Raw genomic sequence first — 70,199 nt, 5'->3', positions numbered from 1 at the left:
GCCTTCCAAGGCACGCTCCGTCCGGGAGGCTCATCACCCCTCCTTCGGCCACATAAGTGCAGGCAGAGACGCTGGAAGGCAGGAGAAAAGCACCTGCCAGGAGTTGAACTCCTACTATGTGCCCCTTCTCCCTGAAACCCTGAAAGGTAGGCACTCCTATCCCCATTTGGTGGGTCCAGGGGATGGGATGACTCATCCAAGACTCTTTGGTGAACTCCTACTATGTGCCGGGCTCCTGTGCCAAATCGGCCCTTCACCTACGTGGCCTTGGAGCAAATGCCAGGGGGTTATAGCTGATTCAGCAGGGGGAGGAAGATGAGCACAGAGAGGCCCCCAGTCCACCCAAGGTCACACAGCCAGCAAGCCCGGGAACTTCCACCCTCACCTGGGGAGACTCTCTGGGGGAGGGTGGAGCTGCCCGGACAGGGAAGCCCGCCCCGGAGCGTGTTCGGGCGTCCCTCCACTGACCCTGGACGCCGGGCCTCGTCTGTTGCTCCCTCTGGCCCCCCAACTGTCACGGATTATCCCAGGGCGCCTGGGGACAAGGGAGGGAGCATCTGGATCCTGTTACGCGGCCTAGCTGGGGGTCTGGGGGCGGGGGGTGCCGAGGCAGCCCAGCACAGGGCCTAAATGAGTTTCAGAGCCTCAGCAGGGCCCTGGCGTGGGGGGGTGAGGGGCCGAGGGGCTGCAGGTCCCCGCTCAGCAGGAAGGTGGGATCAGAGCAGGCCTGAGAACCCTTCCTGAGCCGCCGGGGGGCCAGGCAGGAGGCGGGATTAAGGAATTAGTTCAGGAGGCAGCGCTGGCCAGGGGTTGGCGAAGGTGGCCCCAGGCGGTAGCCCAGCCAGGCTCCGTCCCCTCGTCTCAGGGGGATACTGGGCACCGAGGGCTCGGCGGGAATATGGTTTGGTTTAGGGGCCAGCCCCACGGAACAGGTCAAATCAAATTCAGCTTGAAATTCCAGGCCGGTCACGGCAGCCCAGGTGAGGGCCGAGTGCCAAATTCAACAGCGAGGCCGGTGGGGTTGTGCAGGGCATGGGTGGGGGTTCTCCGCACGGGGGCGTCACTGCCGGCAGACCCTGCTGTGTGCAGGGGCATTGGAGGAGGGCCAGGCCGAGAGCAGAGATCCCACGGTGACCCCCGTAAGTGCTCGGAGAACATTCTTTTCTCCTGGAGGCTCCACAAAGCTGACACAGTGAATGTCCACTAAACAGATGAGGAAACGGAGGCTCAGAGAGGGAAGACAAAGGGCCCGCTTCCTGGAGGAGACAAAACTCACACTAGAAGACAAGTGAGGCTGAGAAAGGTCGAGAAGGCACTCCAGGCAGGGGAGAAGCAAGGGCAAACCCAGCAGGCAGGCCCACCCTCGTGTGGACGTGGGGGCCTGCAGGGGAGCGGAGGGTTTTCGGGGAGGGCCACGGACCAACCAGACCGCACAGGGAGGTTGAGGACTGTTTGTGAAGGGCTTCGAATGCCAGGGCAAGTGGTTCGGTCTTTGTCTGGGAGGCAGTAGGGAGCTATTGAAGGTCCCTGGGGATGGCATTGACACGATCAGAGATGTGCCATCAGAGGAAACGTCGGGGCGGCTCTCATCAAATGGGCTAGAGAGACAAAAGGGCACACACAGCGAGGCAGGCAGCAAGGACGATATTGTCAGGGCCCAGAGGGAATGGACTACAGGACCGACAACGGCGTGAGGAGAAGGGAATGCCATCAGCCTTATTAGACTTCCAGCTTGATGTTTCCTGAGAACTTTCCAGGGTCCGGCACGGTTTTGAGCACAGGAAACAGCATTATTACGCCCTTTTTACAAACGAGGAAACCGAGTCGCAGAGCTAATAAGCGGCCGAGCGGGAGCTGGGATCAGGGCCTTTTTGTTCCCTCAAGGGTGCACTTTCCCTGGATCACGCCTCTTCCCCCAAAGCACGCAGTGCAGACTGCAAAGCCAGGGGTGGTGAGTTCTAGGCCAAGGGTGCTGGCGCCTCAGGGGGCGGGGCTGGACACGGAGGCGCTGACACTCAGCTCCCACCCGCCCTCCAGGCACGCAGCTCCAAGGCACACCCCCGAGAGGGGTTGGCTCTGGATAAGCCTTGCACCTAGTCTATGTAAGACAGGCCTTGGACCACAAACCACTGGATTTGGATGATGGCCAGGGGACAAGGAACATTCATTCCTCCTCTGTCCTTCAATCTCGGAAGGCTTCTTGGCTGCAGTGGAAGTCCAGAAACAGGAGGCAGTGGTGGGCGGGTGGAGGGAAGGCAGGGGTTAAGATCATGGGCTTTGGGGTCAGACAGACCCAGGTTTGAGTCCAGGCTCTCCTCCTACCTGCTGTGTGACCTTGGACAAATTACTTATCTTCTCTGGGCCCCAGTTTCTTCGTCTATATTATCAGGACTAATGAGGCCTTCCTCTCAGGGTTTTTGCAAGCATTACATGAGGCAATAAATGCAAAGTACTTAGCCCCGGGACTTGGCACATGGTAGGTATTCAATAATCATCAGGTTAGCGCCTGGGGACTGACCCCATTGAGCATGTAACTCTGTGGGTGACCCCAGCCAGCCTGAGTCCCGCACAGCTCGACATTCCTGGTGGCATGGAGTGGGGTCGGCACATCCAAGGCAGGCATGGGCCATGGCCTTGGCCAGATGGGGCTGTAGGTATTCCAGGCCCCTGCATCGGGTCCCAGGTCTATGCTTCCTGGGGACTGGACAGAGAATACAATGATGGGGGTGGGGGTGACCTTGAGGGTGGTGCAGGTGAGGACAGTGTGGGGGGTAAGAGGTGATGAAACGTGATGATGAGGCCATGGCAGAGTCCTAACCTGAGTCCCACCCCAGCCCCATCATGCTTTTTAAAACTTTTTTTTTTAAACATTTTTATTTATTTTTGAGAGAGAGAGAGAGAGAGAGACAGAGCATGAACGGGGGAGGGTCAGAGAGAGAGGGAGACACAGAATCCGAAGCGGGCTCCAGGCTCTGAGCTGCCAGCACAGAGCCCGACGCGGGGCTCAAACTCACGGACTGTGAGATCGTGACCTGAGCCGAAGTCGGATGCTTAACCAACTGAGCCACCGAGGCGCCCCTAACGTTTAAATGTTTTAATGTGCTTATATGTTGCCCAGAGAAGGGCAAGGCACACAATAGGGACATCCTGGGCTTGGTCCCAGCATCAGAGTGGCCTTCAAATACCAGGACCTTGGCTCTGGAAGGCAGGTGCCACCTGGCTGAGGCAGACCCCTCGGAGAGTCGAGACCTGGGCCATCAACAAAGGGGCTGTCATCCCAGTGTCTGAACTCATCCGTACTCCTCCCGCCAGGAAACTTCTTCGTCATTCCATACCTGCTTGCCGACCACCCGCCTCATCCCTGGCCCTGGAGATCCAGCCGAGAACAAAGTCCCTGCTCTGACAGAGCTCACCTCCCAGGCGGACGGTCGACAACTGTAACATGACGTGAGATATAATCGAGGCCGGGAGGACCCAGCAGGAACCTAAAGAAAAATAAAGAGGGTCAAAAGGGCGAGGAGGAAGGAGGGAAGTTTTTGCAAAAAGAAGGTGGTAGACATCTAGGAAAGCAATTTGTAAAAACTCACCCCTCTGTGGGGCGCCTGGGTGGCTCAGTCGGTGAAGCGTCCGACTTCGGCTGAGGTCACGATCTCGCGGTTCGTGGGTTCGAGCCCCACGTCATGCTCTGTGCTGATGGCTCGGAGTCTGGAGCCTGCTTTGGATTCTGGGTCTCCCTCTCTCTCTTCCCCTCCCCTGCTCACGGTCTGTCTCTCTCTGTCTCTCGATAATAAATAAACATTAAAAAAAAATTAAAACAAACAAACTCACCCCTCCGTTCTTCCACTAAGCATTTGCTCAGTAAAACAATAGAGGCACACAGATTCACAGTGAAGGTAGAAACAGAATTCTCCAGAGGAAACATTTTGTAAAGCCAAGAACCACTTGAAAAATGCCCTTCCTGGCCGCCTCCCGAGGCGCCGGCCAGCCGGGGAGGAGCTGGGTTCTGCCTCGGCCTGCCTTACCGAGCCCGAGATGAAGCCCCCATACGTCTGGGCCCCAGTCTCTTCTGCTGTAAAATGGGGTCACCGCCTCACAATCCCACCTGATGGAGGGGCCGGCCAGACTCAGCGAGGTAGTCTCGGAGAGCCTTCACACAGCCCTCCCCCCGCCAGGCCGTCACCGTTTGCCAAGCTGCATTGCTGAGCGCCTGAGTCGGGATCTGGGGAGCCCTTCACGTCCTGGGTCTCAGTGGTGCCCGACCCCCGGCCGGCAGCCACGGCCGGCCCAAATCCCCAGGCAGGAAAGGGCAGGCGGCTCCTTTAAGGCAGGCCCCAGCTGGGTCGCCTGGATATTGGAGCAGGACGAGATTAGGTGGCAGGAGGCTCGGGCCCGGCCAGATGCGCCTGAGCGGGGCCTTGTTATGTATTCATGAGCTGTGAGGAAAGAAATAAGAGGGTTCATTATCGCCCAAACTGTTACTAATGACATGTACCTGGAGCCTGAGCACCTCTGGAAATCTAATGCGACACACTCCGAGAGAAAATGTATTCCCGGGCTCTGCCACGAGGCCTATGGAAAATGTCCCCTCCCCGCCCGTCCTCATTGCCATTCACTCAGGGCGACATTTACAATTCTTCTGCCATTATGTCCGACCAGGGCCTCTGAGCCTCTGTCACGACCCGCACATTAGCTGAAAATTGGAAATTCCACAGCGTGGCCGTGGCCATGGCCATGGCCATGGTGGGCTGGGACGCAGCAGGGCGCGGGAACCAGAGGCGCACTGGACTGGATGAGAGGGGTACCGAGGGGCAGGGTATGGGGACAGGAGAAGGGACAGGGCTGCTGGCCTTCAGGGTCTCCCTGGCCCTCATCTGCCCCCAGCCCGGTCACAGCCTCCACACCAAGCCCAACCCGGGTGCCAACCCCCTTGGGTGGCCAGGGCGATGACCAGTCCCGTTCACGGCTCTGCCTTTGCTCTCCCTCCCACCCCCTTCCTCCTGTGGGTCTGCTGCTTCGTGCATACCAATCCCCAATCCTTTGTTCCCTTCCAAGGCTCGATAAAAACAGTGAAAACCAACCCAGCCAGAGACATCAGTCCAGATCTTAGTTTGCAAGGAGCACCGGGTCAAGCCGTCTGCACGACCACACCGTGAGGTGGGCTCTATTTGGATCCCCATTTGACAGATCAGAAAACCCAGGCTTGCAGAGGTGATGGGATTTGCCCAGGATCGCGCAGCTGGGAAGGAACAGACCCGGGATTTGAACCAGGACTGGGGGGGATTCCGGGACTTGGGCCTCGCCCTGGCACCAGATGGAAACCCCAAGTTCAAGGCTCAGCTCCTCCAGGAAGCCTTCTCGGCCACTGCGACCAGACCTCCAGGATGGGCACCTCTAGGCTGCCCTCGGTCCAGCTGTCCACATGACAAACCGCGACAGACCGCGAGCCTCTGTCTGCTGCACCTCCGTGGGGAAGGTGCAGGTGCCTGTCCCGGCTGCCACGGCCCCGGGAACAAGCACCGCATCCCCCGCATACGTGTGCAGCATTGGCACGCACTAGGTGCACAGTTAAGTCTTGCGGGCTGACCATGTGTCCCCTGCGCCTGAGGAGGCCGTGGGAAGACATAGTGGGAGATCCGGGGAAGGCTAGCTTAGGCAAGCCCCCAAGGAAGTTTTGAATAAGGGTGATGGATAAAATATAGTATTTCTCAGGGGTGCCTGGGTGGCTTAGTCAGTTAAGCGTCCGACTTCAGCTCGGGTCATGATCTCGCGGTTCATGAGTCTGAGTCCCGCGTCGGGCTCTGGGCTGACAGCTCAGAGCCTGAAGCCTGCTTCCGATTCTGTGTCTCCCTCTCTCTCTCTGCCCCTCCCCAACTCACACTGTGTCTCTCTCCTTCAAAAATACACATTTGAAAAAAATGTTTTTTAAATATAGTATTTCAAATAAACAATAAATTTTTTTTTAGCATAAATACGTCCCAATTATTGTTGCTTATCTGAAATTCCAATTGACTAGAGGGCCTGTATCTTCATTTGCTAAATCTGGCAGTCGTAGCCTCGAGATACCCCAACCTACCTCACAAGGGGCCTGGCTCACCTGGAGGATGTGGAGTCAGTGCCCCCAAACCCCTAATTCCCAAGTTCTTAAAAAAAAAAAAAAAAAAAAACAGCTAGAGACTCTATTTCCCAGACCCTCTTGGGGCTAGGTGTGGTCATGCAAGTAAGTTCTGGTCAGAGAAGTCCAAGGAAAAGTGATAATTGGACACTTTGGAGGCATGCCTTAGAAGGAAAGATAGATACTTCCCTTACCCTTTCCTACTTCCTGCTTTGCTGGGTTGCAGATGAGATGGCAGGAGCTGCATCAGCCAGATTGGACCCAGAGGTAGAAGCCACATATTGAAGTTGGCAGAGTTGCCCTCGGAGGGGCTGAACTGGTTACTCTGGGAATGTTACTCAAGGTAAATTAATTGATTAATTAATTAATTAAATTTAGTAAATAAATAAAACAAAAAAATTTTTTTAACTTGTTTAAGTCACCGTGTGGTGAGGTTTACATGTCCTAGTAGCTTAGCCTGGACCCCAGGTAGTACACTCTGTCACCAAAATGCCAACCCTGTGAAGCAGGTACATAGTCTCATTCACTGTTATAACACAAGTGTGTGTCCCCAAGTACGTCTTCAATAAATATTTGTAGAACAGCTAAATGAGTGAATGATCTGGATACAATCATTAGCACCTAATGAAAGTTTACCAAGGTGTTTTCTATATATTAACTCCCTTGATCCTACCCTGCGAGCAGCGTTCTTACCCTAGGAGGTGGGAACCATTCACACCCCGATTATCCACATGAAAAAAACCAAGGCTGCTTGTCCTCTTTCAGAGAGTGGGTGAAGGGGTGGAATCAATATGCAGTCTGGCTTTGGGGTCATCCTGACTCCCAGTACAGAGCCAACGAGTGAAACGGCAACACTACAAGTTTAGTCATACGTTTATTTTATTTCTTTAAAGCAGGATCCACGCCCAGAGTGGGGCTCGACCCCATGACGCTGAGATCAAGAGTCGCGTGCTCCACCAACTAACTGAGCCAGCCAGGCGCCCCTTATCCATGCTCGCATTCATCAGATCTGTTGCCAGCTACGTGCCAGGCACTGTTCTCGAAGCTAGGAATTCAGCAATGAGCAAGACACACAAAAATCTGTGCCCACAGTGCTTATATTGCAGCTGGGCAGACAGACAATAACGATAAATGAGTAAAATATATGGTGTTACACTGTCAGGTTCCATTTATATAAAGCCCAAGAACGGGTAAAACTATGGTGATAGAGGCTGCCTCCGGAGGAAGGATTGGCTGGAAGAGGCACGAGGGGGCTTTCTGGGGTGATAGAAACGTACGTCTTAATCGGGGAGGTGGTAACATGTGTGTATCCGACTGTCAAAACTCATCAAACTATACATGTAAAGTCTGTTCATGTTACTGTATATAAGTTAAGCCTTAGCAAAGAATAAATAAAATGTCTATGTATGAGAGAAATATAGTGTCGGATAGCTCTCAATGCTGAGGATAAAATGAAGAAGGAAACCCAGGGTGGGCGATTGGGATCTTACATAGTGTGTCCGTGGATGGAAGGAAGGGGGGGAAAGAAGGAAGGAAGGAAGGAAGGAAGGAAGGAAGGAAGGAAGGAAGGAAGGAAGGAGAGGATGAGAAGGAGGAAGGAAGGAAAGAAGGAAGGAAGGAAGGAAGGAAGGAAGGAAGGAAGGAAGGAAGAAGAGGATGAGAAGGAGGAAGGAAGGAAAGAAGGAAGGAAGGAAGGAAGGAAGGAAGGAAGGAAGGAAGGAAGGAAGGAAGGGAGTTTGGGAGGGGAGGGGAGAGGAAGGGAAAGGAGGGGAGGAGAGGAAAGTATAAAAGGAAGGAGGGAGAAATGGGTAAATAAATAAGTGAAGAAATGAGTGAACAAGTAGTAAAAACCATATCTTGTCCAGAAAGGGGCATTTAACGCAGTACGAATTCATTCACCCAGAGCTTCAGGGTCTCGGGCAATCAGGCTTCTCCAACAATGGAGTGGCAGTGGCAGTTTCTATTTGAGAACAGACTCCTGCATGGGGCTCTGATAAGGAGTAGTTTAAAGACAGACCCTGCGTCCCAAGGTTTGGAGACAGAAATCATGCCGCAGACAGACCAAGGTGACAGCCCTGCTAACTGGGGAAAGGGAGATGCCCCCCCACCCTGCTCGTCCTGTTCCCCCCAGCCCCATGTCTCCATGAGCACATTCCCCCCCACACACACACACACACCATCCTCCCCAGCTAGAATCAAATGGCCCTGGGACAACTGGAAATCCGCACGGAAAAAATGAATCTTGGACCCTTCCTCACACCGTAGACAGTCAATTCCAGATGGACTGCAGCCCTAAATGTAGAAGGTAAAATAATAAAACTTTTACAAGAAAACAGGAGAGCCTCTTTGTGACCTGGAGGTAGGCTAAAATCTCTCCATCGGGTCACAAACTAGTGCTAAACACAAGAGGAAGCAATTATAAACTAGGCTGTATTACAATTGGGAACGTCTATTCGTCAAAAAGGCAGCCCTTGGAGAGGGAAGGTATTTGCATGTGTTTGACAAAGGACTCCTCTCCAGAACACGGGAAAATCTTTTTTTCTACAAATAAATAAGAAATAGAGAAACTCCTAGAAAAATGATCAAGAGACTTGAACAGACACTTCACAAAAGAAAACATCCAAGTGCCCGATAGTCACGCAAATGGGCTGGATTTCATTCATCCCTCATGCCCTCCTGCCAGGGGTGTGAGCCAGCGTGACCCCTTTGGAAAACTGGCTGCGTCTATAAAGCTGAACACGGGCCTCTCTGATGATCGAGCAATTCCACTCCCACGTGTGCGTCCAACAGGAGTGTGATGTTCACCAAAAGCCATTGACTGGCACGCCCACAACAGTGCTTTTCACAGTAGCCCCAAACTGGTAACCATCCAGATGTCCACCAACAGTAGAATGAGTCAGGGGCACCTGGGGGGCTCGGTCGGTTGAGTGTCCGACTTCGGCTCAGGTCATGATCTCGCGGTCCGTGGGTTCGAGCCCTGCATCGGGCTCTGAGCTGATGCCTCGGAGCCTGGAGCCTGCTTCGGATCTTGTGTCTCCCTCTCTCTCTGCCCCTCCCCTGCTCGTGTGCTGTCTCTGTCTCAAAAATAAATAAATCTTAAAAAACAAATTAAAAAAAAAACCAGTAGAACGAGTCAGGAAGTTGGGATACATCCTCGCAGTGATGGGATGCCCAGCGGCAATGAGAATGAAGAATGCAAAGACACCTCACACCGAGGATGTGTGCCTTTCGGGCCGGGGACCGTGAAGGGGCTCCCTGGGAGCAGGATGGCGATGTTCTTGCTCTGTTTCTTTTTTATTAATTTAATTTTCAGAAAGAGCACTGTCAGCCCAGAGCCCCGCGTGGGGCTCAAACTCACAAAAGATCGCGACCTGAGCCGAAATCGAGCGTCACCAACCGATGCTTCCCCAACCCACTGAGCCACCCGGGTGCCCCCATGTTGTTTCTTTTTTTTTTTTTTTTTTTTTTTTTTTTCAACGTTTTTTATTTATTTTTGGGACAGAGAGAGACAGAGCATGAACGGGGGAGGGGCAGAGAGAGAGGGAGACACAGAATCGGAAACAGGCTCCAGGCTCCGAGCCATCGGCCCAGAGCCTGACGCGGGGCTCGAACTCACGGACCGCGAGATCGTGACCTGGCTGAAGTCGGACGCTTAACCGACTGCGCCACCCAGGCGCCCCCCCCCCATGTTGTTTCTTGATCAGGGTACCGGCTGCACAGGTGTGTTTACCTGTGGGCAAGCTTGTCAGCTGTGTGCTTACCACTTGTGTTCTTTTCTGTATTTATGTCACAGTGGTGTGGTTTTGGGGGTTTTTTTGTTGTTGTTTAACTTTGAAGTCAAAATTTGGCCACGTAGAGCCGGGGCCCGCCTCACGAGCTCCTGGCACCTTGAAGCGATATCTATGTACTCAAACATGCGGAAGCTAAGCTTCTAGTGAGAACCGGCTTTCTTTGTAGTTGAGGGTACATTTTTCCAAGGGTGGCTCTTCCCTTTTTCCTGGGGTGTGTGTGTGTGAAGTACTTTATGAAGCCAGGTAGTGACTTCTATAATATCGGCCCCAAATGCCAGGAGGCCTGTGGACGCCTCTGGCCAAGGGGTGGGGTAAGTGGGGTTCTCCGTACCCCGCTCTTTGGAAATCACCGATCCGATGACGTTTTCCAGCCAGTGTTGCTTATCCTCCATCCTGGAAGCCCACCTCAGTAGCGAGGACGTACAGGTGCTCCGGAGGTGAACACGTACATCGAAAAATAAGCGAATGAGGGACAAGCTGGGTGGCTCAGTCAGTTATGTATCCGACTCGTGATCCCGGCTCAGGTCGTGATCTCACGGTTCGTGGGATCGAGCCCAGCATCGGGCTTTGTGCTGACAGTGTGGAGCAACTCACCCCTTCTGGAGGGAGCCTGACCCTGGAGAGCTCCAGTTGTTAGAAGGCTGTCCTTGGACGGAGCCCACCCCCCACCCCCCCATCTGCCTCGCCTCCTCCCGTATCCTCAACCCCCTTCCAGAATAAACTTCCCCCAGGGACCTGGGTCCCGGCCGCTCCCTCCCCCACAGATGCGCCACCTGTCAGAGCCGGGGATGGGGAGGCTTGCTCGGGCCCGTGGGAGGCAGAAGGAAGGCTGAAGTGGTTGGGACGCCACACGGTGCATCGGGCACTCGCTCGTGCAATCCTCTGGGCTCCCATTGTTGTGTCGACTCTGAGGGAGGCATTAAGAACAGGGATGAGTGAGAAATTGCTTTTGCCCCCAGTTCAGTAGGGATCAGGCTGGCAGGCAAGGGTACCTGACCTGGGCTGTACTGAGAGGGCCAGGGGTGGCTCAAGGGGAGGGGTGGGGCCGGGAAATGACAGTCTAGAGGGGAGAGAGATCCCTCAGCAAACCACCCCCATCCACCCTGAGGCTTGTCGGGGTGGCGGTATGATAACAGTGCTGGTAATATTAATATATTATATTATTTATATTCATTACCTTCCATTTTACAGATGAGGAAGCCTCGCGATGAAATCACTTTGCCCGGAAGATACACTGTTGAGGAGAGGGAGCCACGGGATTCGAACCCATAACAGTCTGAATTAAGAGCCACGACACCTCTGTAAGAGTGGTGGAATATGCGGGCATGCAAGGGCACCTGTGCTGATCTTGGGGGAATCTGGGAGGCTTCCTGGAGGAGGTGACCTTTGCTCTTGTTCCCGCGGGCTGCTGAGAGACTGACTATACACAGGGACAATTGCCAGGCCTTATGTGACGGTCGAACGTTGACCCTCAGCCTGCAGCTTCCCTGCGCAGGAAATCAACCCCTCATCTACAGACCGGCCGGGAAGTCAGCCTGCTACAAGTCAGACTTGCTTGGCAGCCAGATGGCCATCTCCAGTGACAGCCCAGAAAGCTAAACCATGACTTGGTCACAGTCAGCGTCAGATGGCTCGGACTTGATTAATAACCAGCAGCTCCCCGATTGTCCCCACCTCCAGTTTAGGGCCAACCACAGAGCATCAAAGACGCATCCCTAACCAGTCAACGTGGGACCCCCCCTGCTTCCGGTCAGCCCACCTGCAGCTGCCCCGTGCCGGTGGCTTCCAATCAGGACACACTTGAAGCCTTCCCTGTCTCCCCCCTCTAAACCTCTCCCACCTCTCTGCCTGCCCGTGAGCCTCTGCAACACGAGTGACGGTGCCTGACCCCCTTGCTACAGTAAGCGCAGAATGAAAACCTTGGCTTTCCTCATTTGGCTGCTCTCGTTTATTTTTGTAGGAAGGAGTTTGCCAGGTGGCCCCGCAGGGGAGGAAGAAGGCGAGGAGGTGTGAGTCAGCCAGCCACGGGGGGGTGGGGAGGTGGCAAGACGGGCGGGCGGTGGGAGTGAGCCAGGAAAACTCCTACTCGACTCACAACACCCGGCTCGAGAGGTCTCCTCCACACACATGGAATAAGGGCTACTTCTGGGGTCTGCAGAGACCGAGGGCGCCTGCTCAGCCAGCGCTCTGCCGGGAGCCCCTGGAGCCGTAAGCGTCACCAGGCGAGGGGAGCTGGCGGGGGGAGCCTCTGTCCAGGGGGGGAGCCCCTGTTCCTGCCCCCTCGAGGCTGCCCAGCCCCCTCTGCCCGGCCCTGCACCCCGGCCCTGGCGTCCCTTTCCCCTCACGTGTCAGCCGCCTCTTCCCCACTTGAGCTGCCCCCTCCCTGGCCGTGCTAACAGGTACAGACCGGCAGAACGTTCTGATTTAATCAAGGCTGCAGACAGGGTCCCCCCGCTGCCGCTGCTTGTACTGCCCGAGGCCCAGGACGCTCAGATTAATTCGCAGGACGTCACACACACTGTTCTGCAGTGCTCGTCATTTTCCCCAGCCAGGTGTGAGGTTTCCCAGGGCCCTGGACACAAGGCCTCCGAGTCCGGGCCCGGGGTCCCCCCACCCCGCCCCCGCCCCCACCGCCTTCACACAAATCACCCCCAGCTCAGAAGAGGGGCCCCAACAATGTCCGGATCTGGGACGGGCCGTGTGGTGGGGGGAGAGAGATGCTGGACTGGGGACGCTGCAGCGAATAAGACGCTGTCCGGCTCTCAGGCAAAGTTCTCTGGGCCTCAGTTTCCTCACCCGCAGAATGGGGCGCCCACGTCTCCCTGGGCCGCTTCACAGGGCAATTGAGAGGATGCTGGGAAGTTGTTAATGTGGCCATAACGTCGCCTCCGTGGAAAGAAGACCCAAAACAGAGTCAGGGGGTCTGGGTTCAAGTCCTAGGCAGCCACCAGCCAGCTGAGGGGCTTCGGGCAAGTCACTGCCCCTCCCGGAACCTGTCTGCTCAACTGAAAAATGGAGAAGAATCAAGCTAAGAGCTATTTGTCAAGCACTTTCTACGTGCCAGGCACTGTTCCAAGCTCTTTACAGGTATGATTTGAATTTAATTTAAGCCCCACCGCCTCCCATTGTCCAGACGAAAGAAGCTAAAACACAGGTCGGATATCATGTTCAAGGTCACACAGTGCGGGTACCTGCAGGGCCAGGTACAAAGCCAGGCAGTCTGGCTCTGAGCCCGCTCTCTTAACCCCTCCTGCCCGACAGCCTCTCTCCACGGGTCAGGCGGATGAGCAACTCGGCCTGAGCAAGCACCTGTCGCACTCGTGGAAAACCAAAGCGGCTGCGGTGCTCCCTTGGGGTCCTCAGCAACCAGGTCTCATTTCTTCCATAAATTTCTTGGTATGTGTTTTTACGTTTGTTGGTTTAAAATCAGACCAAGAACCGTCCCAGGGTTAAGTGCCCCACCTCTTCCATCAGACACTGTGTGCTATGTCTCCTCCATCAGACAGAGAGTTCCCCCAAACAGGGGCTGTCTGTCCCCACCATTCTGGAAGTTCCCGGGGCGAGGACAGGAGGGGAGCATCGGGTCTCACCGCAGGTTCGCACCTGCCTGTCCTTATCTCCCCTCTGAGGGCCAGCCATTCCTGGAGACATCTGGTCTACCTCCCAAGGGCTCCCACCCTGTCCGCCTGGGAGAAATGAAATACCCTTTCCTAAATTACTGCGAAAGTTGGCTGAATGTGAGAAACCTAGAGCTGGGGCCTTGGCTGCTAATGTGCTAAGAGTTAATTTAATTAGCCGGGGCGTGTGAGGCTCAGACGTCAAGCCTGCCTGCAGCCAGAGCCCAGAAGGCTTCCGGCTGGACTTCCCACACCTCAGCCAGAGCCACCCAGCTCCCAGCTTCCCCTTCCACCGCCCCGCTTTGTGACCCTCAGAGCTTTCACAAAAGCTAAGGCTTGAACCAACCCCATCAGGATAGCGATGGCCTTACCCAAGGCCACTCAGCATGTCGTGGCAGAGTCTGGCTTTGAACCCAAGACTCTGGCTCCAAGTTCTGCCTTTGCAGTTGCTGTTCCCTCTGCCCAGAATGCTCTTCCCTCACATCTTTGCTTGGCTCCCTTTCTCAATCCTTAAGGTCTCAGCTGAAATGTCACCTTCCCTCAAGCACAATACCACCCCCCCCACCCAGAAGTTTCCATCCCCTTGCCTGCTGTATTTTCCAAGTGCACTTGTCCCAGCCAACATCATCTCCTCTGCCAGTTACCATCGGACTCTGCTTCTAGACTGTCGGCCCCCTGAAGGCAGGACACAGTTGTCTGCAACACGTCCTTGCATCATTGCCACCTGGCAGGTTGGTACCCCCATATGTCTTTGTGGAATGAATGGATGAAGGTCCACAAAGACCCTACAGCCTGGGACTCGGATTTCTTCCGTGGCGGTGGCGGGAGGGATAACAGGGGGACCAGCACTGCGGGCGGCACCCTTCCCTCAACCCAGCTGCGGCTGCAGCCACCTCTGGTTAGGCCCCGATTGACAGAGAGGCCTTTCAGCCATCAGCTTCCAGTAGTCACTGAGATTTCAGCTATGAAGTCTGGCTAATGGCCAAGAAGGTGGCCTCCAGAGAGGCCAGTCGGGGAGGAAGTTTGGGAGGTCTCAGCGGCATGACTTGTCTGAGCTCCGGTAGAAAGGCTGGGGGTGATGTGGGGAGGGGTACACGGCGAGGGGCGGGGCTAGGTGGGGTCACCACCCCGGGGTGTTGCCTCGGTCTTCTGTCACAGGGCCAGGAGCTCACTCAGGAAGTCTCTTTAATTCCCGCCATTGTACATAGGAGGGCAAAGAGAAGTTAAGTGACTTACCCAAGGTCACCCAGCATGGCAGAGCCGGGATTTAACCACCAAAAGCCTGGCCCCAGGGGAGGATCTCCTTTTGAGAATGGCACATGCTCCTCTGTGCTCTGAAACAGTTGCTGCAAAAGAGGTTACAGGAGAACCGGGGCGGGTCGTGTGAAGAAACCTCCCAAAGGACAGCTCGGGGATGTGTAGCAAAGCCTTGAAAATAGTCCACACTCTTTGACCCAGCCATTCCACTTCTAGAAGTCCGCTCTAGGAGAGTGACATGGCACGGGGACCATGATTTATGCAGCGATGTTCATCAAGGCATTGTTTATAGGGAAAATAGGAGAACAGTGAGATCGAATCTGATGAAGCGGCTATGCAGTCAACACGAATGACGTTTTCGGAGTTTGCGGTAACACAGGCAGGGCGAACTAACGTCGGGTAAACCATCAGGATTCAGGACGGCAAGCAAGCACGCGAGAAGACGTTCAAGATCGCCGGTCGCTGGGGAAGTGGGAATGGAGACCGCAGGGAGCTCTCTGGGCGTGCCTGTTAGAACAGCTAAAGCGAAAATTAGCGACAATACCAAATGCTGGTGAAGATGAGGGGAAACCAGATCTCTCGTCCACGGCTGGTGGGACAGTTTGGCAGTCTCTTAAGAAACTAAATATACTCTTACCATACAACCCAGCAATTACCACCCTGGGCATTCATCCCGGAGATATGAAAATTGACGGCCACACAAAAACCTGTGAACACATGTTCAGAGCAGCTTCGTTTGCGAGAGTCAAAGGTTTAAAACAACCGAAGGGTCCTTCCGCACGTGAACGGTCAGTGGTCCATCCATACTCCTCGGGGGTAAAAAGGAAAGAAGTTTCGATACGGGCAACGATACGGATGAAATCTCTAGAGAATTATCCTGACGTGGAAAAAAAAAAGAAAGCCAAACTCAAAAGGTCACATACGGTAAGATTCCACTTCTATAACATTTTTGAAACGACCCAAAATTATAGACATGGAGAAGAGATGAGTGGTTGCCAGGGGGTTAGGGCTGGTGGGTGAGAAGGAGGTGCCCGTAGCACAAGGGAGACCCTTGTGTTCTGTGCCTTGATTGCCGTGGTGGTTACACAAACCCACACACGTGATAAAGCGGCCGAGAACCACAGCGCACAGCGCGTCGATGTGAGTTTCCTGGGTTGGCGATTCCGCCACACCATGCAGGACATAACCACTGCAGGAAACGGCTGCAGAAGGGAACACAGAACCTCTCTGTCCTGTCTTGGCAAGGTCCGGCGGATCCGTATTTCAAAACGAATGTATTTTTATTTTTTTAATTTTTTAAGTCATCTCTACATCCACCACGGGGCTCCAACTCACTACCCTGAGATCAGGAGTCACACGCACTACCCACTAAGCCAGCCAAGTGCCCCCAAGAAGTTTTTTGGTTTTATGTATTTATCTTTTAATTTTTAAATGTTTATTTTTGACAGCAGGGGGAGGGGGTTGAGGAGGAGAGAGAGAGAGAGAGAGAGAGAGACACAAACACACACATACAGAATGGGAAGCAGGCTCCAGGCTCTGAGCTGTCAGCACAGAGCCCGACGCAGGACTCGAACTCACGAGCTATGAGATCATGACCCAAGTTGGACGCTTAACCCAATGAGCCGCCTCAGCGCCCCCGACCCAAGAAGTTTTTTAAAAGCAGGATTCAAAAGTACATACAGCATGATCTTTGTGATGGGATATGGTTGGGGGGGAAGGAGCCCCCTTTCTGTAGTGACGCCCTAGGAAACAGAGCTCCGATCATGTGCCCTATGGAAGGTGCTTTCCAGTCATCTCGTTCCCCGATCTTCCCATGAGGTTGAAAGGGGTTATTATGGCCATTTTACGGAAGAGGAAACTGAGTCGCAGGGAATTTGAGTGCCTGTCCCAGGAGCAGAACAAAGATATGAACCCAGACTATCTGGCTCTCAATGGCTCCCAACTGCCTTCCGTCTAGCGGTGTGCATCACTGGGTGGTGGTGTTTATTTTCTTCTTTCTAAGTCTCTCTCTTTCCTCTAATAAGCATGCCTTACTGCGATAATCAGAAGAAAAAACAAGCAAACACTGGAAAGTGTTCCTTGGTGGGTTGCCTGTTTGTTCTGGAACCCGCGGCACGATCTACGGTTTCTGTCTCAAAGACACTCTATCCTGACTGCTGGCATCATCGGACCCACGTCCAGGGCGCTCTGGCCTGCGTCCCACCCACGTCCACCCTGTAGGCAGTGAGGTCTGCGGTGAGAGCCCCGGCTCTGCTCCACACCAGCGGGGAGCCCTGGGGCAAGACTGTATAACCTGGGACCTCAGTGTCCTCACCTACAAAATGGGAATCGGTCACCCTCGGCACTGCTCGGGGTTGTTCCAAAGACTGACGGAGTACGATGCTGTATCCCACCTAAGCGCTGGCTTACTGCACACCTACTGTGTGGGAACACTCCATCGCTCGCCAAATGGGACACCGACGTAACGGGCCGGCTCACATCCCGCCTAGAGCACAGCAGGGCAGAAAACATCACTGTTGTGATCTCGCCGTTGTGTTATTGTCTCTGGCTGGCTGGCTGCAGCCTCGCCGTCCCTCCAGACGGGCGCGGTGCCTTGGGAAGTGGGGTGGAGGCCCCGGGTGGAACGGAGCCGCCCTGGGAATGGCAGCCCCAGAGGACCGAGGGGAACGCACCACAGCCCACAAGCTCCGAAGAGCCCGGAAGACCCCGCTTCACCCGCTGGCCGGCCACACTAAGAATCGATTTTGAAGGGTGTTTCCCAGAAGTGGTCTGGCCTCTCCGGTGTTATTCATCCTTCCCTGGCCGTCCGCCGCCTCCCGGCCCAACCCTCTCCACCCTCACCGCCTCTCGCGTTTGGGGCCGAGACGGGAGGGCAGCTGGGGCAGGGAGCTGGTTCCCGTAAATACCCCCCACCATGGGTCTGGGAGCCAGCACCCCGCCCGCCCACCCGCCCCATCTCCCAGCCTTCACCAGCTGAGCCCCTTGGCAAGGCTGGGTCAGGAATGTCACGCCGGGGCCAGGGCAGTGTTTCCCAGGCTGGGGCTTAGATGAGAGGGGTCCAGGCCAAGTGGCCAGAGCTGGGGCTGGGGCGGACTTCCTGCCCCCAAGGGGGAGATGCGACCACTGCCAGCTTCCCATGCCCATCCCAGCTTGCAGATGTTCCTGGGAGTGTTCAGGAAGTGCAGGGATTAAGGCAGGAATGGGGAGCTGTGCCCGGGGCAGACGGGGGAAGGGTCCTGGGGAGGTCACAGGAAACGGGGGAAAGGCATGGGGCCGAGGACACAGGCTACCTCTGTCATTGGCCTGCTGTGCTACAGGACATGTCCCTCTCAGGGCCTCACTCCGCAGTGTTCACTGAGCAACCCGCCCCCCCAACCCGTGTTTGGGTCTCTGGGCCGCCCCTGGGTGGTGGGGAGGGAAGCAGCAAAGGAGAGAGGCCTTCTCCCGCCCCCTGGGAGCTGAGGGTCTTTGGGGAGGGCAGACATCAAAGGATTTCGGTAAGAAAGGGGGGACCGAGCAGTGAACGGACCCCCCCACCCCGCACCCGGGTGGCAGGTCTAGGTGCTGTGGTTGTGAATGATGGGAGGCAAGGCCTCCCTGGGGAACCACGGTGGGCTTCCCTAGACGAGCAGGGCCCAAAGGAGGGAGCAGGGCAGGTGGGACAGGGCATGACTCCTTTGAGGACACAGAGGACACCATGAGCCCGGGGCAGGGGGGTGCAGCTGGCATGAGGTGAGGATCAAAAGCTCCCTGGGAGGCTGGCCTGATACATCCCTGCAGGCAGCCTGAGGATTTTGATCTCTATCTTTAAAACAGCCAGCAGCCATTGACAGGTAAAGACAGGATAAGGTCTGCGTCTTGAAAAGTTCCCACCCAGAAGCCACACGGATAAAGCAGACAAAAAAGGTGCTGCTGTGCCCGAGGCTGGAGATACCTCGGAGGGAACCCCGGGGCCCTCAGGAACCCAGTTTGGGAACCACTGGGCCGATGACCACACCCGCCACAACCCCCCCCCCCCCCCCCGACCCCACCCCTTCGGTGCCCTCCCAGCACTGACATCCTAGGCTCTGTGAGGGTTTTAGGACATCCCCAAGCCGCACAGTGGCCCACGCTAACGGCTTTGGCCGAGCCCTCAACCCCACCCCACCTCCCAGGAGGGCAGCTCCCCGCTCCTCCGGCCCAAGACCTCCACCCCCAGTCTCGGGAAGGGGGAGGCGGAGGAGCGAGGGCGGGTGGCTCCAGGGGAAGGTTGCTCCTTTACCACGGGGCGCTTCTCATTTTGCGAGTCCCTGCTTGACCCCCCCACCCCGCCCCCCGCACAACCGCCGCCTCTCAGGAAGGTTTCCCCAGAGCCCCTAGGAGGCTCCATCCCTCCCTCACGTTCCCGGAGTCCCGAGTCAGACTCCCACTGCACCCCTCCAATCATCTTGGCGGTCTGTGCACTCCCTGAGAAAAGGGACTTTGTGTGTTCATTCATTCATTCATTCATTCGTTCGTTCTTCAACAGGTGCTGGGAACACGATGACCAACAAAGTAGCCGGCCCCTGCCCCCGCCACACGACTTCCCCTCTCCCTGTGACCTTGCAGGCGCCAGGAGCCCCCTCCAGAACCCGACTCAGTTGTGGGCAAATGCTCTTGCAACCCGGGCTGGAGTTTTTCAAAAGGAAAACGAGGGAAGGTGAAGAAGGCCAGATGCCGGAGCACAGAGACTTGGTTGCAGGGCACCCTCTTCACGGAAAGTCTGGACGGAGTAGCTGAAGAGTCGTCGGCCACTGCGCATTGGCTCAGCCCAGTTGGGCCCAGAAAGCAGCAGCATCTCCCAAACCACCACCCCCAGCCACAGTGTGGACACCAACATCGTCACGTTGGCATCGCCAGCCGGCCACTCCTGCCGCATCAACCTGCCACCACCAGCCTCTCCGCTAACAGAAAACCCAACAGCACATTAGCGTCAACGGCTCACACCCCCTGCCCACACGCCACGACCAGCATGGCTCTCCACCCTACGCAGGATTTCAACGAACGCTCGGCCCGACTCCACACGGCACCTGGAGAGTTACCTCCGCTTTACCCAAGAGAAGACGGGGCCTCAGGGAGGTTAGACAGAGCGTGTTACAACAAGAGTGCCCGCTCCTGACTCCCAGTCCGGTGCTCTTCCCACCGTACCCTCGCCCACCTCCTTTACCCGGAAATGGTCCCTGAGCGTGTTCCTGGCCCTCTGTGAGGTGGGCCTGAAATCTCGTCTCCCTGGGACTCACTGGCAACGAGGCCTTAGGTGAGCCTCTACGTATCTCAGGGTCTCTCCTTCCTCACCTGTCGAAATGGGACAGTAAACCATTACATTCCGGAGCGCTGGGCAGAGTCCCAAGGTAGAGTAAGTCACCAGGCAGGGCACCAGGCACTCAGAAGGCACGTTGTGGGTAGCAGCTGTCATTGTTATTAGAGTTGGCAAGAAAAGAAGAATGTTCTCATTCCCCAAAGGATGCACAAGCTGTTAGTAGCAACAATCATCATAATGGCCCCTAGGGCTTACGGAGGACTCGATGTGTCGCCGGGCAGTGTCTTAAGGGTGGCGCGTGAGGAAATCGAGGCTCGGGGGATGGTCGTTACTTAACGCGCAGGAAGTGGCAGAGGTGGGATTTGAACCCAGGCAGCTCGTCTGGGCCTGTGTTCCTAGTCACTACCTATCCCCCCTCCGGGAACATCATGATCAGCCGTGAGCACCTACTACGTGCTGGTGCTTCCCATAGAGCATCTCCAGTCTTCACAACCTTGCAAAGCAGATGATACTGACCCGGAGATGAACTTGAACTTGGGCTCCCCACTTTGGTTGGCTCCAAAGTGGGGCTCTCACGGAGCCTCAGGGCCCTCCGCCTCCCTGTGGCACCCTGGTTAACCAGGCGAACCCTCGGCACCTTGGGGCAACGCCCTCAGTCCGCCACGAAGGGCGGGTCTACACCAGGGGCCGTTCAGGCACAAACTCCAAGCCTGCCCTCCTGGCTTCTGGGGCTGTTGGGGCTCCAAGAGGCCCCTCCCAACCCTGACACAGCCCCAGGGGAGCCCCAGGGGCCTGGCCTCTTGGGTTCTTGGCATCCTCGTGTGCAGCTGCCCAGGCAGAAAGGTTTCATCTTTCCAGACTGGACGGGGGAATCCTGCCCCCCTCCCAACTTCTCGTTCCCAGCAAAAGACCTTGGCAAGACCCCTGATCCTCTCTCCTTCCCTGGGACGGATGGCTTCCAGCTGCCTGCCGCCCCGGCCTGGGAAAATTCCTAGGAGCTCTGCAGGTCCCAGGTCATCTGAAACCTGAGTGGTTCCTGCAGAACCCCGGGCCTTCTGGCTCCGCCCCACCCAGGGCTCCCACCGGCGGGCGGCACCGTTTTCCTTCAATGCCCCCCTCGCTTCCCCAGCAGGCCCCCCTGAAAGCAATCACAAAAAGAGTCATTGCAACCTGGGCGGGGCTTAAGCAGAGGAACTCTCCAGTCGCTGATCACCTAGCACATGCCGGCTAATGTGGGTCACCTTACAAACGGCCAGTGCGTGCTCCCCACACCCACGCTGCAAAGAGGGCCGCGTGCTCAGAGACGTAGGCTGCTCGTCCCCACTGCCGGCAAAGCGCGCAGCTGCGGAGTGCCTTGGGCTGCTCTAAGGTCCTCACACCTTGCCCGTCCGACGCCCTCGTTCCAAAGGTGGGGAAACTGAGGCTTGAGCGGAGGTGGCTTGCCAAGGGGAGGCTGCCAGGAGTATGGGGGCTGGGCACGAGCCCAGGTGTGCCTGACCCTGGAGACGGCTCTTGGTCCGCTCCACACCCCCGCCTTCGAGTCGGGATGCATTTCTGACTTCATCCACACTGCATCCGGCTCTGCCTCACGGGCCGGCCTCAACCCCTCCTCCCTCCCCCACCCCCCACGACAGCACAGAGGTTCCCTGTGGAATGCAGGCCCACTTCAGGACCCGCGGTGACTCCCATCGCCTTTAGGACCAGTCCGAGTGTGTGGCCCGTGTCTGTGATCTCGTCGCCGTGCCCTGCCTCCCCGGCCTCACGCCCCACACACGGTTCCCCAGACACATCCAGCCACACTGTGCCATGGGACACTGTTCCTTCAGCCCGGCTCGCTCTACCCCTCCCTGCCGGGGCTCCGCACCGCATGGTGACGGCCTCCCCTACCAGGCCCCGGCCGGCTCCGTCCCCGTCTGGGGACCCTGGGGGACCCGCCACCTCTCCTGGAAAGAAAGCACAAGAACACGCGGCCAGAAGACCCAGGCCTTGGACAGACCCTCACTCTCATCACAGCCTCGCCACCCCGGGCCATGTCACTGGTGCCCAGACAGCCCCTCAGGGCCTCCCCCCCACCCCGCCCCCATCACAGCCTCCACCGGGGACTAGAACAACCAGCTTAGGAAGAGTGAGAGCAACAGGTGTCCCCGCCCACCCCCTCCACAGCGGGGGCCTTTCCCACACGCGGCCGCCAGCTGGGAAAGATGGATGGGCCCTCCCCGGCCAGGGCCTCGGAACAGAGGGCTCATGTCACAGGAGGCTTCACATCCTCGGCTGGAAAGGGCCATAAAACGTTCTGGAGCCAGACACGGGATTCAGACCATTTTTCCAAGTCATGGGAGATTGGTTGTTTGTTGGAGGTTTTTTTTTTTTTTTTTTTTTTTTTAGAAAGGAAAGAAGAAAAAGAGAGGGAGAAGGAGGAAAGACCTTCCGTAGCACCGTCCCCGACTCCGGCTGCCTGTCGTGGGCACAGCCCAGGAGACACCAGCCAGCTTCCCGAGGTGACTTCTGGCTCAGGTTTCGTTGACCTGCACTGCCTCCACCGGCCCGTCTAGCGGAGCGAGCGGGGGCCAGGCCCTGGCGCTCCAGGCCTCACTCGCCCTGCCCGGCGGACAAGACGGGCCACAGACCTTGACGACAGGGCCCTTCCAGCTCTGCTTCCTGCCAGCCTGGGTTTATCAGAAGCAGGGGCGGGGTTCTGGTGGGTTTGTCAACAGCCTAGTCGAAGGCAGAGAAAGGAGGCACAGTGGCCACCTGCCCTGACACCCCCACCCCCGGGTGCAACTTAGTGGGGCACTCAACTCTGTATTTCTACTTCTTTATTTATTTTGAGAGAGCGTGAGCGAGCGCAACGGGGGGAGGAGCAGAGAGAGAGAGAGGGAGGGGGAGAGACTCCCAAGCAGGCTCTTTGCTGTCAGAGCAGAGCCAGGCGCGGGGCTCAAACTCACAAACTGTCAGATCGTGACCCGTGCCGAAGTCCGACGCTTAACCGATTGAGCCACCCGGGCGCCCCGCCCAATTCAATATGAGATAAATGCAGGGCCTCTCCCTGGGACTCACTGTTCCCTGCTGAGATATGGGTATGAATATTCTTTTGATGGTGGAGAAAGACAGGACTGAGGTGAGTGCTGACTCTGTACAGGCAGACATAAGACGTGCCAAATGTTTACCTGTGGCACCCCACCCCCACCCCCGCAGGGTCACAGAGGGGGCGTGAAAGGATTAAGAGCTTGCCCCAGGGTCACCCAGCAAGTGATCTGAACCTGAACCTCATCCCATGGCCTCAAGCAAATACTAAAAGCTCTAAATGAAAGCGGGAGCCTCTGGCACAGCAGGAGGGGAGTCACCTGGGTCCTGCTTCCGGAACAGACCCTCCTCGCTCCTGCCAAGCCCTGGGCCAGAGGCAGAGATCCGCCCCTGCCCTCCTCCTCTGCCCCCCTTCGTCCCCTCGCCCCTGATCCCACTCTGTGCCCCAGGCCACCTCCCTCCTTCTCCCTTCCCGGACTTTTGCTCACTGCTCAGAATTAAAGTACTTTGGGACCACTCCCCCATCCCCATCAGACTTTAGCTCCTTGGGGACAGAAGCTCATTATGGCTTTACCAGGCAGAGGGCCCACCATCAATTCATGCACACAGCAAGCATTTACTGAAGACCTACTATGCGCCAGCCATTGTGTAGGCCCTGGAGATACAACAGGGCCTCCCCGCCCACAGCCCCTGCCCCCCTGGGCTGCCCTTCTCATGGGAGGGACGGGCACCGAGGAAGTCGCTGGGGACGGCACTGAGTACCAGGAAGGCGAGCAGATGGTTATGCAGAGTGAAGCAGTGGACAGCACGCGACCGGGTGGTTGGAGGGGAGAGGCGGCTCTGAAATGTTGAAAAGGAGACCCGAGGCACTAGGAGGAGTGAGCCTGGGCAGTGAGAGAAACGTAGTTTCCCGACTTCCCCTACTTACAGAGAGGGAAACTGAGTCCTAGAATCGGGATAAGGCACCAGATGTCTCGACACCTGCCCAAGGCTTGGGCGCTTATCTTCCCCCCGGGAGCCCAGGAAGGGGTCAGGGGAGGTGTCTCCAAGCCTGAGGCACAGCCAGGGGAAGAGGCAGGGAGGGGTGACAGGGCTCTGGAACCGTAAGGGGGCGGGGGGCTGCACTCCACCTGCCGGGCACAGACCCCCCCCTCCCCATGCTGGCCTGAGGCTCCCCAAGGCTGCCTGCCCACCCCCCACCCCCCCCGACTGGGCTTCAGAAAATTGATTTTCTAACAGCCATCCATCAACCCGGCACGTCCAGCTGCTGGTGGGACACAGGGTCCCCAGAGCCTCATCCACCTGAGGAGACTGCTCCTGGAGCTCGCCCCTCCGCAGAATGACCTCTGTGATTCCAGAAGCTGGTAACCGGAGACCCGAAAAGCACCTCTCTCCCCACCCTCCACCCACCCCACCCCCAGCAGCCCTGAAAGGGGCCTTCAGGGTCGCTTAGCCTCCCTCCCTCCCCCAAGATGCCTCTCTGGCCTCACAACCACTGGTCTGCTTGAATGCCCCTCAGAGACGGGGGGCTCAGCCCTTACTGGGGCAGCCGTGGTGATAACTCTGGGTGGGGGGGGTCTCATTATTTTACTCAAACCTCTAGACAGGCAAGTTCAACAGATGACAAAAGTGGGTTAGCTCTCCAAGGCTACACGGCCAAGTTTCCACCCGAGGACCGGCCCACCCCAAAGCGGGGATATCAGTCTTGGTGCACCAGCCCCCCTGCATGCTACCAACAAGTTCCTTCGCCCACCAAAGCTTCTCTCCCCAGCCGTGGGTGGCCTCATGACTTGGGGCACCTTCCCACTGAACACCTGTCTCTTCTCCTTGGCTCCGACAGCAATCCAGGCCCCGGGATGGCCCGTCTACAAGGAGAGAAGGAAGGGAGAAGGGAAGAGGGGTCTAGTCCTGGGCTGGACAGCAGAAAACCAGAGCTCCAGCCCGATTCCCACTGATGCCCGGGGCCATGGACCTCAGTTTCCCTGTCTGCAACATGGAAACCCCAGTGCCTAGGAGAGGTTATAGATACACTCTTTCCAGTGGGGAAGGGCCAGTTCTAGAGCCAGAGGGACCCAAAGCCAAGAATCAAATTCCGCCCTCGTGGAAGGTAATAGGACAACCCCTAGGAAGATAAGCAGGGTGCTGTTAGGATTCCAGGGTTGGAGCTGAGGAGTGGAGCCCAGAGAGGGGATGCAACCTGCCTGAGGTCACGCAGCCACAGTGGGTAGACCTTGAGTCCGGAGCCCAGGTTTCCCGAGTGTTGGGCCAGAACCATGCTCTCATCCACAGGCCTCCCTGCAGGTCCCCGGCAGCTGTCAAGACATCAGAACACCTACCCTCCTCCCGGTGAGTCCCTCCATCACCCCTGAGGGGCTCAGTTTGGCAGGGCTTGTGGGGCAGACGAGCCAGGCCCACAGCTGGTAGGAGCAGGGTCACAAAGAGTTAAGGCTTTTCCGAGTCTGCCTTGATCCTCCTAAGCAGGCAGGAGCCCAGGCAGAATGGGGGGCTTGGGTTTCACGCCACCCCCCACCCCGGCCCGGCTATAAAATACGATCGCGTCTCACCGCTGATTGATGGTCCGGGGAGAACCTTGGGGAGGTGGGCTGGGGCGAGATCAGATTTTCAAGGGCTCAGCCACTGATATTCTATCCGAGGCCTTCTGGAACCCACCACAGGCCCATCTCCACGGACCCTGGAGGAGGCTGGGTAGTGGAGAGGCCAGAGGGATCGCCACAAAGCAGAGGGTTGGTTGCCGGGCCCAGTACCTGCCCTGAGAACGGCCCTCAGCGTCCCCTCCGGGACTCCCGGGAGCCTTGGCCTGGGTGGCCGCTTGTCCACTCATTCATCATCCGTTCGTGTCCCGGGCACCTCCTATGTGCCAGGTAAAGATGCTGCAGAAAGGAACGGTGCCAGGCACAGTGCCCGGTTCCATGGAGTTTTCAATCTCCCCAAAAGAACGAGTCTAGAATTTCCTTCCCACCGTGGGGTACAGGACTGAGGACGAGGTCAAGGGTGAAGCACGGCCTGGGGCTTGCGCTCTGCCTCCAGGCTGGCCTGAGCTCGAACTTAGGACTGCCACCCTGCCCCTTAGGACTGACCTCTCCGCGCCTTATCTGTGCAGTGGGCACGAGAACAGTGCCCACCGTCCGCCGTGCCGGGGTGGGGCAAAAGAGGTCACGAATATAGAGCTCTCAACACGGGGCCTGGCATTGGGCAATTAATGCTTCCCCGTTAGGACTCAGATCCTGGAAGATGGCCTGGCCCCGTGTGTGAAGGAAGGAAGGAAGGAAGGAGTAATGAAGCCAGTATGCAGGGCTTTATTAGGTGCTTTCGCTGTGATAGGCCATTTGGCTCCCCCCATGATGGTGTGGTATGGGGAAACTGAGGCTCGGGAAGCAGCCCTCCCTTCCTCCTGCCAGCCTCTATCACCGCTTGCACCACTGACGTCCCAGCCTGATAAAGAGGGTTATCGAGGGTCGGCAGCCCGAGGGCCTTTGCTGGAGGCAGAGCTCAAGGAGGAAGTCTTGGCAGACCGGTGCGTTCCTCCCTCTTCTTGTCCCCGGTCAGCCCTGGATGCGCAGAACCCAGCATGGGGCCACCTTGGGAACTGGCCCAGCTCCTCAGAAATCCCTGGTCAGGTCAGCCTCCGGGGAACCGAGCTGGGAGACAGCCCTTAGGACACAAACCAGACCCCACCGAAGACCCCTCGGGGCCCACGACGCCCGCAGGCTCTCACGGGAAGCTCCTTCCAGACCCCACTGACGGGAGCCCGGGCCACGCCCCTTTGATGTCCATCACTCTCGTGTTGTGCCCCCAGTGTTGGTCCATCTGACTGCTCAGGAGTTAAGTGTGCAGGTTTGAGCGCCTGGCTACCCAGATTCAAATCCCACCACCGGCTAACAGCCATGTGTCCTTGGGCCAGTCATCTCCCCTCCCCAGGCCTTAGTTTCCCCCTCTGTTATCTGGGGATAGTAGTGGTGAGACAGAGCAGACTGTTGCTTTCCTGTTTACCCCTGGCACATAGAAGGTGCTCAGTTAGCATACGGGCCCAGTCTGGTCTCACAAATGGGCTCTGAAGGGAGAAGAACGCCCAGCTGACAGCTGGCCCTCAGCCCTGCCCCAGCCTCGCCGCCTCTCAGCACCCCCAATCCCCTGGCCCCGGGGACCCTAATCCACCCCCGATCGGCATGCAGCAAGTGCCCCATCCCAGCGCCCGCCTGCCGCGAGGGGCTGGGGATCACGCAGGCCAAGAGAAACCTAAGCCCCTAGACCCAGAGGAATGTCAACAGCAGATTAGACCTCATGCTGTTCCCAGGATCCAGAGTTCTCCCCCAGCTTCTGCTCCAGGCCAGAGCCTCGGGCCCCACCCACCCCCAAAGCCTGGAAAGCCAGGACTGGGGGGAGAGGCTCAGAGAGGGCGAGGGGCTTGCCCAGAGTCACACAGCAGCCTTGTCCTGAGCCAAGGCCAGATCCCCAGCTGTCCACTCCCAGGCTTCGCTGCTTCCAGTGACTTGTGCTGACTGTGACCTTGACCTGGTCAGCCAAGCTTTTCTCCCTCATTAACTTGTCAGCTAACACACTCACTGCCTCAAACCCCTCCTCACGCCCCCCACCCCAACCTCAGAAGGTCCTCCCCAATTTCTTCAGCCAGGCACTCGGCAGAGGGTTTGCAAACTGGCAGGCTTGGGGCCCACGGGCATTTTATTTGGAGAGGAGGGGGATTCTCGTACCACAGCTGGGGAAGATGTCACATTAAAATCCCTATTTCTAGCCTCTCGTGAAAACAGTGGCAAGGCTGTGTCATTCCCCATAGCCCCTTACAGGATCAGCCTGGCGTCCTTGGGCAATTCAGTCTGCGGACCCTGAAGGCCGGACTTCCCCTGGGGTACAAAAGGGGGTCACAGAAACATGGAAATGAATCTTTACTGAGTGGGTGATGCTGGGCCGGCCACTGTTCTGGGTGCACGACACACAGTACGACTTCAGTTCTCTTGGGGCGCCTGGGGGGCTCAGTCGGTTAAGCAGCTGACTTCGGCTCAGGTCACGATCTCATGATTTGTGAGATCGAGCCCCGCGTCGGGCTTTGCACTGACAGCACAGAGCCTGCTTGGGATTTTATCTCTCCCTCTCTCTGTTCTTTCTCTTCTTTCTCTCTCTCTCAAAAATAAATATATATATAAATTTTATTTTAATGTTTATTTATTTTTGAGACAGAGAGAGACAGAGCATGAACGGGGGAGGGGCAGAGAGAGGGAGACACAGAATCGGAAACAGGCTCCAGGCTCCGAGCTGTCAGCACAGAGCCCGACGCGGGGCTCGAACTCACGGACCGCGAGATCGTGACCTGAGTTGAAGTCGGACGCTTAACCGACTGAGCCACCCAGGAGCCCCAAAAATAAATATATATAAACTAAAAAAAAAAAAAAAGACTTCAGTCTTCTAAATGATGGGAATTCCTGTTATCCTACTGATGAAGCATCGGGACTCAGAGACACATGTGGCTTACGAAGTTCACAGCCCAGAATACAGCGTTGGAGCTCAGACCCGGGTCCGACAAGCCCCAAACCCAGAGCTCCTGCCACTGTGCATTCAAAGCAGAGGGCCCGGGCCTGCACCCAAGTCTCAACATTCAATTCCCTCCAACTCACGCCATTTGCTTGTTGGGCTCTCCCTTCCCCCCCCTGCTCCCCCCAAAACCCCTCAGAGAGGCTCCCTCCCCGCCGCAGGGGTTAGTCCTCTGGATCTACGGGCTGGGAACTTTCCAGGGTTCAACTTCAACCCCGCATTTCCCTTTGTTGCCCCTCAGTGTCGTCATGATGCTAAAACAAATTACGAGGGGCTGGCTCAACCCCGGGCTACCTTTCTCCCTCGGTTCCCTCCCTCCTTCCTCACGCTGCCCTGTGTCCCCCAGGGAAAACCAAGCCACTTCCTGATCCCGTGACCACCCCCCTTCCCTGCCTCCCTACCCTACCTCCCTGCCTCGCTCGCTGCCTGAGATCAGCGTACCCCTGCCAGGAATTCACCCCCCCACCCCTCTCTCCCCACCCCCCCAAACCTTTCGCTACTTCTAGACTCAGCTCAGTCGTGTCCTCCGCCCCTCCACCCCCCTGCCCCCCCCCCCCCTTACAGGGCAAACACGACCTCCTGCTGTCTCGTGCGCATGGATTCCAGAGTCAGATCTGAATTTGAACCCAGCTCCGCCCCTCACCAACTGGGCGTGTTTGGGCAAGTCACTGTCCTCGGCGCGCCTTACCTTCCCCGTCTGTAGAATGGAGGTGACGGTCCCCCACCGGGCTGGGACTGTGTGAGGATTTATCCCGTCTTCCACCAAACAGCTATGGAGTCCGCGAGGAGTCAAGGTAACAATGTTTGCAAAGCACCTACCCCATAGTATCTGCTCAATCAATGCTTCCGAGCTGGTATTAGAACGCTCTGTCTCTCTGATCTTAGCACCCTGAAGGCAAGAACTTACTTTTGTTCATCTCTGTTTACTTCTGGGCTTGGAGGGTCACCCAGCACATAGTAAGGGGTCCATGATTCGAACATCAAATGAAGCAGCTGGGGTCCCAGTGCACTAGGCTTTGGGCCCAGAGGGTCCTGTGCCCTCTGACAGCAGCAGGGAAACAGGGAGAGGGGCCGCAGTCTGGGGGTCAGTGTCACACGGCAGGTAGGTTGGCAGAGAGGAAACACGCTACATCTGAGCTCGCAACAACCTTGGCCGTGCAGTCCGCCCGTTGGCACTGATATGTTGAGCACCTACTGCGCGCTGGTTTGTTCTAGAAGCGGGGTGACAGCAGGGAAGAGAGCAGATGAAGCCCCTGCGCCCGGAACGTCTGCATCTTAGCGGGGAGAGACCGATCACAAACTCAGAAACCAAAGAGAGAAGCAAGACGATGTCACATGCCGGAGAGCGCTAGGGAGAAGAAGGTCAAGCCCGGTGATGGAACAGCAGAGACCAGCTTTAGCCAGAGCGATGAGCACATGTCAGCTGAGCTGGCAAGGAGACAGCTGTGCACCGACGTGGGGCAAAGCACTCCAGGCAGGAGCAGGGACATCATGTGCAAAGGCCCTGAGGTGGAAACATGCTTAGTGGGCTTGAACAAGAGGGAGGAGGACCCTCGTGTCTGAAGCACCGAGACAGTGATGACGGGGAGGAGAGAACCACGGGACATGAGATCGAGGCAGCGGGGGGGCAGGGCCGTGGCGGGACCTTTGGGCTGTCTGGGAAACCTGGAGCTTCTTCCAGGAGGGTGGGAGCCACTGAAGGGTTGCAAAGGGGCGAGTGATGTGCTTCCCACCTTGGGAAGCTGCTGGCTGCTTTGTGGAGAACGGGCAGGGGCGAGGGGGCAGGAACAGAGGCAGAGATCAGCGAGGGGGGCTTCGGGGGCCGTCCAGCCTCCAGAGCATGGCAGTCACTTCCAGCACGGCCCCGGTGGCGACGGGGCCAAGGTTTGGGGAACGAGTGAGCTGTGGGGTGCGGGAAGGAAGGCCCGGAGGCGGACCGCGTGGCTGGCAGGGGCCCCTGCGTCCCTGGAAGAGTTCGCGGTCCGGAGCCTGTATTCAGTATGTGCCCGTAGAGGCTTCCTGCTGTTCCCACTCTGGGCGTGACTAAGTCATTCCAGTTCCCTGAGCCTCGGTGTCCACGTCTGTGGAATGGGAGCCAGAACATCGGCTCACGCAGAGTGCGGTGAGGACCAGATGAGGCGAGGGGTACAGAGAGCCCGGGAAGCCGTAAAACGCCACAAACCATAAAGTCGAAAGCTCCACCGTCTCCTCAGCGCCGTCACGACTGCGGTTTCGGGTGGAGGCTCCCGGTCATGGGCGGGCACACGGCGACGGACCCGCCGCCCGGTGGGAGCCACGGGACGGAGGCACGGGGGGCAGCCCGGGCGGTCTGCTCCCAGCTCGGTCGCTGACCCCTGCGTGAGCGTGAGCTGGCGGCTGCCCCCTCTCCGGGCCTCGGTTTCCCCGTCTGTAAGACAAGGGGATTGGGCCCGCTGACCCCGCCGTGGGCCTTCCAGCTGTGACCCCGTGAAAGGCCTGTTCTTCCTCCTTCGAGAGGCTCCGAAGTGAAGTCTCCCAAGCCTCTCTGGGAGGGCCAGCTGGCCGCACCTGGGGCGGGCCCCCCAACGGGCCCGTCTCACCCCCAGCCTTCCTCTCCCACCTCCCGGCTCCGGCCCTGCCAGGGTTAATCAGCCAGGGGCCCCCACCTTTGCAGGAGAAACAGAGAAGGCGGGGGGTCCGGGTTCCCGGAACCTCCTTCCACCCTGCCCCCCAGCATACCCTGTGCAGCTGTCTCCCACATCCCCGCCCCGGGATTCCCAGGCTCCCGGGGGCCCGGGAGGAAGTGGGTCACATTCTTGAGGGCCTGTGTCAGGCTCCTGGCTTCCCGCTCTCCTCCCAGACCCCCCACCTGGACCAGTGCTCCACGTCCCCTCGTGCATGTCCCCCTGCCAAGGCAGCTTAGTGGGCATGGGGCCGGCCCGGGCTGGCATGACTCCCGAGCCTTCTCTGAGCCTCAGCTTCCTCATCTGCAAAATGGGGACAATCCCTACCTCCAGGGGGACATTGGAGAGGCAAGTCCGTATGTAGGATGGGCAGGACACAGAATACTGGACACGAACACCACTGTCCTAGGGGCTCTGTATGGACTTACTTAATCCTCACTAGAAGCCCGGGGGAGGGAGGGAGGTCCTACCATTTTCTCCATTGTATAGACAAGGCAGCCAAAGCGCAGAGAGATCGAGTGGACGGCCGGAGGTCACACAGCTAGTACAAGGAATTCAAAGCTGGGATTCAAACCCAGGCCTTTCTGGCTCCAAAGTCCACTAAAGGGTTAGTTCTGTTCGTCCCTAATTCTCTAGACCTCACTTGCTCTCCACCCTCGTAGTCAGTTCAGTACTAGGAGCCCTGGGGAATCCAGGGCCTACTTTGAAGGAAAACACCCATCTGGGGTCACGCGGACGGCCGGGCAGTGTGGCAGGGCTGGGACCAGAGCCAGGGCTCCAGATCGGAGACCGGGGTTCCTCATGTGGCACCAGATGCCTCACGGGGACACAAGGGACCGTCACCCTTCACACCTGGCCACGGCTCTCGTCTCTCTGAGCCTGTCTCTCTTCCTCCCTCTCCAGGGCTCCTCCTCCCTGCCTCCCCTGGGCCTTCGAGCACCCGCCATATGTGTGTTCACGCCTTTCCTGGGATGTCCAGCCCCGGAGCCACCTCCGCCGGGCTGTCCGCCCTGATCCTCTAGCCCCTGCATCTCCTCTGATGCAGAACGTCTACCGACATCCGGTCACCTGCCGCTTCGCGTGTGTGCGCGTGTGCGTGAAACTTGCTATTCTACCCATGATTCCTAAAGATGGAAAGGTATATTTATTTTTGCACAAAAATGTGCGGCCCCAAAGCCGTGCTGGTTGTTTAGCCGACAGACTTGCGTCAGTAAAGTATAACCCTGACCTGCTCCTAATCCGCGACCTGCCCCGGCCCCTGTGGGGCGAGCCCTCCTACCTGCTGTACCCATTTTACAGATAAGGAAACTGAGACACCGAAGGGTTTCTTTCTCCCCCCTCCCCCCCCCGCTTTCTGTTGATTCGTTTGTTTTGTTTTCTAGAGTCCACGTATGAGTGAACTCGTATGGTGTTTTTCTTTCTCTGACTGATCTCACCTAGCACCCTGCCCGCGAGGACCGTCCGTGCCGTCACAAATGGCACGATCTCATCCTTTTTTAAGGCCGCGTCATACCCCGTCGTGCATGTATATGTATAGCCAGCACCTCGTCCTTATCCACTCGTCTGCCGATGGACACCGAGGTTGCTTCCCTGAAGGGTTTCTTGAATCCTTAAAGTGATGGAGACAGGAGAGGAGCCCGGGCTTGTCTGACTCCCATTCATCTCCTGAAATGCTTTACTCCCTCACCCAAAACCACAGCAAAACCGCCGTCATTTTCACCATCACATAGGCCACCAACCTCCAGGGTTAGCAGCTGCCATCATCAGCCCCACAGCCATCCCCGCCGAGCCCTCTGGCCACTAACCTCCCGGTCGTCACCTCCGTCACCGCCCCCAGCTGCATCATCATTCTTCAGAGCCTGCTCAGAGACGTCAGCCCAAGTCAGAGGAGCAAGCCTGGGCCCTGGCCTGGGGGAGCGCCTGCCACCAGAGCCACCCCTCCCACCCCAGGGTAGCCACCTCTATACACAGGGTGCCCTGGAAGGAAATTTTCCTGGCCAAAAAGGTCGGGCCTTTGTTTGAATGACTGCATTCGGTAAGCATTCATGCAATTCAGTCGGCATTTATGGAGCGCCACTGTATGAGCCAAAGGGACACAGAAGCAAACAAAAAAGGAACGGGGCCTCCTCAAGTAAATCATTCTGGAAGGGACAGAGCACCAAAGAGAGGGGCGGGATGTAAAATCCAGTGGAATGGAATAACCTAATTCAGTCTGGGAAATCCAAGGGAACTGCGTGGAGGAAGTCACGGTTAGGCTGAGACATGAATGTCAAGTGCGAGTGAGCTTAGGCAAAAAGGAGAGTATGTTGGGACTACCGGGCAGGAGTGCTTGGTGGCGGACACAGGATGTGCAAAGGCCCTGAGGTGGGAAAGGTACCTGGTCTTAGAAGATCTGAAGGGAACATAAGGTCATGCTACAAGAGGACGGAGGGCAAGCTGGGAGCGCCCAGAAATTGAGGATGCCCTACCAACCTCGTGGAGAGTGGAGGGTGGATGGTGGTGCGGACAGGGGGTGCTTCTTTCTGACATTTGGAAAGAGAGTGCCCGGTCCAAGAAGAGAGGGGCCGGGCAACCCAGCGTCAGGCCCAGAGGAAGCAGCCGGAAGGGCCGACGGGGCTGAGGAAACGTTATGGATGGTGCTTAGCGATTATGCAGGGAGAATCAATTGCTCAGGCTGATGCCTGCCTGGCACAGAGACACAAACACCGAAATGTCAGGCCTGTGATCTCAAAGCATCGCCCAGCAGCCGGCGAGGGAGGGCACAGCCCCACGGGTGCAGGCAAAGACGGGGAGATGAAAAGAAACCCCGGCGCCCCCCAACAGGAACGGGGCATCCCAGATGGCGCTGGCGTGAAAGGGCCGGGCGGACGTGCTTTCCTGGGCTCTTGTGCACGCAGATAGCTCAGCTCCCAGAGACTCGGGCAGGGAGAGAGGGAGGCCGGGCCAGAGACGCAAAATGCGCCTGCAGATACGTTTTAAACATGCAAATCAGGAGAAGGGAAGAGACTCGGAGAAACTGCCAACCGCCTACTCCCTGGGGCGCACTGGAGGGTGGAGAAGGAGGCCGCGGGGGAGGGCAGGTGGAGGGAGAGCCCGAGGGAGGCAGAGGGGGGCCTGCGGGCCCCTCCCTCGCCCCAGCACCCCTGGCCACACCCCTGGCCCCCACCAAAGCCACCTCCCTGCAGAGCTCTCCTGGTGCCCGCCTCCCAAAGACAGCAGCCCAAAACCACACCTTCTGAGCACCTACTCTGTGCCGTGAACTTCCCCACCTCCCCCGAGCGGGGGTCACCTGCAAGGGAAGAAACAGCAGTCGCACACAGGCCATCCGGGTAACGAACTGAGAAATCACCGCCAGAGCAACGCGAATGCTTACGGGCCCCGGCCGCGGGCCTGGCACCCACTGAGAGGCGTCCCCCGTCCCCACTCTACAGGCAGGGAAACTGAGGCTCTCAGAGAAGGAACTTGGCCAAAGTCACCCTGCCGATAAGAGACGAGCTGGGAGTTGAACTCCATGCGGGGATAGAGGGCCTACACCAGGAGCCCTCACCCCCAGGATCCACAGCGGCCAAGGAAACACACCAGGCGTAGGAAAACTTCCGGCTCCGGGAAAGAGCCGGAAGTCCCAGGACGCAGGGCACGGAGGGGAAGGAAGAGACCAGGCGGAAGGCTTGCCCAGGACCGGAAGTGCTGTGTGCAGCTTCCCAGGCCCTGGCGGGTTTTCGCAGAGCCCCTGACTTTGGAATTTCTTCTTGTGTCCGGGTGTCCGAACTTTGCCTGCTTAGACCTTCCTGTGGCTTCCCCGGTGACCTGGGAACAAAATCCCCAGAGCTTGGTGTGGCCCGGGAGGCCCTGCCCTGTCCACTGCTACCCCTACCCCTCAGCCCTCCAGGCACCTGCTGCTTCCCCTGCCCCACTCCCCTTCCTCCCTTGGGGCTCATTGCCCCGTGAGACACCCTCCCTGACCCAGCCACCCAGCCACTGGCACATACCTCCCAGCCTTTACCCCAGTCTGATCGGTCTCATTCGTGCTTTCTCTGTCCTCTTCAGTGTCCCTCTCGTGTACAATGCAGGGAGCTCGTGCTGCCTGCTGTGCCTCCAGCATCTAGAACCATGCCCAGCACATAGTAGGTGCTCAATAAGCATTTGTGGACACGTGGGGATGGGCAGTGCCCAGCCAAGTTTCCTGCATAAGGTCAGGGCTCTCAGCACACAGGGCAACTGAGGCTCCCAGAGGCTGCCCCACGGCTGAGGGCAGGGGCTCTGTGGTGGTCTTGCCAGAGCTGGGATTTTTCCACTGCCCCGCGGGCCTGTTCCCAGCCTTACAGAACCGTCTCGTCCTCCTGGATCCGGGCCGGCGTCTCGGGGCCCCGCGTCCTCCCACCTCCGCCCCCACTCTCCCAACACAGAGGCTGATCGATCCTTCCAGGCTGTCTGTCCACACGCCCTCCGTTCCGCAAACCCCACGTCCTTCCTTCTGCCACCCGTCCGTCAGCCCAGCCTGGGGGCCGCGACGCCCACACGAGCACACGTGCGCCCAGATGCATGTGTGGGCAGCCGTGGACACACACGTCCTCGCACACACAGTGAATAGCTGTGCCCAGAGGGACACAGTGCTGGAGCGCACACACACACACACACACACACACACACACACACGACGCCCCCTCACGGGTCCACATGCACGTACACGGACCCCAGACGCGAACGTCTATGCACACACAGGACCCCACAGCCACGGCCCTCCGTTTAGGCCTTCTCTGCCTCACGCCCCCCCCACCCCCAGCCTGGCACACCCTTGTGCCACGTCGGTTACGTGGAAACGCACGTGTGATCCGTGAACACAGCCGGGCTGGGCCCTTGCACCTCACAGATGAGGGTGAACAGCCTGAGTGTTCTCTGTGGGTCTCCATGGGCACGTGTCTACACAGCCACGCGCCCCCCTCGCCTGGGTCTCCCCCCCGGGGCCTTCCCCCAGGGCGAGTGATGGGCCACAGAAGGTGTGGCTCTGAAGACAGGGGACCCCAAGTGCTGCCAAGCCAGACTACCAGACCGCCAGCAGCCCCAGAGACCAGCGGCCAGCGGCCGTAGCTCCGGGCCCACCCCTTGCCCAGGACTGGGGTCAGCAGCACCAACTGCTGTCGGCTTCTGGAACTCTCCACTGGTTCCCCGGAGGACCTGGGCCCAGTGGCGGGGGGGGGGGGGGGGGGTGGTCAGGATCCTGAAAACAAGCTGGGTTTGAGGGGGCGCCCCAGCACCAAGGTCTAGAACAAGGCTCATCACCGGAACCTCTCAGGAAGGCTCGTACCCAAGTTGGGCCCCACTCTCCTTTTACGAATGGGGAAACTGAGGCCCCAAGTCAGGGGGTGACAAGAGGACTGGTTGTCCCAGGAAGAAGCGAAATTTCACATGGAGTGCTTTCTCAAATTTCTCTTTTTGTTTCACATCTGACGACTGGGCTCCAAAGAGTCCTCTGGGCGAGCCGTGTGGTGGCGTTGACAGGCGGGGGGCGGGGGGGGCGGTGGTGGGAAGCAACAGGAGGCCCATGGCGGCCTCACCCACACGGGTGCACACGCACTTACCCTGTGAAAGGTGGGGGGCCGAGGCGGGGAACCGCAAAGGGACGAGGGATGCGAGGAAGGCCAGGCCAAAGTCCCATGTCGCGGGACTCCGGCCCAACGCAGGCGGGAACATGGTCCTCCCTTCTCCAGGTGGGGAGCCTGAGACCCAGGGCGAGGAGTGGTCCCCGAGGTCACAGAAGCCGATGGCTGGCTAGAAATCGGTGCAGGTCCTCTGACTCCCAGCCCCGAGCTCTTGCCTTCCACATGGCCGGCCCCCTCCTTCCCTCAGGTTCAGAATTACCCTTTCTGGGGGGGTGGGGGTCTCTTTTCACATCCTGGCGGGCCTCCCTCCTGGACCGGAGGGCTCTGACGAATCTGATGGTACAGGAAACCCGGGGACAAGGTGGCTTCAAACAGGTTCCCAAGCCCAGCCCCAGGCCAACCCATATCCCTGTCCCTGGCAACGTCCTATGAAGTCAAAAATATCATAGACTCTCAGGGGTTAAGGGATTCTTTTTTTTATGATTTTTTTTTAAATTTTATTTTTTTTAAATTTACATCCAAATGAGTTAGCATATAGTGCAGCAATGATTTCGGGAGTAGACTCCTTAGCGCCCCTTCCCCATTCAGCCCATCCCCCCTCCCACACCCCCTCCAGGAACTCTCTGTTTGTTCTGCATATTTATGAGTCTCTTATGCTTTGTCCTCCCTCCCTGTTTGTATATTCTTTTTGTTTCCCTTCCCTTATGTTCATCTGTTTTGTCTCTTAAAGTCCTCATATGAGTGAAGCCATATGATTTTTGTCTTTCTCTTACTGACTAATTTCGCTCAGCATAATACCCTCCGATTTCATTCTTTTTGATTGCCGAGTAATACTCCATTGTGTATGTGTGTGTATACATACACACACACACACACACACACACACATATATACCACATCTTCTTTATCCATTCATCCATCGATGGACATTCGGGCTCTTTCGAGACTTAGGCTATTGTCGATAGTGCTGCTATAAACATGGGGGTGCCTGTGTCCCTTCGAAACAGCACACCTGTATCCGGTGGATAAATACCTACTAGGGGTTAAGGGATTCCCAACAGCAGTGGTCAGATCACAGTAGCTACTGGTTATTAGGGAGTGTGGGGCCATCTACCCGCAGGCGGATTCTTCTCATCCCACTTGCGGACGAGGACCGCGAGCCAAGTGGCTGTACCAGGACTCGCCGTTGGGACCCTGGCCCTAAGCCCAAGCCCCTCTCCCCAGCCCCCTCTGCCAGACACAGGCCAGGGCACGGTTGGCATCTTTGAATCCATTCAGCAGCGTTGGTGCCCCACTGCCACAGGGGTACACAAACACAGAAGTTCATTGGCAAGTGTTTATTAAGCACCTGCTGTGTGCCCAGCACAGTCCTAAGTGCGGAGGATACAGCAGAGAATTAAACGGACAAGGCTCCCTTCAACTGGGAGACAGACAGACAAGCTGAAAGGGCAAAAAACATGCCCTGCCGTGTTGTGATAGGGGCGGTGGAGAAAAGCAGAGCATGGAGGCGGGATAGGGGGTGTGTAAGGGGTGCAGGTTGTGACCGTAAACAGGAGGAGGCTGAGGAAGGTGCAGTTGAGGAGGGAACGTTTGAGCAGGGACCTGAAGGAGGTCCCGCCAGGTCCTCCAGGACCGGATGAGCCTTGCAGGTTGAGGAAATAGCATGTGCAAAGGCCCTGAGGTGGGGGGGGGGGGGTGGGGGGGGTGGAGCACGTGTGGTGAGTGTGCTCGAGAAACAGCAAGGGGACCAGTGTGGCTGGAGCAGAGAAAGCAGAGGGGAGAACAGGAGGTCAGAGGGGGATCAGGCAGTCTTGTGGGCCCCTCTCGCGACTCTGGCTTCCACTCTGATGGATGGGGAGCCATTTTGAGCAGGGAAAGTGACAAGATCTAACGGAGGCTTCAAAGGGCACTTTGGACATTGTGCGGTTAACAGACTACAGAGAGGGCACAGTCCGAAGCCGGGAGACTGGTGAGGGGCTGCCCAGAGATCTAGGTGTGACCTGAGGTGGGGGGCCGGGCTGGAAGAGGTCGCATTTGTGACCTGTTCTGAAGGTAGTCACGTGCGCGATCATAGGTGAAGCCATGAGCGAACCCGCCCTCAGCTGTCTGGGGGCCAGTCACACCACCCCGCTCACTTTCTCCCGCGTGATCCTCGGGTCGTCGAACCGCACACGGGGCAGACGCCCAGCCGGGCAAGCTGACGACGAGCCCAGGCAGGGCCAGCAGGGGACCGCAGTGTGGACTTCCCGCCCCACTGCTGCCCCAGAGGCAGTCTCGTGCCCCTGCGAGAAGCAGCTTAACCCCCAGCTCTTGTCCGGTCCCCTCATTATGCAGGTGGGGACACTGCAGCACGGAACCGCAAAGGGATTTGCCATTCGGGGAGTCGGAACCAGTCTCCCGGGACACAGTCTCCCGGCTCCGTGGTCTGCCCCGCAGGACTGTGGTGACAGAGGTCAGGGGCTTGGTCAGGCCTGCCCACCCTTTTCCAAAGAAGGGGGTCGCGGTGGGGGCTGGGAAGGAGCACAGCTTCGTCCAGCAGACTTCATCCCCACACTACTCCATCCTTGGTCTGCTTCTTAACCACCCAGGTCTGCGTAAGAGTGAAGTCTACACCCTGCTAGCGTACGAAAAGACAAAACAGGTGATCTTGTCCCTTGGCCCCCGAAGCGGAGGCTCAGTGGAGGCGTTCAGCCAGAAAGAGAAGGATTGGCATTAACAGGCCCTTCGCCACCCTTTCCACCATCGTTGTCGAGAGGACCTAGGTTGGGTTGCACCGGGGAGCCCCCCCGCAGCTGACGCTGAGCCCAGACATGTAGCTGTGGGGAGTGAGAGGGCTGGGTGTCAGCCCCCAGGGAGGGCCACGCGGCTCGACTAGCGGGCGGGGACGCGCATCTGGGAGGACTGGAGGGGCCTAGGGCTGGAACCGGCGAGCAGAAGCGGCAGACGGGGCCCCTCCAGGGCGGGCGTCAGGCTGACCACGAGGAGCGGGGACCGGGAGTCTGAGCAGCTAGAAAGCAGGTGACGGCGGTTTAGGTGGGGAGAGAGAGGAGCAGCCCCACGGAGCCTGCTCACGAGGCGAGGGCTCGGGGGGGGAGCGGCTCCCCGGCTGGGATTCGACGGGTAGGGGAGCCTACCCCAGGGGAGCGGATACCCACCTTGCTCCACCGTGGCCTCCTGCTCCTCTCGCCACCGTGCTTCGCCACGACTAGTGACAGCCTCCCGGTTACCCCGCCATGGCGGCGGCCTCCTGGGGCAGGCCGCTGCCGGCCCTCCGTACCCCCTTCTCCCTTCTTCCCTTGAGGGCACGCTCCCTCGTGCACGTGATGGATGCCCACGAAGGTTGGGGTCCCAGGGAGCAGAGGCTGAGATGGACACAGCAGTGGGCAGGTTTACTGGGGACACCTGTCCACGAGAAGGGGAAGAAGTTGGGGCGGGCCCAGGGAGAGGCTGGGCTGCGATGCGGGCACGACAAAGGTCTCGGCCGACCCCACGAGGCCCTCTCCGCAGCTGTCCTGCCTTGCGCCCGAGAAACTCGGCCTTGATGTTCCTTGGAATCCCTGCAGCATCGAATCCCGGGGGGCAAGCCATTCTGGAAGCGTCTGAGAACAATGAGCCAGCAGCCCTCCCAGCGGCTGCAGAAAGAAGTCCTTCAGTCTTAAAGGGGGAGCCGGGGGGTGCATTACCACGTCCACCACAGATGCCCCCTACATACTATGTTCCCACCTTCCCTCGCGGCCCGGCGTGGCAGGGGGATTAAATTCTGGCCAATGGCACGTGAGAGGAAGTTACGCGTGCCACTTGCGGGTTGTGCCTGGTGTCCTGCCCTTCCGACTCTCCTGCCACCAGCTGGGATGCAGCTGTGAAGATGGGAGCCAGAGCAGCCACTTTGGGTCCAGAGTTGGATGCTCCATGCGGAGGGTAGCAGAGTTGCCCGCCGTTTCTCAACCGCACCCCTCCAGATTGTTACGTGCGAGAGACTTCGGTTCTGTTGTGTTTAAGCATTTGGAGGCCCCTTTGTTACAGCCTACCGTCCTTTACCCTGTTTGAGCAGCCACCACCTCCGTCACCGTCCTGACCACAGTGTGACCAGCGTGTTACAAGGTTGCCATCAGGACGAGACAAAACAGTGTACGTATGACAGGAGCAACAAGGTTTGCCTGCCTCCACACGGCCGCACCCTGTCGTCCACTGTCTCCTTGACGGTGACCGTTGTTGTGGGGACCTTATTATGTCACCTGTTGCCACAGCATCTCCATGAAGCCTACTCCATGGGCATCCCCGCCCTAGTGACTGGAAGGGTCGCTGCCGTTTTCACTTACAATCCTAGCTGGATCCATGACCGAACGGGGCCCCGGGACTCCCCTGAGCCTCAGCTCTCTCACCTGCCAAGTGGGGATAACAACAACCCCCCAGCAGGTGGCTTGCGGGGATTAGACGGGAGGACGTGTGGGAGAGGCTGACCGCAGCACCTGCTCATGGGAAACACTCATAAATGGCCCCCACCGGCACCGTCCCGGTCGCCCTTTCCCTTCGCAAAACACCTTCATCCACCAGCCTGAGGAAGCCATGGGCCAGGGGAGGTGGGAGACCCGGCACCCCATGGCAAGCACCCAGTCCTTTGTGCCACGTGACCCCCCTAGCAGGTCCCGTGGGAGGTGAGCCCGAGGTCCCTCCCACTCTGAGCATCCCTGTGACTCCTGGCTGCCCCAGCCCCAGCCACTGTCGGGAAGCCACCCGCCTGCCACAGAGCTCCCTCCTCAACGTCCGAGCTCGCGTGGGGAGCGCCGGGCCCCCCCTCGGTGCGGGGGGCACAGGCCGAGCCGCATCCGCCCGGGCGCCTCAAAGCTCTTTGACACTTGTTAATGTCTTCCCGCTTCCGTGCGAGCGGGTCTGGTTCGCATTAGCACCCCAGGCCCCGCGGTGGTCGGACGCAGGGCTTGGGCTCCGTCCAGAAAGTGTCAGACTCCGCTGGGGTTCTTCTGACTACTTATCTAACGTGGAACATCGAGTGGTTTGATCTGCCAATTAGGCTCACCCGGAGCTGCTAACTGGAAGCAGATGGGCCGATACGTTATCGTACGGGGACCGCACTCTTCCCTCTTCCCGACAGAAGGGGAAGGCGGTGCCCTGCGCGTCTCCCCGGCCCACCCTGGACACCCCTGCGGCGGCAGCGGGTCCGAGGGCCTCCCCCCGGGGGGTCCCGGATGGGAGGCTTGACCCGGGGGAGTCGGCCTCGTCTCCCCTTCCCCGAGAGCTGGAGGAGACTGCCGAAGCTGGATATGCAGTGAGCCGGGGTGAGAACCCACCCACGTGGCCCCAGAGTCCCAGGGCGTCTGCAGGCTGCTGCCGGTTCCCTCCATCTAGGGCTCCCGGGGCCTGCCCGGGAGCCCTTTATGCAGCAGCTCGACACCCGCCACTGGGCTGGGCCCAGGCTGCACAGAGGCAGGGGTGCTGTGAATGAAACGGTCCCTCTGGGGTCCCCTCCGACTCCTAGGTGGCCCCAAGCCCACCCACAGACAGCTTCTCCGACCAGTCCCACCCAAACTCCAGGGCCAGCCTGTCCCCAAGGAGCATTGATGCCCCAACTCCACGGCACCACTGGTCCGGGACATCATCCGCACTCACCTGCTGGCTGACACCCCAAGGGCCTCCCGCCTCCTCCCTCAGACCCGCGCACCTGTCTCCCTTCCGAAAGCTCTCCGAGCGTCTCTCTTAGGACAAAGGCCAAGTTCCTGATAAAGATCGTGGCTAAGCCTTGGCAGTTGCTGTGTCCTAGGCATCCTGTAAGTGTTCGCGCGGGACGGCACACGTACGTCCCTGGGGGGTGGGCGCTGTGACCTTCGCCCCATCCTATGGAGGACACAGAACTGCAGCCTGGGGCGGGGAGGGGCGTAAGTGAACATCCCCAGAGTCAAGCAGCGGGACGCCTCTCCTTCCCTCCTCTGTCCTTGTCTCCCCCTCCCTCTCTCTCCCCTCTTCAAGTCCTCCTTCCTTCCCCCTCCCCCCCCCCTCTCTCCCTTCATCTCCCCCTTTGGGGGTCCTGAGTCCTACACCAGAACATGAGCTGCCTGGACGCAGGGACCGTCCTCTCGGGCCATCCCCGATCCTCGGTCCTGCGGGGGCCTGACCCTCGTAGGGCTTACAATTGTTAGTGACTGAATGAATGCCAACTTCCCACGCCCTTCCCTTGCTCAGGGACCTGAACGGCTCGCCCTAACCGTGACCTTCCACCCCTAGAGATCTGCGCCTGGTTCTCCCGGCTTCTAGCCACATGATCCCTTTATAATCCTGCCTCATCCATTGACTCAGCCACTCAGCCGGTATTTGTTGAGAGCCTGCTCTGTGCCAGGCACTTTTCTAGGTGCTTGGGCTGATGCATCAGTGAACAAAGCAGACAAAGCTCCCTGCCCTCACGGGGCTGACGGTTTATTGTGGGATAAAAACAACACTCAAGCCAAAGAGGTAAAACGTATGGTGTGTCAGTGGTACGTGTGAAGGCGAAAAGCTAAGCAGGCAGGAAAAATAAACGAGGAAACGAAGGAACCAGCCGGGTGACAAGCTGAGGAAGAGCATTTCAAGAAGAGGGAACAGCCAGTGCAAAGGCCCTGGGGCACACGCGTGGCATGTTTGGGGATGGAGAGGAAGCCCAGTGTGGCTGCAGGGAGCATAGAGGGTGGGGTGTCCACAGCAAGGTAGGAGAGGTGGTGGGGAGCCCTGGGGGTCTCATGCCGGCATAAGGACCATGGCTCTTCATCGGAGAGAGAGGGGGAGCCCCGGGACTGAGCAGAGGAGGGATAGGAAGTGACCTACTGCAGTGGGCAGGGCAGAAGCAGGGAGAGCAGCTGGGAGGCTGTCGCTGGAACCCAGGTTCACCCCAGGTTTGGGATCTATTCAGTGTTGTTGACAGATCGGATGCAGGGTGAGAGAGAGGAGTCAGGGGTGACAAGATCGGGGACGTCGTCACTGATTCTACTGCCAACCTGTCCTTGCCTGTGAGGCCAAGGTCCAGCTTTCTGCCTTCCCTCTGTCACCCTCTCCACACCCCTGCAGCCCAGCCACCACGGAAGGTAGCCCATTCAGCCTGGCCTGGCCCCAGGGCCCCAGACCACACCCGGGTCCCACCAGGTCCCAGCAGGTGGGGGCCAGCCCCTGCAAAAGGCCCCCCACCCTGCGTTTCACTGCCCAGGCAACAAATGCCCAGTGCCTCGAGCAGCCAATGCATTGGAGGTGGCTCCACAGGCGAGAGGAAGGCCACACAGAGACTGGCCTGCCTCTGACTCAAGGGCTCACAGACCGAAAAGGCAGCAGCCGGTCACAGGCCGGGACCAGGGAGGGTTAAACTCAAGCAGCTCTGGTCGTGCAAAGGACCTCCTCTGCCCCGAGGCAGGGAGGCCTTCCCCAGGGACTGAAGTGTCTCAACTGGGCCTCAAGGGATGAATGCAAGTCCCGCAGGGATAAGAGAGAAGGGACAGCTTGAGCACAGATGCGAAGCCAGCCCTGTGTTTGGGGAATCGCCAGGATCCCACGGGAGCTGCTAGGGGGTGAGGCTGGAGAGGCGAGCAGGAGCCAGATTCTGAAGCACAAAGCACCTGCCTCTTCCATGAAGGAGGCCAGGCCTTGGGGAGCCACAGAAGGGGTCTGAGCTGCGGAGGCCTGCGACCGACACTGGGTCAAGGGGGCGTCACTCAGCTGGACTGGTATGGGAAGGGGTCAGGGTTCCAAGAGGGGGAAGCTTGAGAGATGCCCTACGAGGTCAGAGAGAGTGTGTCCAAAGGAGAGGACGACGGTGGCATTCAAAATCCGGTCCCCAGAGCAACGGACAAACCTCTAGACAAAAAAAGGGATGATCTGAGATCACAATAGCCGGACCCCACCCCCAATTCTCCAAGTCCCAGCTCCCCGACCTATAAGCTGGTTGACCCCGAGCAAGTTAATCAGCCTCTCTGAGCTTCGGTTTCCTCTTGGGTAAGACACAGATGTGTTGGGCTGCAAGTGAGAGAAAACCCAACTCAAACTACCGGAGGCGATTAATGGACTCGCGGGAGGTTTCGGAGGAAGGGCCGCCTCCAAGTAAGATCCATGGGCTCAAACGGCTCCAAGGACCCAGTTTTTCCATCTTTGCACTTGGCCTTCTGCAAAGTCCAGCTTTTCTCTAAGGCTCACTTGCCCTGTGGTCCCACAAGCGTTGCCCCGAGCTGCTGTGTCTCAGCCTTGCCAGTCTCTACAGGAAGAACCTTTGTCCCAGGAAAAATCCCGGGAGTCCCTCTGCCTGGACCAACCTTCGGCCAAGGTCACCTGCCTCCATTCCCTGGAGCCAGGACAGAGTCAGCTCCCCTAGAACAGCAGAGATCTCTCCTAGGAGCATGGGGGCTTCCAGGTAGGGTGGGAGAGAAAGGGATGCCAGGGGGGCCACTGGTACCCATGGGGCAGTCATTGTGGGGATTAGAGATCCCACGTGTGGCACCCTCCTCGAGAGGCCACTATTCTTTTTTTTTTTAATAAAAAAATTTTTTTAATGATTATCTTTATTTTTGAGACATAGAGCAGGAGCAGGGGAGGGGCAGAGAGAGAAGGAGACACAGAATCGGAAGCAGGCTCCAGGCTCTGAGCTGTCAGCACAGAGCCCGACGCGGGGCTCGAACTCACGAACCGCGAGATCATGACCTGAGCTGAAGTCAGACGCTCAACCGACTGAGCCACCCAGGAGCCCCCCCCCTTTTTTTTTTTTAATTTTTTTAGTGTTATTTATTTTTGAGAGACAGAGACATGGCACGAGTGGGGGAAGGGCAGAAAGAGAGGGAGACCCAGAATCCAAAGCAGGCTCCAGGCTCTGAGCTGTCAGCACAGAGCCCGACGCGGGGCTCGAACTCACAGACTGTGAGATCATGATCTGAGCTGAAGCCAGACGCTCAGCCAGCTGAGCCACTCAGGCACCCCTAGAGGCCACTATTCTTTTTGTCATTGGGTATAAAAGACCATCATGAGCAAGAAAAATGAGGTTTAATGTGCCGTCCCCAAAGATGAAACGGATGTCCGTAAACGGAAATCCCCAAGGGTCGGGTTTGAGTCAATCTAAGAAAAATTTCTAACAGCTGGCGTTGTCTTCCATGGGCCTCCCGTCACTGGAGGGGAACAAGAGAGGACCAACATCTCAGCTCAGGGCAGCTGTAGGGGGAGGTGTGGAGCGGATGCCTCCGAGGGCAGTGGGGTTCCAGGATTCCCTCTCTAATGGGGGTCCACGAGGCAGAAGCAGGAAAAGGAGGTCATTATCTCTTAAAAAAAAAAAAAAAAAAAAAAAGTTGTAAACCAAGGCGTCAGAAGCATGGAAGGAAAGAGAATTAAGCGCTTAAAACTCCCTGAGCTTGGCAATCTGGTCCCGAGGGTGAGGGGGATGGGACATGGGCACATCAAGGAACAGACGGGGCACAGAGCTGCTCCCTGGAAGCTGGGGACTGGGCGGGGTCTCCCCTGGGAGGCAAGAGCAGGGGACAGAGAAGGGGTGCATTCGTTCTCCCCTGGGGGCTTCCCAGGCAGTCTCCAGCTGTCGGGGCCAGGCCAGCGCTCAGGACCGTAGGAATAGGACCAGAAGCAAGGGGTGGCCAGGAGCCCCTCAGGGGACCCCGGAGGGAGCGAGGCAGCGTGCGCACGGGTGCCGGAAGTGGGTACCAGGTGGGCAAGGTCAGGGTCCGCCCCGTCTAGCTCCGGTTCTCTTTCCAAGCCCGCTTCTCACACCGGCCACCCCACTCGGGCCGCCCCCTGGGTCTCCTCGCACCCACCTTAGCTCCTGCCGCCCCCACCTTCTGTCCTCACACTCAGACTTCCCGCCCCCGCCCCAAGCACTTCTGGTTGCTCTTTCCAAACGCCAGCCTCCCCCCGCCCACCGCCCCAGAGTCCTTCCCAAGTGGACAGACTGTGCCCCTCCCTCCATGACTGGGTTCCCTGCACCAGCTCCCTGGGTGAGGCGTCTGGGCCCGGCCGTGAGGGGCTGGGGAAGCTCCCCCCACCTGTAAGACAAGGACGGGATAGTGGATAATGCAGTAAAGCCTTCGGGGAGGGTAATTCGTGTTAGCTGCCTCCTCATTGATGGTGAGCGCAGGTGTTTGTCTTATATTTCTTTTATTTATTTGTTTATTTTATTTTAGAGACAGAGCAGGGGGAGGGGCAAAGAGAGAGAGAGAAAGAGAATCTTTTAAGTTTTTTGTTTTTTTTAATCTCCTTAATGTTTATTCATTTTCAAGAGACAGAGTGCAAGCAGGGGAGGGGCAGAGAGAGAGGGAGACACAGAATCGGAAGCAGGCTCCAGGCTCCGAGCTGTCAGCACAGAGCCCGACACAGGGCTCGAATTCACAAACCGTGAGATAATGACCTGAGCTGAAGTTGGATGCTCAACTGACTGAGCCACCCGGGCGCCCTGAGAGAAAGAGAATCTTCAGCAGGCCCCACACTCAGCCCAATGCGGGGATCCAACCCACGATCCTCGGATCATGACCCGAGCTGAAATCAAGAGTCGGACTCTCAGCCGACGAGCCACCCAGGCACCCCTGTCTTGTATTTCTAGATGCTTCTCAGGGTCCAGCACGCAAGGCCACGGGGCATGAATGGGATTCATGATGCAGTGGCCTGAGGGAACAGTAGTGGAGGAGAAGGGGAGACGAGCACCGTGACTCAGCTGTCCGGTCGATATTCATGGCGCACCTGCTGTGGGCCGGCTCTGGAAAGACGCTCAGGAAAGGGAAACGGGGACCGTCCCTGCCATTGCTGTTATGGAGAAGCAGCTCCCAAAATACGAAGGCTGTTTTCCCAAACTCCAGGTGATTCAAAGCGAGATCCCATCACCCACCACCTTGAAGCATGAAGGACAGAGACTCAGGACCAGAGGGAGATAGTCCTGCCTTCCGTGCCGCACATGAAGCTTCCGGAAAGTTGCTCCTGCCAGGGCCGGTGTTGGGCCAATCCAGGAATCACTCCCAGGGGAGTCCTGACACAGTCACGAGGTCACCCCAGTCACTGATTCCTGAGCCCGTCACTCAGCCTCTCCAGGCTGCAGCTCGGAGGCGTCGGCAGGGAAGTTGGGGCTCCCTGGTGAGCTGTGACAGGCCGGCTCTGACCCCTGGACGGCGAAGTCAGGGCTCCTCCCGCCATCGAGGGTGATGGGCACAGGCACAGCTAAACTCAGCATGGCAGCGTCTTCCAGGTTCAGCGGTGCTGGGGCGGCTCCGAGCACATGGGGGGCCCAAGCACCGCAAGACGACGCCCAGAATTTGCTGGGGGCAAAGCCAGTTGCCACAAGAGGCTGGTACCACGGACTCGAACATATACCATGGACATTTGGGTGTAAAAAGGAGACACAACCTCCTTTTGAAGCCTGATGGTTCGAGGGAACATGCGAACTTGCAAAATGGTTGGCATTTATTGACTACCTACTGTATGCACTTCACGCCCATTCTCTCTGATCCTCCGATGTCCCAGCGAAGTAGGTATTGTTCCTATTTTATCTGATTTATTTTTAATCTTTTTAAATATAATTTGTCGTCAAATTGGCTAATACACAGTGTGTCAAGGGTGCCCTTGGTTTATCGTTCCTATTTTAGAGAAGGGGCCGTGTAGGCTCCGAAACAGCAAATAGAATTGGCCCAAAGTACACGGCTCAGAAGTGGCAACGCGGAAATGGAAGCTGAGGTCTCCGATCCCAGTCTTCTTTCTTGGGGCGGGGTGGGGGGAGGGGGGAACCTCTGGAAACAAGAAGGAAACGCCTTCGTTTCACCCAAGGGAGGTTTATTCATAAGCATTTATGAACCAGCCCCTATGCGCAGCCATGACTCAGAGAAGCTGGGTCCCGAGCTGAGTTCCAAGCTGGGGGGCGCGGGAGTCTGGGAGGTGAGGCGCAGACACGTGGGCAGGGAGTGAATGATGCCGGGCAGATGTCCCCCAACACCAGCCCCAGCCCAGCCTTCCAGCATGGCTGCCCCTGCAGGGGGAACAGAGAGGAAGGGAAGGAGCCGGAACCTGCCGACACCCGCTGTGACCACCAGATGGCGACTGTGGGCTGCTCCGATCCATCTCTGTCTTGGAGACCAATAGGGAGGTCACCCCGGATCCTTTTCCTAAAATGGGTGGCAGTGCCTGGCAAGCCAAGCAGTTGCAGGGAAAGCGTGAGTATTTTTAGGCAGCCACCAGCGGGTGGGTAAAAACGGCCAGGGTGCAGAGAGCCTGGAGGGGGAGGCCAAATCAGAGAGTAGGGCGGGGTGGCGTCCCTGCTCCCAGCAGGGGCTGAACGAGTCGCCACCACCCCCACCCCCACCCCGGGTCTCCATCTCCCAGGGCGGAGCCCTCTGGCCCCCAGGGCAGCCAGGGGGCAGCGCTAGTCCTTCCCCGTGCTGTAGCCCTGAATCACGCTGCTGAAGTAGACGGGGCGTGTTGCGATCCGGTTAGAAGAGGACCACACAGCACTTGGGGCCAAAGCGCCCAGAAGGTTGAGCACTGCGACCACGAGGTGCGGGATGGTGACCAGGACCCCCTCGTAGACAGACATGAAGGTACGGAGGGAGACGGAAGAGGTGAAGTAGAAGGTCATGCGGAAGGTGATGAACCTGGCCTCGTTGTGGGTGGTGGGCAGCTCCTTGCCCACGTAGGCGAAGCTGAAGCCGCCACGGACACAAGCGGGTCCAGGCTGGTGTTGAACAGCAGCACTTTGCGGTAGTTGCAGGCGAGAACCGCGATCTTGGGGTCATCGGGGCCGGGGCGGGCGGCGGGCTCGGCGGTCGTGGCCAGCACGTTGCCCGCCACGAAGACACGGGGCCCGTGGTAGCGGACCCAGTAGCCGTAGGCACGCGGGAGGCGCCTGGCCATCTTGAAGACGCGGACGATCTGGAAAGAGCGCACGGTGACTCAGGGGATACAGACGGCGAAGCAGAGGGCGAAGAGGGTCTGGCGGCCGAGGCACGTGAAAAACGCGGGCTGCCCGACGTACATGGGGAACCGTCACCTATGCCAGCGGCAGTGGCATCGGCATCGGGAAGCACCTGGGGCCCCCGGCCGAGCGAACCATGGGCGCGTGGCGGTGCCTCCAGAAGATCACCAAGATGGCCAGGGTGCGGAGGGAGGACAGCACGGCCACAGTGATGGCGGGTGCCTCGCGCCATTCAAGGGAGGCCAGCCGCCGCTTGAAGCAGGAAGCGTCGTTCCTCCGGGACCACCCGCAACTCGGGCAGGGCCGGCAGCCAAACTCGTCTGCAAGAGCCCACAGCAGTTCCCGTCCGCCACACCCACATCCTCTACACCTGCACCCGGCCAGGCTGTAGGGGCAGGGAGGGGGCGAGCCAAGGGCGATGCCTGCGGTCGTAGCCACCTCTCACTGCGTCCCTCGTATCCACCGGCCCATCAGATCCTCACTGCAACCCCATTTCACAGATGTGGCATCTGAGGCTCCTCCAGGCAGTTACAAAACCAGACAGTTACAGAGGCAGGATGTGGTCCAAGGTCCCCTTGACTCAGAGCCTGGCAACCGTAATGCCTCCCTTCCAAGACCGTACCCTCTGGTGAGATGGACATTCGACTGTTTATTCAAGTTTCTTTTTGAGCGCCATCCACTGTGATAGGCATCTGAGATGGGAGAGCCCAGACGTGGATAAAGCCGAGCCCCCTGACTTCCGGCTACTGACCAATTGCAAACAAACTTTTGTTGAGCACCTACTCTGTGCCCTGGGCTCTGCTGGGCACGTCTCTGAGTACTCTGATCGGTAGATGTACAGACCGCTTAGTTCCTAATCTGTGAAGTCATGAAAAAAAAATAATTCGGCCCCAACGGTGAACTGTGCTAAACACTGGAGGGATGACATTGTCCCCCCCTTCCTGGAGTTTATGATCTATAGGGGGAGATGTCAATTCTTCTCATCAAGGATGTCACTCAATAAACATTCACCGAGCAAACATTATATGCTCCGAACTACACGAGGCACTTGGGAGGCCACAGAGAGAAATTAGACCCTAGCCCTGTCTGCCAGAAACATTTCTTCTACGGACAGAGACATTCATTCATTTGTGTGTTTGTTCGTTCATTCATTCATTCATTCATCCAGTGGACATTCTCTGGCCTGACCCCCCTGGGCCCTCAGCTACATGTATGTGCAGAAGGGATCAGTTACAGCCCCGCCTGGTTGAGGGCTGTTTCTTCTCCCACCCCCACGCCCTCACAGCATTGAAGATTTTTCTTACACCAGCGGTTAGGGAGATACAAGCGGAATCAGACATGGTCCCTGGCCTTTGGACCTGTGTCCCCTGGATGAGACTCCAGAGGCCCTGCCAAAGATGAAGGGCCCTGAGAGCCCCAGGGCGGGGCGGGGCGGGGCGGGGCAGGGCAGGGCGGGGCAGGAGTGTGGGTCTGCGAGTCCCACATGCAGTTTGGTTGAGGAAGGTGCCTGGAAGGCAGTCGAGACACTCAAGCAGCAGGGATGGATACCCACAGGCTTCTTCCTCAGGCTGGCAGTCCTTGGAACACACGGACACAGGGATCTGGAGGGAGGAAGGCAAGAGATCCTGAGCCCAACCAGCAGGATGCTCAGGAAAGGGAGCCTGGCCCCTGTCCGGGATGGGGAAGGAGCAGGGATTGCCACTAGAACGGGACCTTTGTAGGGACCCCCCCCCCCACCCTCGTTTGGCCTGCCTGAGACCTGGTCCACCTTCTTCAGGTAACAGCGCGCGACTGTCGAGACGGAGACTTTCTGAGATTGCCGGGCAGGTAAGATGTGGCTCTGGGGCTGCTAGCAGCCACCGTGTCTCCATAGAGGGAGGACATTCCAAGGAAGGACCTGAGATCTGGAGGGAATGAGACCCTGGATCTATCCGTGCCTGGAGTCTCAATGTCCACTCCTGGAGTTTTCGGTGATGGGAGGGAACAACTTCACTTTGTACAGTGGGGCAAAACCCATCCTAAAATTCAGATGGCGTCTCAAGGGACCCTGAGTTCCCAACGCAATCTTGAAAAAGAACAAAACTGGGGCGCCTGGGTGGCTCAGTCGGTTAAGCGTCCGACTTCAGCTCAGGTCACGATCTCGCGGTCCGTGAGTTCGAGCCCCGCATGGGGCTCTGGGCTGATGGCTCAGAGCCTGGAGCCTGTTTCAGATTCTGTGTCTCCCTCTCTCTCTGCCCCTCCCCCGTTCATGCTCTGTCTCTCTCTGTCCCAAAAATAAATAAACATTAAAAAAAATTAAAAAAAAAAAAAGAAAAAGAACAAAACTGGGGATGCACATTTCCTGACTTCAACACTGAACTGCAAAGCTACAGTAACCCAAGTGCTGTGGTGCTGGCATAAAGAGACATATACAGGGCGCCTGGGGGGCTCAGTCGGTGGAGCGTCCGACTTTGGCTCAGGTCACGATCTCGCTGTTCATGGGTTCGAGCCCCGCGTCGGGCTCGGTGCTGACAGCTCAGAGCCTGGAGCCTGCTTCGGATTCTGTGTCTCCCTCTCTCTCTGTCCCTCCCCTGCTCACACCCTGTCTCTCTCTCAAGAATAAAGAAAGATTTAAAAAAAAGAGCTTTGTATTTGTTTTTTTTAAAGACACACATACAGACCAATAAAACAGAACAGAGAGTCCAGACACAAACCCTCACACATACGGTCAAATGATTTTTGACGGGTGTTCCAAGACCATTCAGTGGGGGAAAGATCGTTTTTCCAATGAATGGTGCTGGGAACGCTGGATATCCACGTACAAAAGAATAAAGTTGGACCTAATGCCACGTGCGGGTACCTCAAAATGGATCCATGACTTACAGGGAGACCTAAAATCATAAAAACCGCTACAAGAAAACACCGGGCACAAGTTTCAGGACACTGGATCTGGCAATGACCTTCCTGGATAGGACTTCGTGAAAATGGAAAACGTTTGTCCACCAAACGACAGAGAGAGTAATGTACGGAGAGCGTAAAAAGGCATCCCACAGAATGGGAGACAATATCTGCATGTTGTTCATCTACCAAGGGATTAATATCCAGCATATACAAAGAACTCCTAAAACACGATAACTCAGAAATGGACAAAGGACCTGAATAGAGATTTCTCCAAAGAAGATACACACATGGCGAATCAGTACTTGAAAAGCTGCTCAATCAGTAATCACGAGGGAAAGACAAATCAAAGCTACAGTGAGAGACCAGCCTACGCCCATTGGGATGGTCGCTATCAAAAAAACGGGTCATAACCCGGGCTGGCAAGGATGCAGAGGAACCGGGACCTCTTCATTCACCACCGGGAGTGTAGACAGGGATGGCGGTGGTGGAAAACGGTATGGCAGTGCCTCAAAAAATTAAAAACAGAATTAACACACGATCCGGCTTCCACTTCTGGGTGTCCACTCAAAAGAATTGAAAGCAGAGATTCAAAGACACATTTGTACACCCATGTTTAATGCAGCGTTATTCACGATAGCTTAAACGAAGAAGCGACCCAAGTGTCCATTGATGGATGAATGGATAAGCGAGATGTGATATATACCTGTAATGAATTATTCAGTCTAAAGAGGGAAGAAAATTCTGACACACGCCACAAAACGGATGAACCGTAAGAACATGATGTTGAGTGAAATTAGCCAGTCATGGAAGACAAATGCTGTGTGGTTCTGTTTATATGAGGTTCTGAGTCCAATTCATAGGACCACAAAATAGAAGGGTGATTTCAGGGGCGGGAAGGAGGGGAGAGTGGGGAGTTAGTGTTTGAGAAGTATAAAGTTTCAGGGAGCCTGGGTGGCTCAGTCGGTTAAGTGGCCGACTTCGGCTCAGGTCATGATCTCACGGCTTGTGGGTTCGAGCCCCACGTCGGGCTCTGTGCTGACAGCTCGGAGCCTGGAGCCTGCTTCGGATTCTGTGTCTTCTTCTCTCTCTGCCCCTCCCCAGCTCATGCTCTGCCTCTGTCTCTCTCTCTCTCTCGCTCTCTCAAAAATAAACATTAAAAAATTATTTTACATTAATATATACCCAAACTTATAGAAGGCAGTGAACGCAGTACTTAGAGGGGATTGTGCAGCTCTAAATGCCTGATTAAAAGAAGAGAAAGCTCTCAAATCACTACCATTTGCTGTCTTACTGCAGTTAAGTTTACTCTTGTACTGTTCTCTGTCCACATGGCACTGGATCGCTCTGACATTCGGCAGAACATCATGCGGGTCCACTTTATTCATGGCATCGTACCGACGGGATCTGGTGAGTAGGAAGCAGGAAGCACCCTTCATGCCCACGCGAGACACAAATACTTAGGTACGAGGGTATATGATAAGGGCCCTGCCACACTGGTGATGCTTTCAGGGCTCCTGTGGTCTGGGAAAGGCCAGGACATCCTGTCTACGCGACAGAGTGACTTGTGACATCTTCTGCCTTCTGCCATTAGAGACGTATGGCACTTGGCGAACCTCTCGAGATCGGGGGCGACCACATAAATCGCTCTTGGAAAGACTGCTGCAACCCGCATTTATCAGGTGGCTCGGACGACATCCGGTTTCCAGGCAAACGATGACAAGCCCGGAGGAGGACTCTGAAGCAGGCTCTGGCTGTAGGACGTGCTGTCCTTGCCACTCGGGCCATGTGGCCAAGCAGATTTGCTGATGCCAACGTCATCTGCAGGGGACAAGAGGGTCCAGCCCCAGTATGAGAGGTTGCAAAACGTAGCTATAACATACCTTCCACCAGAGTACGACTCGCTATTTGAAAATCAGCTCCTGGTGTCCTGCCGGGCCTTCGTGGAGAACAAGCACGTGGCCTCAGGACATCAAGTGACTCTCAGAGGCACGGAGCTGCATGGTCAGGCAGGAAGAGTGGCACATGTCCATGCAACGGAAATGGCACATTTGGGATCAGGCCAAAGCAGGCCCCGGGGGCGGCGGGGAGGGGGGACGGACATGTATGTTTCTTAGGTCAGTGATTCACAGGTAATCTATCCCCAGCTTGATATATTAACGTGAGCTCAAAACGGACTGTTGCCACACTAGGCTCCTCTCGGGGACGCCCCCGAAGGGCGGTAACGAGGGAACGTGTCCCCAGGGGGTAGAGTTGAGAGCACAGCACGTGTTTGTTCACTTGGTGTGGACGGAGAAAGGCCCCGGAGAGCGGATATTCCTGGACGGCCGGGCAGCGACGAATGGCTTGGCCGGCTGCTCGGTGGGCCTGGAAAGAACAAGACCAGAAGAGTGGAGAAGACATCGTCTGGGCGGAAGGGTGTGTGCGTGGATGTACGAGAGTGAGCGCAAAGCCTGATGATCTTTGTGTCTCGGGCCCATGCCCGTTGAGAACCCAGGGAGCGATGAAGAACCAGATGGACAGGACGAAGCTTCCAGTACAGGTCAGCCGCCCCGGGGGCTTGCACGGAATGCCTGCGGTGGCGAGGATGGGGGCTGTGGGTGGGCGATCAACGGCGTGGGCTTCCTCTCCGTGGTCGGCACCGCTGAACACCTAACCTTCCAGCCCGGAACCCACACTGAGCCCTTGATTTGGTACCATTCTACATGGATGCCGGCCCATCTATCAACCGCAGGTGCCTTCTTCCCTGGAGGGAGCACTGACTCATCCGTGTAAGAACGTGCCTCCCTGTCTGCCACGCAGCACCCCCATCCCAGGGCGTACAGAGTGAACGAGTTACTGTCATGGGTCCCCCCCACAAAGTCACCCCAGACAAGAGACCCATTGTGCGGCAAAGGGGGTGTGATGTGGGCACATGACCACAGGATCCACTGATCCCAACACATTCCACACCACCATCGAGAAGTATCCCGTCTGATAAAACAATGGTATGGTGTATTAAGCATTCAGGTAAGGTACCAACTGGGGGACAGACAACACCTTGAGGATAAGGACACTGCCCTTCAGGGTGAGGTATAAGCATTGAATGAAAGGCGGGTATGTAGCACTGTGGCCCCAACAGCTAGAACACATAGGTCCAGCCACCACGGGGCGGAAGAAGGATCAGCCACGCTCACCATTGTTCTCGGGGGCTCGTTGTAGAACCGGTGTTTCTTGTCCCCACAGGCTGGACTCTCCTGGAATCCAGGGTCTGGCCTCCAAAGAGGGAACATGTCTACATATCCCCAGACAAAATGGGTGCTAGGTTACCTCCTGGCTTTTCAGGGGCCGCACGTCAGGGAACGAGAAGGCCAAGAAAGGAGGAGGTAGTTAACCTGGATTAGCAGGAGGGGCCGGGTCCCCACCACACAAGAGGGTAGGAAGGAGTAGGTCTGGAGTCCAGAAGATTCACCGCAGTGGCCGGGTCATTACTGGACACCTGCCACAACCACGGGCCGGCACGGACAAGGCGACTACGGGCTCAGACACCCGGGGACAAATGTCCGGAACACCCCACCAGCCAGGTGGCCAAGGGCGAAGGACTCCGGAATGGATGGCAGAAGGGAGGGATGAGGAACAGCGGCTCCACCTGGCCCCCACTGCAGCTGCAGGGCCTGTGATGGTGTCCACTCGAGTCCCCGTGAAGACACCGGGCTGGCTGCCGCCCCAAACGTGCCAGCCCACCAAGCTGTGGGGAGGACGTGAGCACAGCGACGGGAGGCCATCCATCTCTGTGGCTTCTCTCACGTTTTCTCAGCCCACCTTCTAGTCCTGCCCCTGCCATAGCAACCAATCCACGCAGGGGTTACCTGTCAGCACCTCCCCTAAGCTGCACTCAGTCTCTTTCGCTCCCTGCCCGGGGGCTGTCGTGTGAGATGCTCGTGGGGAGCTGCTGGGCACCCACACATGTGTGACCTGGAAGCACAAGGGAGTTAATGCCCCGTGCGGCGACCTTGGGCCACACCGGGCGGGGGGGTGGTACAGACCAGTGGATCCATTCCATCCTCTTCCTTCCCTTGGGGACAATTCTAAAGTGGTCCCTCAGAAGGTTCCGGTAAGATCGAGCTCACAGTCGGTGTCCAGCTTAAGAACATTCCCTGCTACTGACTTTCTCTCTATCCCTAGCGGACTCTCCCCCATCACCCACTCCTGCTCCCATGGAGCATATCCTGGAATAAACTGCACATAAACCCTTGCCTCAGGCTCTGCTTCCCAGGAAAAACCCCAGGCGAAGACACTGTTATTTGTTGACTTGCGTCCCCTCGAAGTTCACTGAAGTCTGAAACCCCAGGACCTAAAAATGTGAACTTACTTGGAACTAGGATCATTTCAGAGGTAATCAGTTAAGACGAAGTCATCCTGGAGTAGGGCGGGCCCCCACTCCAATATGACCCATGTCTTTATAAAAGGGGAGATTTGGAGACAGACACCCCCACAGGGAGAGTGCCCGTGGAGGTGACCACAGAGGTCGGGTGAGAAAACCCCAAGCCAAGGAAAGCCAGCGATGGCCAGCTAACCACCAGAAGTTGGGAGAGAGGCCTGGAACATCCTCCCTCTGGAGAGGGTTCCAGAAGGAACCAACCCTACTGACGGCTTGAGTTGGACTTCCAACCCCCAGACTGTGGCCCTTTGTGACAGCAGCCCTAGCAAACCATTAAAGACACCAACCGAACTGACTCCATAAAAACCCCCACGAAGCATAGGAACTAGAGGCACCCGGGACCACAGAAACTGTGGATAAAGTGTGCAGTCCATTGGGAGGACTGGTGAAGGCAGGCGGAGCTTTTTTTTATTATTATTTTTAAGTAGGCTGCGCGCCCGGCACGGAGCCCAACACAGGGGTCTAAACTCACGACCCTGAGATCAAGACCTGCGCTGAGATCCAGAGTCGGATGCTTAACCGACTGAGCCACCCAGGTGCCCTGGCTCTTTGAACTTTTAGATCCCCCCACCTCCCCCCCTCCCCACGAGGCTGGGTCTCTACCCTTCCCCACATCGCGGCCATTCTGACAGCTTGTAACCTAAGAGGGTAAAACAAAGGAGCTTTCAGACTGACAGATGTCAGACACAGGTGAAGACACAGCTACCGTCCCCAAAACGCGAGTACTAATCGATGGGATGTAGACTGAATGCTGCGTATAGAGACGTGCGAAAGCTGTGTGGCCTTTTATGGGTCACGCGACCCCCTCTGTGCCTCCAGTTTTCCAACCCCAAAGACAGGAGGAACAGTACTCTCTATTTCCCAGGGTTGACATGAGAATTGAAGTCCTTAGCACACACGTGTCCCCCTAACGTTCACTTTGCGCAGCCCCCTGAGCCCCTGGGTCCTGAGGATCCAGAAAGCTCTAGACTTCCACGGTGCTTAGTCAATGGGAGGAGGGACACCCACAAATAGGGACGCCATCATTGCTCAATAATGGATCTCAGGTCCACAGGGCCCTTGCCACCCCTGCACGAGCCAGTGCCCAGACCCAGGTCCCAGCCCCCCACCAGCCCTCCGAGAGCTGACCGTGTTGTTGGCCGTGTGCCAGGAGACGTCACGGGTGGCCCTCAGCCGTCGTAGCACCGGGCAGTAGGAGGCGATGCTCCGGAAAGGTTCTGGCTCAGGTCCCACCGCCACTGGATGATCTCCAGGCGCATGAGTAGGTCCCCTCGCTGGTCAAAAAAGATCCGGTGGCCCAGGAGGGTGAAGTTGACCTTCCAGATTTCCTGAAGCAGCTGGAGAGGCCACAGGGAAAGGAAGCGAAGCCGGCGTCAGAAGTCGGGCCCGATCTGGGGGAGAGTGACTACCCCACGAGACTGGGTGTCCACATCCCTACAAGGGGGCAATGAGACCGCAGATGTGGCCACCCGGGAGGCAGCGGCTGGGAGCCCCGGCTCTGTAGTCGGACACACCTGGGTTCAGGCACCAGCTCTGCCACCTGCTCTGAGCCTTGGGCCTGTCGCCCAAGCTCCGTGAGCTCCAGTCTCCTCTTCTGCAAAGTAGGACAACAAAAACCCTGTCTCCTGGGCTCTGAAGCAACACATGAGTTTCCCAATGTTGGGAGCTTAGCACAGGGCCTGCAAACTAGGAAGTGCTCCCCTCCGGCCGAGGTGTCGACATTGTTCCTGCTCCCTGGAAGTCACCTCGGCCATCCCGCGGGGACCCAACACCTGGGCTCCAGAGTCCACCGCCTCTCTCACTTGCAAGGGTCAGCTGCCCTCACCCCTGCCCCCTGGGTGCTTCCGGCTTCCCCACAGTTGCAGGCGACCCTCCGGTCTCTCCCCCATGCCATCCCCCGTCACTCTGAGAATGCGGAAGCTGTACAAACTGGAACACGCTTTGGACTGGGCATCCTTTGGCCTGAATTCCAATCTGAGCTCCTTCCTCAATTTGCTGTGTGACTTTGGCCAAGTCACTGAACCTCTCTGGGCAGACCACCCCCCACCCCCCGCCCTCGAAAGAGCTTCCAACTTAGATACCCCATCAATCTGACTCCTCGGCTTTCCCTCCATAAATGAGAGAGTCTATTGGGCTATGTCTTGGGGGTCCAGAGCTCACCTCGCCTCAGGGACCCACAGACAGACAGCCAAGTGCTTCGGGCCCTAGCCTTCTTCCTGCTCTGCCCAGGGAGTGAGGTCTCCAGAAGCCTCTTTGGAATTTGCACATGTTGCTGGGACTGAGGGCAGTGGTCTTGGGAGCTGAGAGGAGGAAACTCCTCCCCGGTGGCGGCCTCTGGATGGGGATCCAGATGCCGTGAAGGGCCCACAGGGAACCAGGTCCTGGTGTCGGATTCCAGGGCTCGAAGGCAGGGGGTCAGAAAGTATGGTCCCTGCAACCCTCCTGAGTGGAGGAGGTCTGGACTATTGTCCAGACACTGGTCTCATAAATGAATGAGGAGAAAGAGAAGGACATTCGGCTTCTACTCAGCAGCAGGTAATGTGCACACATCACTGCTAATCCTCACAAAAACTCAGCAGGGTGCGTATTATCCTTTCCAGCCAGCACAGGAGAAACCTGGGGCTCAGAGATATTAATCAACTTGCCCCAGGTTGCACCGCTAATGGGGCCAAGCTGGACTCAAACCCAGGTCTGCCTGAGGACAAAGCTCTGCCTCCCAACGGACGGACAGATGGGCCACAGCTGAGACGCTGGGGTGGACAGAGGCGGAGAGAAGGACGCAGTGAAGAGCCAGTGAGGGTGGTGAGCAGGTGGCCTGTGGTCCCGGCCGGCTGGTCACTGTTAGAGCCCCAAGGGCCCCAGTCCCAACCCCATTAAGTAGAAGGATGGGACCCCAAGACTCTGAGAACACCTTGCAACTCCAACACTCTATGATTCCACGACCTGCTGAAGATCTTCCCTTGGACTCCCAAAGCCCCCTCTCATTTGCCAGCCTGGATTTTCCCCAGCCTCCCCCTAATCGCACCCTCCCCATCATCACGGGCGGAGCGCCCTCCTGGCCTCTATCTCCAAGTCTCCCCTTCACCTGGGCCTCCCCCTCCTCCCTGCCCCCAAGGGGTGCCCTCCTCTCCATCCCCACTGCCCCTGTCCTGGAGCATCACCACCCCCTGGCCACTCCCTAGCTGGGTGACCGTCACTCCTCTGAACCTCCATCTCCCCTCTGTATGGGCAGCAACCATCGAGTAACAGTGGTTAGTCACAGGGCGTCTGGGGATAGATGATAATTCACACAGAGGGGTTAGCACAGTGCCGGGATGTAGTAGGCGTTCATTCATTCATTCACTCATTCAAGAAATATCCACTGAGAGTCAACTCTGAGCCAGATCTGGTTCCAGCAGGTCAGGATACAGCACAGAACAGGACGGTAGGATTGAAAGGTCCCTGCTCTCCCCGGCCTACGTCTGGGAGGAGGAGGGTGGTGGGGAAGAGCCGATAAACAAGAAGGCAAGTAAATAAACACAACAAAGACACTTCGGGGTAAGAGTTATGACAAAAATCCACAGGCTGGCGTGGCATGACCCAGCATTGGGGGGAGGGGGCCCTGCACAAGTGGGGCCTTTGGGGTAACGGAGAGGGACAGCCGGAGCTCAGCTTGTCCCCTCACCGGGCCGTGTGCCCGCGGTAGGGTGGCATCTACCCCCGGGCAGAGGGCATCGTGGTCTAACGCGTTTGCACAAAAAGGCATCATTTCCACTGTTCATGCCAGTGGAGACTCTGGGTGACGTTGCCATAGGATGATGTGCTGGGCTCCCTGCTTCCTGTCCCTGTCACCCCTCCACCTCCACCCCAAACTGGCTTGTTGGATTGTCTTCAAAACAGCAATTTTGGTGCTTGCCTTGGAACTCACTGTGGGCTCCTACTGCGTCTAGAGCAAAGCCCCAGCTCCTTCATCCAGCACTTAATGCCCTCCAATGTCACCTGCAGCTCCCCTTGTCCCCCATCCTTTGGTCACAGTGGCCTGATCACACGACCCAGACCACCATTCTCCTCCTGAGATGTCCAGTGCCTCCCTGGCCCTTCTCACTCCCAGCGATGCCGCCTCTCGCACACACACACACACACACACACACACACACACACATTGCACCTCTGACTTCCTGCAGCACTCAGCAGAGACAGATCTTCCCGACTGTCCTTGTCCTTCCCAGGGTGAGGGTCCGGGGCACCCGCAGTGCCCAGCCTGGGCCTGGCACGTCGCAGGTGCTCAGGAAATGAGTTGCCATGATTGGTGCTCTTTGGTCTCCACTGTTGGGAAAGGAAAGAAGTCAACTGGTCCTTCATCACAGCCGTTGCCACAGTTGTCCAGGAAAGCTGAACAGTACGGTGGGAAAATCGGTGGGTTCAAAGGGCCGACCTGGGTTCAAAGCCACGAACCACTGCTCACCACTAAAACCACCACAGACAGGTCACTTTGACTCCCTATCTCAGCCTTCCTATCTGTGGATTATCGACCTCGTAGGATGGCCACGATTTAGGGTGATGTATTCCAGGCACTCATGGCCCACTGGATGCTCAAAAGACAGTAAAGCACCCATAATAATTATGTATATTATTAATGTAGCAGGGCACACAGTAAAATATAATATTCTGCTGGCTGAGGCTAGAATTCCTTTAAAGAATCATTGTAGTTTTAGAAAAAAAATAAGCACTTAGGGTTGCAAGGTTAGGCTCTGAGATTATGGGGTAGAGAGGTTACAAATAAATAGATTAAGGGAAAGGGGGAGTTTTTGAAAGAGCTAACTCAATGGCTCTGTGGAGGAAGCAGACAAGCATTTGGGGAGGGGGGATCGAGAAGAGGGGAGGAAGGCGAGAATAAAGACAAAATATAGACAGCGTTAGGGGAGTACCTAAGCCCCAAACTTTAAAGCAAACAAACGAACAAGGAAGCATTCAAGCACAGTGTGCGTCTCTGATGAAATTCCCCTCTGGTCCTCCAGATCCTCAGTAAAATCTTCTACCCACATAAACTTCGTGGTTAGGTGTGTGTGTGTGTGTGTGTGTGTGCACGCGCGTGCACGCAGATCAGAAAAATACAGATTTAAATTCCAGGTCTGAATCCAGGCGACTCCTTGCCTCCTTACTCCTCTGAATCGTCCAGACCTGGGACGAGAGAAGATGCATAAACCCAAGGCAGAGCCTCAGAGAGCTGAACACAGAAGTCCTCCCCCAAGGCCGCCACCCTGGAGAAACGGCAGGGGGCCCGGGGTGCCCACTGCCTGCCAGGCCTCCTTCCAGGGAACTTCACCCAAATCTCCTGCCGGGACAGGCTATCTTGGATGGCGAGGACTACATTAATGTAAAAAAAAAGGAGTTTTGTCACCATGAAGCACTTCTGGTTTTATGTGTCTGGGGACAGGGTACGTCCCCCGGCCTCTCCTGCCAGTTTGCCCAGGACCCGGCCAGAGAGGGGGACGCTAGAGCAAGGCAGTGGTCTCCATGGCAACCACTCAGGGCTGTGGCGGCGCCTGCGCTGTGTGGCCCCCGACTCTCCGTGGGCGGGGCCTCACCTGCCAGGGATAGACGACCCGCTCGGAGCGGCTGGTCTGGGTGCAGCCCAGGAGCCTGTGCAGCGCGTGGGCCTGTCGTGCAGGACCGGGTCGATGGCCCAGGACTCGGAGGCCCATGAGGTTCTGGCGGAGCACCTTGCGGAAGAAGTTGTGCAGGACCAGCTCTGGCGACGACAGGACCACGACGCGCGCAGAGCTCTGCCGCTGCTCGTCCACGATGGCCTTCAGGCGCCGGTGCTCCCGCTGCGTCACCGCCTGGTTCGGCTGGGGCATGGGCAGCGTCACCCGGAAGGCGATGCAGATGTCGCCGCCGGCCGGGCGATCGCTGAGCAGCTGGCTGTTGTCGCGGCCGTAGTCGCCGCTGCTCACCAGCGCGATGATCCAGTTCCGGCGGAAGTACAACATCAGCTGCACCATGGCCTCGATCTGGTGATCGGCGCCCGGCGCTGTGCGCAGAAGGGCCGGGAAGCGCTGCTTGTCCCGTAGCTCGTCACTGATGGCGCTGTAGGTGATCTGCCCGAGAGTGGAGGGCCGCCAGCGTGAGCTAGGGTCTCACCAGGCCGCCATCACCCGCCCCCCACCCCCCGGGGTCACCACAGCATCCCCCCACCCTTCCCCTTGGCTGTCTCTGCTGCTGTTCGTGGCAGCCGGTGGCCTCTGCGACCACTTGTCCGTCACCTTACTCCTCAGCTCAAAACTCCCCAACAGCTCCTAATGTCACTCGAGGACAGCCAGAGTCCTTCCGTGGCCCCCAAGGGGCTCCACCACTGACCCCGGCCCTCGCCTCTCTGGCTTCGTCTTCTCCTACTGTCCCGCCTGGTCCCGGGGCTGCTCACCGGTTCAGCCAACGCACCAGGCTCCTGCCGGCCTCTGCATTCGCTGCCCCCTCTTCCGGAGCGCTCTTCTCCTAGGCACTCACATAGCTCCCTCACTCCTTCCCCTCCCTCAGGTGGTTGTCCAGTTGTCAGAAAGAGCCTCCTGGCCACCCCGCTTGAAACTGAGGTCTCCCCCTACCCACCTGCCCACCGACCTGTCCAGCCTCCCTCGCCCTGCTGGCCTTTTCATTCTGTCCGGTGCACATCTCACTTTCCAACAGCCTATATCACAGTGTTTACGGACATGGCCTGGCTCTCCCGCCGGGAGATGAGCTCTAGGTGTTGTTCCCTGCCGTATCCCCAGCCCTACAGCAGCACCTGCTCCATAAATATTTGTTAAACATAAGAAAGAATGAGTTTAGTCCTGGACGATATGCCTCATGTAAGCATATTAATGTTTACTAAGCACCTGCTACGTGTCAGACCCCTGGCACTTTACATAACAAAAATGACAGCAAACAGTGTAACTACCTACTATGTGCCGAGCCTCGTGCTAGCTGCTTTTTAGGGCATAAAAACTTTTTTTTTTTTTAATGCATAAAAACCTTATGCCAGTTCTGGTCGAGGCACCTTTAATCATGACGATGACAACATTTACAATGACAGTAGTCATACCAATGGCACTTTTTTGAGGACCTCTTATGCGTCAGGCCTTGTGCCGGGCAACCGTACAAGATAGTGTCGAGCACTTCCTGAGTTTTCATCTTTGTGCAAGATGCTTTACGTACTATTACATAAGCGACTAGCTTCTGTGTCCTACAAACTCCTGCATAGCTTAAAGCCTTTAATGTTCAGACAGTCCTAGGATGGAACTCTTACCATCCCATTTTATAGGTGGGGAAGATGAGGCTCAGAGAGTTAAGAGGTTTGCTCAAGACCTCACAATGGCCAAGACGCAGAGCCAAGATGCACACCCAGGTCTGTCTGCCTCCAAAGCCTGAGCTCTTAACCACGCGGCTGGGCTGCCTTCCTAGGATTGGGGTTGACATTCTGACCCTACTTCCTGCCTCCTCCTACCCCCAGGACCGGTGGGGGGAAGTGAGCCCCCTGGATAACCACTCCTCTGCCCCCCAGCTCCTTACCCCAGGACCCAGGGGCCTCCCCTGTGGAAGGAGGAAGAGGGAGAGGAAGCGGGCCACCGTCACAGTGGACTCAGAGTTGCCAGGGCCGAGGACAGCCACCGCACGGGGCACCCAGTGGCTATAGTCCTCCTGGATGGGCAAGGAACAGTCCTCCTTTGCCGGGAAGTGGAGCACGGGCTGGACGTCGTTGGAGGTGCGGCCGACAGCCACCATCTCGTAGCCCAGCAGCACGCCAGGCAGCAGGCTGCTCTGGCTGTTGATCTCCTCCCCTGCAAAGCGCATGGCCTGCATGAGATCGTAGCCCAACACCCTTATTTCATACCTGGGGGAGCCACGTGGGGTGGGGTGAGAGGCAGGTCCAGAGTGAGAGGGGGAAGGGATGGGAGAGCCGGGGAGTCCCCTCTGCCTGCCGTAGGAAAGCCGAGGAGTGGCCCGAGAAGGAGCCACTCCAGAAGATTCCGGCATTTGTATCTCACCGTTGTCACCTATCACCATCACCACCACCGCCATTCTCACCATAGTCTTCCCTCTTTGCATTATCACCATCATTACTGCTCTCAATCTTTTCGGCATCACCACCATCACTGAACTCCCCTCCGTCATCACCGGCGTCAGCACATTCACTCGCCAATGTGCCGTCACTGGTAACCACCACACTCGTCATTCCCAAGCCAGCGTGTGATCTTCCCCGACGTCACATAAAGGGGGCACTTCTTGCAGTCAGCTTTTACACACTCTTTTTTCTCTCCCTCTCTCACAGGACGCCTTCACCCTCTCTGCACCAAGTCGCTATCTCATCATCCCACGCTGGGTCCGCTCTCCCAGCCTCCGCGCTTGCACGAAGGTGTCTCACCCAATCTTGAGTGATGCAGCCACCCCCGGGGCTCACAGGGGACAAGGGGAGTGGAGGAAATCCCTTCTGGTCCTGGAAGCACCCCTTCCCACCTAACCGCAGCCCTAGAGAAATGCAAACCTTCCCCTCCAGTCTGAGAACCTGCGACCGAAAAACCACATTTCCGCCTTCCAAAGGCATAACCCCTGGTTTCTAGACTTGGACTTGACATGGGCTCAGTGGGAGTTCCCCACTTGACAAAGTAGGTGGGGGTGGTCTCGACAACCCCTCCAGGCTCAAATACCCTGTAACTCTTTATTTATTAAGAGACGGCGGGGGGGGGGGGGGGGGACAACCAGCTCTCCACATTTCAGAATACAATTGCCAAAGATTTTGGTAACATGAACCGCATGGGGGGGTCTCCCTCCAGGCCGGTGGGGATAATGCGGGATGAGAGGTTGGCAATGAATGAGGAAGAGCATTTTGAGCCCTTGGTCCTGGCGTGGTCCCCTGAGGAGCACAGGACCAGCCCAGGCTTCCCACTCCGCCCCCATCGCCACTTCCAGCCCCACACTGGCGACTCACCTCCTGCACTGGGGCACCTGCAGGAGGTTGAGGTGGACGATGCCCTTCACGTTGGAATGGAGGGTGAAGAGGCCGCCGAGGAGGTAATCCCCAGCCAAGTAGAAGTCTGAGTTCTCAGCCGGCTCAGCCAGGAGCCGCGGCAGGATGATGAGGGAGCAGACTTCCCTGGCCCGGGGTCCCATGGCTGGGAAGTGAGGGGTCCCCGGAGGTGGCCCTGTCTCATCAGAGAGCTGGCACCTTGACACCAGGGGATTTGCACAGCCATTTACATAGTGACGGTCTTGCCATGGCAGGAGGGGTGGGGAAACACCTGGACAGGTGGAGAAGCCTGAGAACTCTGAGGGGGGGAAGAAGAGGCTAGAATTAGGATGATCCCTTCCTAGGGCATGGTGGGCCCTGGGGGGTCTGGGAGAACGCCCTGCGGAGGTAGAGAAAGCATGTCCTGCTATCTCGGACACAAACTTAACCTTCTGCCACCCGGTTAAGGACAGGTCCCATGCCCCTGACATTTCCAACATCTGGGAGTAAAGGGCACAGATACTCACCCAGGAGACAGAGCAGAACCGGATCAAGTTGATCCTGGCAGGTAGTACTTTATGTACGGCCCCTGACCCAGGACAGGTATTCCAGTAAGAACCAGGCATCATGCTGTGCGCTCGCCATTCACCATCTCGCTCGATGATCACATTAACGGGGACTATGACCGGCCCCATTCCGCAGATGAGAAAACTGAGGCACAGAGAAGCTTACGAAGCTCACCCTGGGCTGCACAACCAGCGAAAGTGGGGACTCAAAGCACATAGTCAGATGCTAGGACCTGGTTCTCAATCTCCACGACGTATAACATCATGAGGTCACGGCCTTTGCTAAAAAGCGGCGTTTCAGCAGCTAAGAGAATGGGAGCGGCAAGGGAGGCGGTTAATACCCGTTAGCCCGACAACGCAGCAGTCAGCGCTGCTGGGTGAGCCCCGCTCTGGGTGCCCCCTTCGTAACCAGCACCGAGGGGCGGGTTTACTGTCAGAAAAGAGAGCTGAAAATTTCCAAAGGGAGATGGTTCCAGCACACAGGGCACCCATCGGAATCTGAGACCCTCTCCGCATAATGTCGTTGTGGTCCTTTGGTGGCCCGGAGGGAGCCTGGGGACACCTACTGTGGAATGCTCGACACCGACGAGTCTGTTACAGCTGGGGCCCGTTAAGGCCTCTGGGATCCGGGGTTGTGGGGAGAGGGGGTTCCCAGGCACAGAAAGCTGGCCGAAAACCTCATGCTCTCCCCCTGTCCCACCTCAGCCAAGCCCGGCTCCTTCTTCGAGGGCTAGTCGGTGCCTTGCCCCCTCCAGGAAACCATCCCTGGCCCCAGTTCACAGGAACCACCCCTGCTCTGAGCTGCAGAGGCACAGCGACTGCACGCGTCACTTCTAAGGAGGGAGAATAAAGCGGTTGCTGGGAGGTCCCGGGACGTTCTGGAGACTCCCAGCAAAGTCAGGCTCTCTAACCAAGCTCGGGGGGGGGTTAAGCAGATGGCAGAGAAAAGAAAGCATCTAAATTACCCGGAGCCCCTGGGTGTGGCCCCAGCCCCAGGGTGCACGATGGCGGAGAGAGCCACGAACCCAGCAGGCGCTGACTAGCTCACGGTGCGGCAGGGCTGGGCGGGGTTCGAGGCACACAGACAGGACACCCGGGGGACGTGGCCCGGAGTCTCGGAGACTGTGAGCTCTGCGGGGGAGGCAGGGTCGAAGCCTCGAGGCCTGCTGGGATGGTGGTGACAACGCGCACAGGTCACTTCCGTCGCTAACGTGTTCTGAGGGCTCGCAGCCTGCCAGGTACCGCGTGGAGCCCTCTCCATCTCTGTCATCCCACTTTTTTCTCACTACCTTCCTTTTTTTTTTTTTTTAAGTTTATTTATTTGTTCCGAGAGAGAGAGAGAGAGCAAAAGCAGGTGAGGGGCAGAGAGAAGGGAAGACAGAATCCCAAGCAGGCTCTGAGCTGTCAGCACACAGCCCGATGCGGGGCTTGAACTCACGAACCGGGAGATCATGACCTGAGCCGCGATCCAGAATCGGATGCTTAACCGACTGAGCCTCCCAGGCGCCCCTATTCTCGCGACTTTCTGATGTGCTCTTGGTATGTCTCCACTTTGCAGATGAGGACGCTGAGGTTCAGAGAGGGACAGTCACTTATCCAGAGCCACACAGCGAGTGAGTGGACTGGAGGAATCGGAGACCCGAATGTGGGCTGCAGAAAGTGGGGGGGACTGAGGGGCTCCCAGGGGAAAGGAATAAGGGGCCCCCTTGACGGGGATGATCTCTCTGAAGGCCAAAATCTGACGAAGGAGCACTAGACGGGGAGCCAGGAGCCTTGGTTTCCGGGCCAGCTGTGCAGCCACTACCCTTGGGCAAGTCACTGCCATTCTCTGGGCTGCAGCCTCCCTACGCGTAAAATGGAATCAATGCTCTTAACATTTCGAGGATGAGGATCCTTTTGAGATTCTGATGAAAGCCCTGAACGCTGACGCACACACACCCGGTGACTCAAACCCCAGGGTGCGCTAGGCTCGGTGCACGAGGCTCTGCGTGAGCCCTGGGCTTCGGCGCCCCGGACTGGATCATCTCCGCAGCCCCCGTGGCCTTGACATCATCTGGGAGGGGCAGGTGGGTGAGGCTGGGGTGCGGGCGGCTCCGAGGACAAGCGCCCGGGAACCCCGTGGTGCCGTGACTCTCGTTCAGGGTTGCACACACAGCACGCGCCCCAGGGTGGCCTGGGCCTGACACAACCATCACCCGCGTGGCCCAGTGCGGGCCCAACGTCCCCGCGTTCACCTCTGTGTGGCCACTGGCGGCCGAGGTGATGGAGAGCCATGATAGGCTTACGCAAAGTACACGGGGGGGTGGGGGGTGGGGGGGAGGCGACAAGAAAACGGGGGCCAGGAAAGGCCGTGAATTTGCCTTAGATCTGCCGCCCCCCTGTGTTCACGGAGAGGAACTAGCTCCGTTTGCTTCGGGCTGGAAGGGGCCGCCCTGAACCTCCCTCCTCCCCTTGCCAAGATGGTTGGAGGGGGGATGGCGTGCAGGGGACACCCCCAAGTGAGGCCTTGCCCCAGGGATGGAGGGGGCACCGCAGCTCCTCTCCCCCACCCGACCCTCCAATCTGTCCTCTGACTTGCACGTCCTTCCGTCTGCTACCCTGCACCCCACTCCCCATTTCCCCTCTTTCTTTCCGGCCCGTGCTGCCTCCTCCGGGACAAAAGTGGGGGGCTGGAAACCCAGCTCCGGTCTGGCTTACGGTGGGGCCAGGGGCAGGTGGGCAGGACCTCCTCCCCTGGGAAGGTGTGGCGGACAGGCGACCCCAGCCAGCCTGGCTCAGAGATCCTCAAAGGAGGGTCACCGGGGAGGCCTCAGGGCCAGTTTCCAGAGACCCTAACCTCATCAGTCACCCCGCTGAGAGAAGTTTAGACGTCAGAAGTGAAGCGGACGGGGTGGCCCCTGCAGGAGGCCACAGCGTGGATAAAGAACCAGAAACCGTGTCCCACAGGGAGGTGAAGAAAGGGGGTGCTGCTCCTGGAGAAGAAGACTCAGGGAGCTCTCGACGGGAGTGCAGGGGCCTAGGGTGGGGGGCGAGGTGGTCCTGTTCCTGGGCCCTAAGGGCTCAGCCCAGTGGACAGGGGCCAGGCAGGGGTTCTGAGTCCCCTCTGCCTCCTCCTCACCCGTAAAGTGGCCCAAACCACCCTCAGCGGGAGCGAGTAAATGGGAGGGATGCACCCTACACTCCAGCGTCCGTGGCTTTGTCCCTGGCACGGCACTCTCGACCTTCACCCCCATAAAAGGCCGGGGTCCCCGACTCTCTACGGCTCTTCTTTCTAAGGCTCAGATCTGCCCAACCTGGGTGCCGATCCTGGCTCTGCCGCTTACTGGCCGCGTGACCTCGCCCAGGCACGTCCCTCCCTGAGCCCCGCTCCGCTCCCGATGCCTGCCTGGACTCATGTCATGGCGCAGGTGTCTGAGCATCCGCTGCCTCGATCCGCCCTGGCCCCTGGGCGCCAAACGCTCCGGGGGCTGAGGGCGACTGCCTGGGCGCCTGGGGCCTGGAGGGAGGACACAGCAGAGCCCCGGGGCAGCGTTGTGATGTACCTCGGGCACCTGAGGGTC

The 70,199-nt window shown here is 57.7% G+C and overlaps 1 protein-coding gene and 1 long non-coding RNA gene across 2 annotated transcripts; both read right to left on the bottom strand.

The window, feature by feature from the left end:
• Positions 1–39,331: 39,331 nt before the first annotated feature.
• Positions 39,332–41,596, bottom strand: LOC131493671 (uncharacterized). The gene is made up of 3 exons (XR_009252795.1): positions 40,946–41,596; positions 40,063–40,309; positions 39,332–39,914 (listed from the first exon to the last, which is right to left on the bottom strand). It is a non-coding gene; the product is annotated as an uncharacterized LOC131493671 (long non-coding RNA).
• Positions 41,597–48,908: 7,312 nt separating this feature from the next.
• On the bottom strand, positions 48,909–66,237 carry TAS1R2 (taste 1 receptor member 2). Its single transcript, XM_058694060.1, is given in 15 exon segments — positions 48,909–49,319; positions 49,321–49,370; positions 49,373–49,555; positions 49,558–49,882; positions 49,884–50,137; positions 51,301–51,348; positions 51,351–51,382; positions 51,384–51,418; positions 58,243–58,331; positions 58,334–58,487; positions 62,028–62,274; positions 62,682–62,798; positions 62,800–63,194; positions 64,639–64,960; positions 66,056–66,237. Coding segments are annotated over 15 exon segments (2,484 nt in total). The 3' UTR covers positions 48,909–49,268.
• Between the last annotated feature and the right edge of the window lie 3,962 nt (positions 66,238–70,199).

Source organism: Neofelis nebulosa, chromosome 2, assembly GCF_028018385.1.
Source record: "Neofelis nebulosa isolate mNeoNeb1 chromosome 2, mNeoNeb1.pri, whole genome shotgun sequence".
Lineage (NCBI taxonomy): Eukaryota > Metazoa > Chordata > Mammalia > Carnivora > Felidae > Neofelis > Neofelis nebulosa.
Note: the sequence above shows the minus strand (reverse complement) of the source record. Positions and strands in the feature narration are given on the sequence as shown.